At 36.9% G+C, this 72,089-nt stretch overlaps 2 protein-coding genes across 2 annotated transcripts in view; one reads left to right on the forward strand and one right to left on the reverse strand.

The window, feature by feature from the left end:
- LOC131429291 (uncharacterized) overlaps positions 1 to 1,356 on the forward strand; it is a 5,373-nt gene extending 4,017 nt beyond the window's left edge. Inside the window, exon 1 of the mRNA XM_058593349.1 lies at positions 1 to 1,356. This exon is cut by the window's left edge and continues 4,017 nt beyond it. Within this exon, the coding sequence (XP_058449332.1) occupies positions 1 to 1,356 (1,356 nt within the window).
- Positions 1,357 to 21,740: 20,384 nt separating this feature from the next.
- Positions 21,741 to 28,673, reverse strand: LOC131430846 (tetratricopeptide repeat protein 8). The gene is made up of 4 exons (XM_058596075.1): positions 27,793 to 28,673; positions 22,986 to 23,140; positions 22,038 to 22,892; positions 21,741 to 21,970 (listed from the first exon to the last, which is right to left on the reverse strand). Exons 1-4 carry the CDS (start codon positions 27,971 to 27,973, stop codon positions 21,758 to 21,760), a joined length of 1,404 nt encoding a protein of 467 aa, XP_058452058.1. The 5' UTR covers positions 27,974 to 28,673; the 3' UTR covers positions 21,741 to 21,757.
- Between the last annotated feature and the right edge of the window lie 43,416 nt (positions 28,674 to 72,089).

Here is a 72,089-nt window from a genome sequence, read left to right on the forward strand (position 1 = left end):
CGATTGTCACAAGAAGAATGTTTCGCACGGGAACTATCAGATATTTCTCATTCAGCCCATGTTCGAGCAACATCCCGTATCGCCTCGTTAAATCCTCAGTTACGCGAAGGAATACTTTGCGTTGGCGGCCGGTTACGTCATGCTATTATTCCAGCAAGTCGCAGACACCCGTTTATCGTGGACCATCGACATCCGCTTGCCACAATTATTGTCCGATATTATCATCTGAAATTATATCATGCCGGACAGCAGCTTATAATTTCAACAATGCGAGAGCGATTCTGGCCTACAAATGTTCGGAACCTTGTTCGAAGGGTTATTCACCAATGTGTTGCATGCTTCAGACTGAAGCCAAAAATCCATGAGCAGCTGATGGCAGACTTACCACCAGAACGAGTGACACCGTGTGCTCCGTTCCAAAGAGTCGGTGTGGATTATTGCGGACCATTCAACGTCGTGTATCCACACCGTAAACGCCAGTCCGTTAAGTGTTTCGTAGCGGTGTTCGTGTGTTTAGTTACGAAAGCTATTCACTTAGAGTTAGTTGCTGATCTTACAACGCAGGCGTTTTTAGCAACTCTGAAACGGTTCGCAGCTCGACGAGGAAAACCTGATCTTATAATGTGCGACAATGCCAAAAATTTCGTCGGTGCGAGGCGCGAACTAGATGAACTTCGACGTTTGTTCCTGGATCAGCAGTTTCAAAACAGTGTACAAAAACAGACAGCCAACGAGAGCATCGAATTTCGATTTATTCCAGCTCGTACACCGAATTTCGGAGGTTTGTGGGAGTCAGCAGTAAAATCCTTCAAAACCTTACTTAAACGTACAATCGGATCACACAGTTTAGTCTACGATGAGATGCAGACTGTGTTGGTGCAAATTGAAGCTATTCTAAATTCACGACCACTCACCCCTCTCAGTAACGATTCAGACGATTTTGAGGCATTGACTCCAGGTCATTTCCTGATTCAGCGTCCATTAGTGGCAATTCCTGAACCCAATTTATCTGAAATTCCGGAAAATCGATTATCAGCATGGCAAAAGATCCAGCATTACACTCAGGGAATTTGGAAGAAGTGGACGTTCCAATATTTATCAGAGCTACATAACCGAACGAAGTGGATGCAGCATAAAGAGAACGTAGCAGTCGGAACAATGGTAGTTCTGAAAGAAGAAAATTTACCTCCTCTGAAATGGTTGCTGGGACGAATTACTGAAGTACATCACGGACCAGATGGCAATATCCGGGTAGTACACGTTCGTACGAAGGATGGTATTTATACCAGAGGAATCTCAAAGATCTGTGTACTGCCAATTCGTGACAAATCAAATTCTTCATCAGAGGAGATCTAGTATCCCTCCAACGGCGGAGGCTGAGAAGCCTCCGCACACCAGTTAAGTTATGTATATGTTTTTTATTCAAAAAGATAATCGGTCATTTTTTTTCTCAGTCATTACTACTCTTGACCCTTGACGGCTCTCTTGGAACAGATCAACCAGAGATGCCTACTGCCAGTTTGAGGTAATCTGTATTGTCCGGTGATGGTTTCAGTAAATGTTGCATGTATGGTACATATGCAGTTCAGCCAGAACATGTCTGGTCAGTTTCCGTTCAGTTGCAACGTTCCGCGTTTGAGCATGTTTGCAATGTGTTCATCTAATTGCGAATTGACACTACATGAGTCTTTCCCATTGGACATTTTCGAGGTATCCATGACCGCATCGGAGGAGGAGAGCGCTATCCTAATCCATGATACTGCGAAACGATTGTTGAGGAGCATGGCCAGCTTACATCGGCACTCGAATCTCGTAGTTCATAGTAGTCATCGAACATACCTACAACAAAATGTCACGTAAGAACGTCTTTTACTTCAGTTGACATTCATCAGGATGCCAACCGGCGTCATCGGAGGCCATGGGGCCTCCGATTCAGGCAAGTCGTTTGGTTTTTTCTCATAACAGTTTGAAAAAGCACCCTCTCATATGTTCCAGAATCAAGTCATCATCATCACCAGTAAGGACGAAGCAGATAGCATAGTCATCAGGAGAATCCTTTATGCTCAAATCAGCAAATAAAAGTCACGGTCAAGAGTGACAACACAGCACCAGTGACGTCAGCACACCAGCAGCAGTATATCAAATACAAAATGGATCAAGGTCATCATCATCATAGCAGTATTACAATCAGCTGATCGATAAGCATACACATACACAGCGATCATATTATGTATTAGTTGAAGCACAGTAGTCAGAGTTGGTAGCTATAGTTGTAGTTGAAATCAGAGAGATTTCAAGGCGGCCGGCTATGTTTAGGCGGAATTAGGATGCATACCATTTATCTTGAACAACCCTAGTCTGTAGAGATCGATATTAGATCTATCCCGTTTGCACACATCTCAGATTTCTACTTGTTTCACAATCTCTCTTATCAGGTAGTTTCTCCTAATCGAAAAGGCCTTTCAAATCAGTTCGATCAATCGCATGTGTAGTAGACACACATAACTCAGTTCAAATAAATCACCGTCCAGTTCAGACGCCTTTTTCTCGGTTCAATAAAAACTGTGTTAATTAGTTAAAGTGCAGTGTCAGTTATTTCAAATTAAGTGTCCGAAAATCTGCAAAAACACTTGCAAATCATTGAATTTTATTACCAAAATCAGTGTTCGGTTCGAAATGTGTTTCGCGCTTTACGCCCGATTTATGGTCTACATAATTCTGGTTGAATGGCTACGTAAATAAGCAAAATTGCCGCATTTGGAGTGAAGAGCAACCAGAAGCCGTTCAAGAACTGCCCATGCATCCCGAAAAATGCACTGTTTGGTGTGGTTTGTACGCTGGTGGAATCATTGGACCGTATTTTTTCAAAGATGCTGTTGGACGCAACGTTACAGTGAATGGCGATCGCTATCGTTCGATGCTAACAAACTTTTTGTTGCCAAAAATGGAAGAACTGAACTTGGTTGACATGTGGTTTCAACAAGATGGCGCTACATGCCACACAGCTCGCGATTCTATGGCCATTTTGAGGGAAAACTTCGGAGAACAATTCATCTCAAGAAATGGACCGGTAAGTTGGCCACCAAGATCATGCGATTTGACACCTTTAGACTATTTTTTGTGGGGCTACGTCAAGTCTAAAGTCTACAGAAATAAGCCAGTAACTATTCCAGCTTTGGAAGACAACATTTCCGAAGAAATTCGGGCTATTCCGGCCGAAATGGACCACCTAAGACGCAGCCGCGGTCAACATTTAAATGAAATTATCTTCAAAAAGTAAATGTCATGTACCAATCTAACGTTTAAAATAAAGAACCGATGAGATTTTGCAAATTTTATGCGTTTTATTGTTTAAAAAAGTTCTCAAGCTCTTAAAAAATCACCCTGTATATGAGCGGTAAAAAGCAACGTCACTTATATTATCATATCTCCGGAACTAAAAGATAGGCCTTTTGATCTTTGAACTTGATCATTGACCTAATGGTAGGTTTCAAATGAGCCTAAGCTTGTTAAAATCGGTTCATCCATCTCTGAGAAAATTGAGCGGTAATAATAACAGTTGGTTTTCCAGAAATTCCAAATCCTTTCTATAGCGAAAGGCAAAACACTCCTTCGATTCAGGGTGTGCCATTAACTTCTGAAGTCCAGCTTGAAATAGGAAATGAACAGCACGCGATACTTGGTTGGATACTTTTATAAATGATGTCTCATTTGACGCAACATGGGCGACCCCGTGCTATCATCGTTGCCAAACTTCACGAGTCTGCTTGCACCAGCGAAACAACACCACGAAAATTGTGCAAGATGGATACGAGTGGAAAGCCAAAAGCGCACAGTGCAAGGCAACGGCGAGAAAGATTTATTTGTTCAACTTCTGCAGAACAAGCTTTGTACTCTTACTTTGCTGCGTTGCATTGCTGCACATTCCGACAGTGAATAAAATAAAATTTAATAAGGACTCTGCTTGTTTTCGCTCTGCGGCAGGCCCGGTTCCATTCGACGATCGACCGGACAACCGATACACCGAGGACGAAACCAAATAAAAATGTACGAAAAGAACATAAAACATCAAAAGCAATAAGAAAGTGAAAAGGCACAAAACATACAAAATGTCCAAACCAATTTAGCTACTGTTTTCTTACACCACCCAGCTCTGATGAGCGATGGACGGAAAAGAGCAGTAGAATGTGCATTCAAAGTTATGGCTTGCCAACAATCAAATCACAAATATATTACTTTTTGTTCGAAATCGAATTGCTGACAGCACACGCCTACAAGAAACTCAAGACTTTTTTTCTGTCGACAATGTGTGAGTGGGTGTTGCTAGTCTCTGTCATTAGCTGATCTGGAATAAACAGTTCTGGGTTCTGAACCCATGCGGACCACAATAATAAAATGAATGATTTATCATGACTAATAGCTTTTTAGGGATTATCCTTCAAAAACGTAACTAACATTATCTAAGTAAAAAAAAGTTTTGCCTGAAGCATGAATTATTCGCCACTACATTCACATAGATGTGCACGAAGTTAATTACGCTGCTGCCTTCGCAAACGTACCCAGAATTGTTCACGCAAGCATTCCGTTCAAGATTCCCATCGACATCATCTGCATCGGTCTCAACAGCATCAACGCCAGGTTCTGTGTCAAGAAACCTGCCGAGAAAATGTTCCGTGTTTTTGTACGCACCGAACCAACAGCCCTCCAAATAGCAGCTTTTGGCACAAACAAGTTGCCCGAAGCTGCTGGGATAGGTCTTTGACCTCCTCCCCCCGAAAAGAAGCGCACAAACTACCACCATCAAGAGTGGTATCAACAACAGCGACCGCAACTGGTTGAGTCGCGATGGTGTACTTTTTTGGCCAAGAAACGCTCCTCGACAAATGAGCGAAGAACGGAACGGAACGGAACGCAATGACGGAGGCTTCCAAAGAGAAAGGCAACCACCGACCAAAAAGCGATTTGTGGCCTTCATTCCAGCTCGATCGGTTTAGGATTGGTCGCCGCTTCTGGTGTGCTATCCGTGGATATCACAAACGGCTAACAGCGCGCAGCATCCAGGATTATCTACGGGCTTCTGATGCGGCAAAGAAGTTCACTATAGAGCAGTTCAACAAAACAAAACAATTAGAGCGACTCAAGCGTGGCAGTGCTGATGGCCGCTCGGAAAAAGGTCACACTGGATTCCTAGAGGAATTCGGAGAAAACAGGCTGAAAATTGATGATTTCGGTGATACAACTTTCAAATTCGTTTGTTGAAAATTGTATGCTATTTAGTCGATGGGAGGAGTAAGGGTATTAATTTATTTAATCAATTGTGATTACTGAGTTTTAATTCGGTTTTTTTATATGTTGAAGACTGCAAGTTCACATGTGCATCGATATGTTCATAGCTCACTTCAGAAATCAAACCATAATACAAGATCCGATGACTTTTTTACACTATGATTTCTGCCAGCATTGAAAGCTCAACTCGGCACTTCTCGCAACACTCATTGAAAGTTGTTTAAAATGAGAAAAATACCTTTTTTTAATATTTGTTTTGTAGGTACCCTTTGAAAATTTTTTTTTATTCAATAATAACATATTCAAAGGCACACTGCTTAAGCTCTAAGATGCCAAGAGTATTTTCTAATCTTGATTAACGACTAACTTAAAACTAGGGTATTATCACTAGGGTAGTGACGTATCCCGGTCGCAATGGTCGATTCTGGCAGATTCAGCCTGCAGCTGGCGATCGGCAATGGTCGGTGGATTGAATAAAACACGAGTGTCTTCCAGATGACGTTTCTACGTATCAATGGGTCCGCGGGAAACACCCCCAGGCCAATACCCTTTGAAATGATGCAGATAAGTATATCCAGTTTAAGTTTAAGTTTATCCGTTTAGAAATTGCCGTTTAACCAATTTACTGACAACTTTAGGCTTTTAATCAAACGACAGTCATGCAAACTCTTGAATATGATTCTTCAGATTGATTGCAATAAATTTGTTGGAAACTATCTTCCTTTCAGAAAGATTCTTTCTCGAGATATTTTGACATGAGATTCAAATAACTTAGGTTTCCTCTTAGATGCACAGTGTGATTGACTATTTTTCTTGAAGAATTTTAAGCAAGCAAATGACTGCAAATAGTTTTCGGTGTGACGAAATGAAGTAATATTTTTTCTTATATTTTTCCGGTTATATTCTAATTCTTAAAAAAAACATTCAACAATTTTTTTTGTATTTTTTTTCAAGTTGTCTTATCAACTTTGTACAAGTCCTTAGTTTTGCACAATTAATAATTTCCGAGTTACATTACAACGATTTGGAGATAGTGCATAGTGCATCTTTTTCCGTGCAGAGCCAATGGTTTCCCAAGTAGCAATCTGCAACTAGTTCTGATACGACTCAGTCCAAACTTTGTTGCAACAAGAGCACGAATATGTTTTTTTATGTTACACTGGTTAAAACATGGTGACAGCAACGTTTTATCTAGTTAACTAGTTACGAAATAGTTATTTAGGTTTCCAATCATAACATCTTTGTGTCATATTGAATTAAATATAATTTATAAGCTATCGGTTTTTTTTTGCCCACCACACTCCCCCACACCAAAAAGCTTCAATTTGGAGCCCCCTGGTAGTGGACGCAAATAGTCTCAGCGTAAAACAAGAAACAAATAAACACTGGCAATAATAATACTAGAAATACAAATTTAATTTTAATTCAAAGTCCGCTGAGATTCTATTTATTCATGGTTTGATGTGCAATTTATTATTAACATAAAGTGGAGTCCCAGTGGAAAAGATTTCCTTTTAAGGGATCCACAATTTAATTACTACGCTATGTTGGAAAGAAAGTACAAATATATTAGGAAATTAGTTATTAATATGAAATACTGTTAACGATAAACACATTACATTATAAAACAAAAAACTACATTAGCTGAATATCTCGTTCAGTCTGTGCTTAAAATGGTACTTTAGTCTAGCCGCAAATGTGAGACGATTGTTTATTCCTCGTATATCAGGCGGAAGTGCATTATATTTAGTTGGACCAACAAAATGGATCCGTCTTTGACCAAGGCTTGTAACTGCTCGAACACGAAACAAATTGTTACTACGGCGTGTTGTTCTAGAATGGGATATAGTTGGGAACTGTAGGTTATGGTGAACTGTGGAGTTATGCAAATTATCATGGATGAATAGCAACGTTTGGACATAAGTATGTTATTGGTAAAACATTATGGTTTCTGTCAGAGTATAACAATCGACTCGAAAATAGTAAGGGTTTATTGAAAATGATTTTTAGGCATCTGTTTTGTAGAGTTTGGAGTTTCTCCAGATACGAACTAGCGGCTCGCCCCCACACCGATACCAAGAAGTTGAGCTGTGAATGGATGTAAGCAAAATAAAAATTTAACAGAACACGCTGGGGAACAATGGAGTTGACTCTCCATAAAATACCGCAGTACGACGCCACGTGCTTGACAACAAACTTTATGTGGTGAGCCCAGGTTAATGTGGAGTCGAAATATATGCCCAGATACTTGAAATAGTCAAATTTTTCAATAATATTGTATCCGAGCTGGGGATGATTATGCGTTGGTATAATTTTCCTTATGGAACGGAAAATCATATAGTTAGTCTATGTGGCATTTAATGATAATAAGTTCGCATTGAAATATTGATCAAGAGTTCTAAAATCACTTTCCATTGAGTTAATAATAGCATTGATGTCACTGTCAGGATTGAACAGAGCTGTGTCGTCGGAGAATAGTCGTGGAGTTCCTTTAAGATGTAAATTACCTATATCATTAATATATAAAAGAAACAATAGTGGTCCAATATTTCTTCCTTGTGGAACACCAATGTTTATTGGAGCAAGGTTGCTGCTGTCACTTTCGATGGATACTAATTGTTTTCTATTAGTCAAGTAACTACGGATAATTGAATTAGCAATGTCCTTGATCCCATAGCAATTGAGTTTGTCCAAAAGTATACTATGATCTAATGTGTCAAAATCTTTTTTAAGGTCTAACAATAATGCACCAACTATATTTTTACTATCGATCTCGCTTATAATTTCGTCAACTAACTCAATTATAGCGGTTTGTTGAAAACGGACAATGTAGATATATGACGGTAATTATTATAATCACAACGGTCACCCGATTTGAACACAGGGATGCTAAAGACCTTGAGGCAATCAGGGTAGTAACCGGTCTGAATAATTACGTTAAAGCACTGAGAGAGTATTTTAGCGACTGCAAATGAATTATGTTTTAGTACACTGACAGAGACGTTATCAGGGCCGTTACTCTTCTTACTATCCAAACCTTGTATTAACAGTATCACTTCATTTACAGATGATGGACGTAGAAAAATAGAGTCACAAACACGACGAACGTTACTTATTGAACAAAAAGATGAGTTTACAGGAATAGCTTTAGCTAATTCGTTACCGATATTTGAAAAGAATTTGTTGAAAATATCACAAACTTCCTTGTTGTAATTAATGTTGTCGCCCCTATCGATCAAGCGTATGTTATCCTTTTCTTTTGTTAGTCAAAACTAGAGATGGTCGGGTCTCGGGTATTTTACCCAAAACCCGACCCGTACCCGTACCCGACGGGTTTTTGGTCGGGTACGGGTAATTTTTTTTTCGGATCGATTACCCGACCATTCGTACTTCACATAAATATGTTTACACGTTGACGAGAATTTTTTATTGCAAAACAGTTCTTCCGAAAAATAAACAATTTGATTAAAGGGGTTTTGACATTCGCGCCTAGGACCAGACCTAATAACTGGCATCTTTTTCCAGAAAAAAAACATTTCTTTTCTTCATTTAAAAAAATGATCAATCATAGTTACGTGAAAAATTATGTGAATATTTTCCACCCTACTTTTTTATAACATATTTAATAAGACACACTGCTTTAGCTTTAAGATGTTGATGTTGACACCGATTGATGGCACAGCAAGTTGGGCAAGTTGCCAGATAATTTTCGTATCTTTTCACTGGAATACAAGTGAAAATCTCGATTCGTGACAAAGTGGAGTCGCAAAAGTACTGGTGAAAATCTCTTCTCGCGAAATACTCAAATTTTCACCATGTTCACTCGTTGAGGGTTCCACCGGAGGTGGCACAGAAGTTCAATTGCTGTAAAAACCACCAGCTACCGTTAACATCGTGGGTGTGGGTTTGTGAGCCTTACAAAACGGGCATATTTGACACATTAATTTAAATCAAAATCATAATTCATTTTGCTTTGTAGTAAAAAATTGTAACCAAAAAAAAAAATCTCACGAATGTTCAAACTACTTACACTTGAAGGACTCACTGTTCACCATTTTCAAAATTGAATTTTTCACACTAGGAATACACGTACATTATTTGATGTTTGGTCAATTCACTTAAACGAACCGATGATACTCTATTCATTTTAGGGGATGTTCAAATAACATTCATTTTCGTCACGTATAATATTCAATTTGACATTTGGAACCGTTTTACGTGATTTTTCAAGTGATTCGAATGTGAATTTTTATTTGTGTGTCAAGATAATGAGCACGCTTACTTGTGGTTCTAAAGAATTGGATCAAAAGTAAAAACCATGCCTACCCAAAATTTAATTCAACGGGTATTACGACATTTTGGGTAAATATGCTTCTCGAAAAATTGAAATTTTTTTTTACATTTGTAAATGAGTATAAAGTACTAAAGACATTGAAAATCTATTCATGCTTCACAGTGTATTTATATGTTTAAATGTAAACAAGCATTTTAATGTATTTTACTTACCAACTAGAGCCTGATACGGCTCGCTATCTAAAGCACTTTAATTTTTCCATCCTGAATTTTGGTAAACTTTTTACTACTCATTCGGGTCGGGTACGGGTACAGGTAATTTTTAATCGAGTACGGGTCGGGTACGGGTAAAATTTTTTATTTTTTATCGGGTACGGGTAATTTTTTAAATTTTTAATCGGGTACGGGTCGGGTACGGGTAAATTTTTTTGCTGATCACTCGGGTACGGGTCGGGTACGGGTAAAAAATTTCTATACCCGACCATCTCTAGTCCGAACGTAGATTTAAGATTTGTCCAAAATTTCGAATGAGTTACGTTAGTGAGAAGGTTTTCGTAATAATTTTTTTATTCGCCTTTTTCATGGAATCGACCTTTTAAGAGATATGTGATAGCATTTGTTTGAGATGCTCATCGTGGGGGGCTTGAAATCGTTACTTAATCCAAACATATCTTCAATCACAACAATGCTTCTAACTACTACTTGAAAATATGTTTGTTTGACTTCAATAGTAGCAACCCGAAACTAGTTTTGATACCACTTAACCCAACTGTGTTGCAACAAGAGCACGAACAAGTTTTTTATGTTATACTGATTAAAACAAGGTGACAGCAGTGTTTCTTCATAGCGTAAACATTGAACTAACTATCATTTGTAAGTTATCGTTACTTGATTCTAACATATCTTTAATCACAGCTATGCTTTTAGCTACTAGATGAAAAAAGGTTTATTTTCCGTTGCGAAACCATTATAAATACTTTAGCGTATATGTGAATCGCTACTGTGAATTGATTTAGCAATAACATAGATATGATAAGATTATAACATATAATTTTTCATTGATTCAGATAGTTATCGGTAGGTTTTCCCAACATTATTATAACGAAAAGGCAAACAGAAAAACTTTTGTTGGCTTGAATATGGCGAACACAATATGGAGCCTCAAAAAGTGTATGAAACATAAATAAAACCAGGATATTACTTTTTTCAAAACTACTTTTAGGCGAAAATAGTGAAAGGCAGAACAGTCATTTTTGTTCTATGCACTGTCATAAACACGAAGAAAATAATATAGGGATTGAACATCGTTTGTGATAATATTATAGTTCTCATGATATATGAATTTAAAATGATGAGAAATCACTCTACTTGGAATAATTTTGAGCATTCTGAACATAGGGTTATTTTGTTGTTTATTTTTTATATCTTTATAAACAGATTATGATTGAAGGCGCATGAAAAACAGTTAAGTAAAATTGAATTTCGCTCGACAGTTTCAAAATCGTTGTGAAATTTGTACCTTGTATCAAGTTTGTGATTTAAATTACTCTTCTGCCTTTTTATTGATGATAGAAAAGTATTCTCGATTCATTCAACGTTTATAATGTCGATGGTGACTAAGTTTCAACCAGTTTTTCTTGAAAACAAGTTTTTTTTTGTTTCAATTATAGAGGTTTTAACATTAATGTCATTCGCCTCTTCGGGCCAGAAAAACTTTCTGACTACGTGAAAGGCATCGACTTACCCATCACGCTATACCCGTCCCCGCGAAAACAAGTTATTTTTAAGTTATGAAAAGATAAGTTATTTCAGTATGGCATTACAACGTAACGAATACTTATTTTTAACCGACTTAACACCTAGTACAAACTGCGCTTTTTGAGTCATGCAAGTGGTTAGATGTTAGTAACAATCACTCAAATATCTGGTTGCAAACTAATCACAAACAAGCTAGCGTAACAAAAATTGTTACTTGAATTGCCATATTGAAGTTTCATCCACATCGATGCCAGTCGACTCAAGTTTTGACACCTTTTCTGCTGGGGAATTCCAGAAATGTGTAGTAGGTCATCATATTTCGCACGCTTCGGATTAGATGAAACTTTGCACACGTCTTCAACATGGCAAAACATTCATTTTGCAATTTTTTATATTTCATAAACTTTTTTCTAAAATGGTACCCAAGCAGAAGTTCTAGGAAATCGACTGTGATTTCTAAAAAATATATACAGAGAAAAAAGCCATAAGTGTTTTTAAGAATTAAAAAAATTATCGAAAAAAATCTAAACCTTGTTTCAATCCACCTAGTGGTGTAATGATGGCTTTCTCATCTTACTCATAAAATCATAAATCTTGCTGTTGATTTCGCGAAAATTACTGTTCATTGAATAGAAATAGAAAAGTTTGTTCGGACTTAATCTAACAAAAGCTACAAATCCTATTTAGTCTGTAGTTCCTGGAATCAGGAATAAGAACAAATTGGCACGTTCCCCTTGATATTTGGAGATTTGTGCCTTGCCATCAATTTGTTTTTAGCATCATTTTCCCGATATATAAGAGGGAAGGATTGAAAGGAAATGGTAAGGGTTGGACTAGGAGAATGGGAAAAATTGACGACACAAAAACACATAAAAGCAGAAGTAAATTCTGCACCCCTAAGGGATGCTGAACAATCTGCTGGAGATCACATTTAGTGGAAGCAGAAGTAATTTCTGAACATCTACGAGGTCCCGAACAGTCTGCTGTTAATAAAACCCGAGAGGATTTAGAGATCTTACAAAAGCGACACCATTCTGCACTCCCGGAAGAATGCAGAACGATTCGCAGTATGTACGAGCAGAAGTAAATTCGGTACCCCCTAAAGGATGCCAAACAATCTGCTAAACCTTATTTAAGGTGAATACAGAAAGGATTCTTTCACTCCAGGAAGAACGTTGAACCCTTCTGACTATAGCTCCTTACCACATTGGGTGGGAAACGAGAGAATATCCTTCAATTTTAGCTCCGCATACACAGACTCAACCATGTATGGAGAACCAAAAACCCGGATACGTAACTGCATCAATGGGGGACAGTTACATATCAGATGATATGAAGTACCATAATCGCATTCACACAAATCACATGAATAATACTCAGCACGTTGAATAGTAGCTATGTGATAATTGAGTTTGCAATGTCCAGTTAGAGCTCTGACCAGAATACTGCAATGATGCTTGGAGAAATGCAGTAGATACTTCGACATTTTCAGATTTAAATTTGGTAGAAATGCTTTTGTCTGAGCGCAAGTTTGCAAGCTGCGCCAGTAACTTTAGAAATTCCGTATCAAACTGTAAGACTTTGAACCTAGAAGTTTGTAAAAAATCAATTTGGCCATCTTGAAGAAAAGTGTGTGAGATCCTTTTTGCAGTTTTGATTACTATTTCTAATTCTTCCGAAACCGGATTCAGATGACCGGAATAGCAGAAGTTGGTTTGTGTGCCAGCAACAATTATGATGACCTACAAATTGGAGCAGCTTTTAGCCTACAGGGTCCGGCACTCGAAGTGTAACCAATTAAAAAGGCCATAAATTCAGTTTGGAAAATTACTTTTACTTAATTCAAAGTACAAAATGTGTAAAAATAATACAAAATTCAGAATCAATTCACTTTTGCTCGATATGACCACCTTTTGCCTTGACTTGATGCCCTGAGAGAGCGAAGGAGTTGCTTCGTTTGGCCGAATGTGACTTGCAGGTATTTTGGCCCACTCGCGGACAATAACTTTTTTCAGCGCCTCGAGACTGGTGCATCTTTTAGTTCGGACTTTGCTCTCCAAAATAGCCCAAAGAGAATATTCCATTGGATTCGCATCTGGTGCATTCGAGAGCTATTGTGTGGACGTGATGAAGTTCGGAACGTTGTTTTTCAGCCATTCTTGGTTCACTCGAGCTTTGTGAGACGGTGCCGAGTCCTGCTGAAACGTCCATGGTCTGCCACCGAAATGTTTGTCTGCCCACGGCTTCAAAGCAACCTCCAGAATACTTTCCCGATAATATGTCACATTTACCTTGACGCCAGGCTCGATGAAAACGATTGGAGAGCGCCCATCTGCGGTTACAGCGGCCCAAACCATTATCTGTTGCGGGTGCTGCCTCCTGGTGGCCAATCGATGACTCAAATTCTCGTATGAAGGGTCGGTCAAGAAAACCCTATCGTTTTGAGAGTTTACGAATTGCTCAATTGGAAAAATTTTCTCGTCAGAAAATACAATGTTCGGAAATTGACCGCTTTCGGCCAAACGAAGCAACTCCTTCGCTCTCTCAAGTCATCAAGTCAAGGCAAAAGGTGGTCATATCGAGCAAAAGTGAATTGATTCTGAATTTTGTATTATTTTTACACATTTTGTACTTTGAATTAAGTAAAAGTAATTTTCCAAACTGAATTTATGGCCTTTTTAATTGGTTACACTTCGAGTGCCGGACCCTGTAGTTAAACCTAGACTTACTATCTCATGCCCTATTTCGATTAAACCAATTGAACGATATCTAACAAACGAAGCGTTTCTGTTATATGTAAGTCAAGCTAAACAGCATGAATCAATAGCATAAAACATGTATCAGATTTATTATTATTATTAATATTATTATTATTATTATTATTATTATTATTATTATTATTATTATTATTATTATTATTATTATTATTATTATTATTATTATTATTATTATTATTATTATTATTATTATTATTATTATTATTATTGTTATTATTATTATTATTATTATTATTATTATTATTATTATTATTATTATTATTATTATTATTATTATTATTATTATTATTATTATTATTATTATTGACTTCACGACATCACCGGCACGATGTTACTGTACTACAGGTTGTGAAAATTGAATATTTTTTTCAGAAAAAATTCAATTCATTGACCTTCTTTTATACTTTCGATCGCACTTATCATAAAATTGTTGAAATTTTTATCAACCGCAGCACCGTCTTTTACCAATATCACACACTAGTAGCAGACATCTGTAACCGTTTCGTTTTCTTCATAACGTGTACGAAATAGAACAAAGCACGAATCGTTCGTTTTGTGTTTTCTTCTTCCACCTTACTACCATGTACCGTTGTTGTACATATTGTCATTCTATATGGCGATTTGAAAACTTTGACACCCTGTAACTGCGGAATCGGAATTCGGATCCGGATGAAATTTCACAGTAGTTTTTGAGACAATGTTAGCTTCAATTAAAATCACGATTTGTGAGTTCTATTTTTGAAGTTTTTTTTCACCATTTTCAGTGCTTCCGGAACAGGAAAAGGGGGAGACCAGTAGCGCCGAATTAAGTTTTTATGCCCACAAACGAACAAGCTCTGTAAACTAGAAAAATTTATCAGGCAGTTTTATGGGATTTGTACATGGGATTGACCATCGTTCGTGAAAAACTACTCATGAAATTGGTAATTCTCCACTTATCACGCTTAAGTTCTGGAACCGGAAAGAGAAAATTGAGTGCACACTTTTTCTCTTATTATCATATATTACCATGTAACTCCGGAACCGGAAGTCGGATTCAAATGAAATTCAATTCCAGGTTATGGGATCATAAGACCTTTTATTTGAATCTAAGTTTTTAAAAATCGGTTCAGCCATCTCTGAAAAAGGTGAGTGCATATTTTTCCATTTTTTTTTTTGGTGCATATTACCTGAATCTTCGGAACCGGAAGTCGGATCGGGGTGAGATTCAATAGCAGGCTATGGGACAGCAAAAACTGACTCCTATAAGCTGCCGTTTTAGAGATATTTAAACATGAAATTCAAAGAATTTAAATTTAGAAAGATTAAAATCGGTAGTTTTTTTAATTCTTGGAAAGCGTTCGACTTGTTTCAGTGCATTGATCAATCAATTTTCTACAACTTCGTCTTCAACACCATTTTAAAACGAATTGATCAAAATGATAAAGTAGAAAGTCAGATTTAAAACGCTTCGCGTACGAAAATCACTTCATTTTGCTGAGATTCTATACCAGTGCAATCCCGTACAATTCTAATAAGCAGAACTTTTGCATAAGAAGTATTAATAAAATATCAGAATACTTTTTAAGTCATCCAAGCACACTAGTCACGAAGAATAAAAATAGATAAAGTAAGAGTTACACAAATTAAATTTTAGATAATGTAACAGTTACACAAATTAGATCTAAAGCCGTAACATTTTACCACTCGTAAAAAAACATTCGATGCAGCTCCTACTTCAACAAGAGGACGTAAAGATGTAGCCTTGCTGTTATCGAAACACTTACCTTAGGGTTATTTCACGATAGTATAAAAACGAATGCTTGGATGGAAATCTAGAATCTAGTTGATCCGGAACACTACCACGTCTATGCTTCAAGTGTTTGCAAGTATAAAAAAAAATATGCTTGAAGATTGATTCCCGACAAAGTATGATATTGATCCTAACACGACCCTTCGCCAAAAGTAATTCGAGCATTTAACAACCGCTTGCTTCCACGGTACCGGAACACGCATCTCGGTGTTCCTCGCGGCTCTTCCCAATGCAACAATTTTGCCGCTATCTCCGAACCGAAGGTTGATAAATAACTTTTCGAAATCCCTGAAGCAATGCAATGGCAGGCGACAGCTGGGTTCGGTGCGTGTTTCTCAGTTTCGCTGTCGTTCCGAATAAATAAATTCACCCGAGCAGGTTTAATTAATTATAAACTGCTACCGTACTTTTGGCAGCCTGATTGGGCCCGCTGCACTGGTGTTTTGTGATGTTTTTTTTTCGTGTATTCGACGGAAAGGAGCAAGCGGCTGACCTCACCTGCTTTGCATGTGAATTTCTCGAGTACCGGGATCAGGACAGTTGAAATTTAAATTATATGCACGGGTCATGGAACTTCGATGTGACCTCGATTGGTCAGGAGAGAAAATCACTTTTTGGTTCCCCCATGAACGGCGCATCCGGGTGCGGAAGGGGTTCGACTTTTGTTTTACGATACAGTGGCTCTGCGTTTCTGAATCGCTCGGGTGCGAACATCATCTGGAATTTGCACGTTTCACGTTTCGTTTTGAACTCATGAGTACTTAGCGGTTCCATACGTACACTCAATTGTATGACTTTAAATGCTTTTCAATATTCTAGTGCTGGTGCCATTATGCCGTAATACTGATAAGGGAGATTAATCTTTTTTTGTAACCATAGAAAGAAAGAAGTGCACATTCCGTAAAATCGAAGAACAGTAACAACATTCGCAGTCGATTCATTAGTGTACAGGACAATTGCATGGTTGCTGGCACTAAGAATTCTTCGAGGCTTGAACATACTACAATTGGTTTGCGAGGCGACCAACTATATACCGATGAAAGAAAAACGTTTATTTAATCCAGTGCAGTAAAACTTCATTCGATTCAACTGAAATTTAATAAGGCACACACTGGCGATCACTCTACTGCAGAAAACTTCACACTCTAACACACAACCTTCGCTTCAGTTCTTCATTCGTTTCTTTTTCTACCATAGCTCAGTTTAACCATCGTCAGTTGATCTCTTGAAATAACAAAATATTTCTTTCAATTGAAAAAGAGGTTCATATAAACATTTAAATCGTTTCAAGATAATAGATGAAAGGTAAACCAGTTATGATAGCTGAATTATCGATTACAGAAAAAAACATTCCTCTTTCAGTTTGCATTTTCAATACTTTGGAACGCATCTCAATACATCTCGAAAATTGTCAATTTAAACTTGCTGTTGATAATTTAGAACTCAAAAGAGCCCGACCACCATCTAATTATAGTTTTCGTTATCGAGTTGAAGTTCATGCCCATTCATTCGAACTTACTCACTACCAACAGAAGAGACAATGAAACAGGTAAACTACTTGACATTTGGAACTTTGCAAGCAAATTTCAAATGACAAGGTACGATTATTCAAATGACGATGAATTCTGGGAGCTTCGTTTGAGAATGGTAACAAAACAGTGAATGTCCATACATTTCATTTCAATCTAATAATATGCGATTGAAAATGAAATTTCAACTTTTCTAAACACGCTTGCGGTATATGTTTTAGTATTTTAAAGTATTTTACTTCTTCCGACGAAAGGATTATTAACACTGATTAAACTTCTAAAAACAACTCCGCCATTTCGTAGCGGTTTTACAGCTCTTCAAAGCATTGACAACAAATGAAAACGTGGGGTTGAGTATTCCATTAGTAGACAGTGTGTACAAAATTGGAACAGACTTGTTGAAATAAATTTCAAATAGCGATAGACAAAAAAAGCAAAATTAGGCTAACCACATTCCGATGCGGAACTTCATTTGAAGCGCATGCATTCCTCCGTTTTAGAAATCATTCTTGAGTCGAATCGGTCTCTTTTCCCTTGAGAAACTAATGATTCCGGAATTACAGTGTGGTGTTTGAATTTTTCAACCGCTATTCAGAACAACAATGCAAAAAACGTTAATATTTTTCCGATTCTGGCTCAAAACCGTTTCAATTTTTATGTTCTGTTAGTTGATGACCAAAAGATGAGTGTTCAAATCGTCATATGAGCAATTCTAGAAACTAACAACATAAATAGTGGCCAAGTACGAATCAACTTGTTTCGATTTGAATGAAACTTTGCACACATCTTCAGTATGGCAAATCTTTGTTTTTTGTTATCCGACTCTGCGTTGATTTTTCACAAACTATAGATTACACGAAAATGGCATCTAATATGGAAGAACAGGAAACAAAATTGGCACTCTTATGTACTAGAAAAATTGTGCTTGCTTCTTCAAAAATTGAAAAGAATGAAAATGAAACCTTATCTCTTGTTCTTTTCCCATAGATTTATTTTGTGGGGTGTACGAAATCGAATCGCAGCATAAGAAAATATTCGGCAAAATTCAGCCATTTAACCGATCATCTCCAAGCTTCAAATCAAATATTTGATTAACCTTTGTCCATTTTATTCAGTTTTAATACCATATCTAAATGCACGAACCTTCCTCTTAACACTACATTAATGGTCCTGTACAACGTTTGGTACAACGTTTGGCCGTAGTTCCGGTGCGCTCCAGGGATTGAAGTCACGCGGCACAGCCCTGTACCACTCCAAAACAACTTTCGAGTGATGGTACGAGGCTAAATCCAGCCAGTGAAGTCTAGGACCATTTTTTGCAGTAAGTGAAAGTAGATGCTCCATGCAGCACCAAGTTGGTCTAGTTGTTGTTGTACTACAAGAAAGAAAACGATTCGAGGGATTTAGAATAAAATTCTGAAAAGGTCTTGAAACATCCTTCCTGGTTTAGTTCAAATGAGTTGCACAGATTCACCATTAGATGTGTTGTAGTATAATATTATAAGCAAATTCCTCCAAGAATCGATGAAATCTTTAGTTGAATCGATTCACCGTTTGTATGAGGTAATAATTTACATAATAAGTTTCTTTCATTCAGTCATCCAACATAAAAAAGTCACAGAATCGCAGAAGCAAACAATGTACTAATGATAATAATAAAATTGTATAAATAATAAGGCTGTAAAGTCAAAACTTGTGAGTTAACACTCAACTTTAATCTTATAAATGTAATTTTACCTTATAATTGAATAAATGATATTTTAAAAAAATACAGGTATTAGCATCACAGCAAGTCTAATATTCTTAAATTCTGTTAAGACGTAATTCCTTCTTAAGCTTATGGTATTTATTTTCAGCAGAGTTATTTGGCAGAGCTGAAACTCAAAATCGTACCTTCTTCTATCCGGGGAAATCGTTTTGTCAATTAAACTACCCTGTGAAACACACGAATAAATAGCCTAGTTGAACAGAAGAAACCGAGCATGTTCAGCTAAGCTCGGATGCCACATTGTGAAACTAAAAGTCATATCCTTGCGGCATCCTTCCAGCAAGAGAACAGCGTCTTTGTGGTAACTTTTTCGCATATTTTTATTTCGCTGATGCAGTTGTCAGTCTTTTTCCAATCGGTTTTTATAGTTCTAATAATGGTCAAAACCTAATTAAAATATATTTTCTCCGATCAAATGCCATAATTCTACTTTCTTTCAAAAAAAACCGTTCTCGAGACATTCATACATGAAATTCAAAGAGTTCAGGTTTTTGCTGAAATGCGTAGTTCGATCAAGTCATAGGACATTGTCAAACTGTTGATTGCAATTATCAGATAATTTGTATTTTTTGTCTTTTTTATATAGAAAGGTTATGCAATCACTTGAAAAACCGACTAGTAAAAATTGGCCCAGAGGGCCAAGTGTCATATATCATTCGACTCAGTTCATCGAGCTGAGCAATGTCTGTGTGTGTGCATGTGTCAAATAATCTCACTAGGATTTCTCGGAGATGGCTGAACCGATTTTGACAAACTTAGATTCAAATGAAAGGTCTCATGGTCCCATACGGAATTCCTGAATTTCATCCGGATCCGACTTCCGGTTCAGAGGTTATGGTGTGAAGTGTGTTCAATATTGTACACCGTCACTTTAACCGGCGAAACAGCAACCGTAAAAAATGTTGTAAACTGGACTCAAAACCGTTATTCCCAATCTTAGGCTGAAATGAAAAGTCTTATGGTCCTACCAAAAATTACTGCATATTTTCGGATACAACAAACATTTAAATCGTCGTCGATGCATAATTCTTCAAAATTTGAATAAAAACTAGTAGAATTTGTACGTCATGTTAATTGGTGGCCGTATGAACCGACTTCGATTATACCGGTTTTCGGGCTCCGGTGCCGGAAGTGCATATAATAGTGAACCCACTTCGTTTTCTTAAGAATGACCTACGCGTTTCATTCATTGTTTCATTCTGTATGTTGTACTAGTAAATGCACAAGCAACTCCTTGGTTTCTTTCGAAAATCGAAGAGAAAATTTTTGAATAGAATACCACAATATTATACATGAGAAAGGCATCATTACACCACTAGGTGGATTAAAACAGGTTTTTTTTTATAAGTTTCCTAATTTTTGAAAAAAAAAAGAATTCCTTTCTAATGTACAGTGTACATTTTTGCCTTTCTCTATAGAAAAGTATTAGAATTGATGGAAAAACCGATTTTCGAACGGTGATCCATAGTGCTTTTTACTATTCGAATCGACGATTCGATGAAATCGAAAAATCTCGGTGTGTATGTGTGTGCCCTTTTCAAAGATTTTTTCACCGCTCAATCGGTTATCGGCTCTGGTTCAGGTTATCGGACTTGGATGTAATAAGGAAGGCATCGTTACACCACTAGGTGGATTTAAACGGGTGTTTAAATAGCTGTGTCGTTAATTTCATGATGAGATTCAAATGTATAACTTCTCAGCCATTTATTTTGATATTATATATATTTAATGTATCTTTACCAATTTACCAATTTACGGAACTGATTCATTCAAATAGAACTAATTTTGCTATACACTTTTTACGGAATGTACTGTACTATTTATTAGACCAAAATATGTCCTTTTTAGATTTCAGCCACACTAATAAACCAGGCGATTGGAACCCGAAAATATGTCAAACAAAATTATTAATCATCGAACTAAATTTCTCGAATCAACCGAACAAATGAGTATGGATTCTTTTTGCATGATATCCCAAGAATCAGGTTTTCCAAAAATATCCTCATTTTTATTGACAGCCTCTTGGATGTTTTGCAGACGACGAAAAGGAACTCGAAAAATTCCTGCCGTTCACTGCCTACGGCCTAAATGAACAGTGAGGGCACTTTCAGTTGTAGCACGGAAAAGTAGTCGGCAAAGGGACGCTTGGCATCTCCCCTCCCTGGCTGCCCACAATGTTAGCCTCAGAAAGCTCGAGCACAAAAAATTGCTAAAAATAAATCTTTAATTTATGATCATTTCAAAGTAATACCCAGGTGTTACTCGTCCGCAAAAAAATGTCCGATAGCAACAGGAAAGATATTTTTCCAGTTTCATGTACACCCAAGTGTCCATCAACAGAGAAGATCATTCCGATGGCGATGGCGATTCTGGCTTTCAGAGACAGGGACAGCAAACATTCGATCTGGAACGAAGAGCCGTATAATGAGACGAAATTTGAGCCCGATTCGCATCGCTGACTATTATTTTCTGGAATATAAAGTTGGAAACGAAACAAACGGCGACAACAGAATCCTCAAAACTAAGTGACACCGTCGTCGATTTTGCCATGATTTTATTCAAAATTTTCTATATATTCTAAGTTATTCAAAATTTCGTCGCAGTTTGGCAAGGCGGCTTTCGCCGACATCAGATAGGATTTGGCTTTGGTATATTGCTTCTGGCGGGCTACCATCACGGCCATGTTGTTCAGTGCGGGTCCGTGAGACGCATTGGTGGCAATGCAGAGCCGGAGGCAACGACGGGCCAGATGTACATCCCCGGTAGTCTAGATAAGATAATCCAGAAAGATTAGGCCATTCTACCATAATTTAAAATATTTTAACAACACTCACCAGTGCGACAAAACTCAAATTGTACCATACGTCGGCTTTCAGATCCGATCTTGTTGCCATCCGAATGGCGCGTTGAAAGCAGGGAAACACCAGATCCAACTGTCCGCCATACAAACAGCAGATACCGATGTTACAGTACAGTTCGGCACTGTGTGCTCCCATAGACAGAATTCTTCGGTAGTAAAGTAACGCTGTTTCCGGCTGGTTTCCGTAAAAATAGCTAACGGCTATGCAGGCCAGAGCTTCAGTATTCATGGCATCCAACTGGGAAATTTGCCGGTAGCGACGCACCGAGGCTGAAAGGTTTCCAACCAGCTCTAAAACTCGGGCTTGCTGGGTCAGGATAGTGATATCATTGGGCAGCTTTTCGAGAGAACTTTTGCATATTTCTAATGCGGCCGTTGGTTGGTCAATTTTGATGTAGATTCGGGCGAGAAGTAACACCGTATCTGGATGGTACAGTTCAGCCAGGGCCGTTCTAAGATACTGCTCCGCTTCCCGGGGACTTCCAGTGGTAATCAGACAGCGGGCTTTCTGAGTATTCCACCACCAGCCGGCAGCGGATCGCTTATTGTTCAGAACCGCATCGCAAAGTGCCATCGCCTTCCGGATCTCCCCCTCGTGGTAGTACAGATACTGGAACAGTGGCTTCGAAATAGAGTCCTTCTCGGCGTATTTATCCGGATGCAACCGGGAGATGTGAAACAGTGGCCCCGTTGGATCGCCAACGGCAAACATCGAAGCTGATCCCAGTCGTATATTTCTGGCAGATCCTGCGGTTCTTGCGGTTTTCAATGCAGATTTGTTGCCAAGAGTGGATCCAGGTCGTTGCAGCGAAAGCGTTCCCGGGCGAGACTGACAGAAGGAAGAGCCAAAAAAGAGAAACAAAAAAAAAAAACACACATCAGTAGATCATTTTTAAAAGCCTATTAATATGATTTTGATTACAATGCCGGTAATTGGTCTCCCAGTACCAGTTCGGGGCCGAGAACCAGCTGCCGTTGCCTTTCCCGAAACCGTCGTTGCAGAAGTCACGGCCGCTGTCCGGATCGAGGTGCCCGGTCGTGGAGCTGTTGCGATGGTCTGCGTGTCCAAAATATCCTCTGCGCGCACGAAAGAATGTACATAATTTCAGGTATAATTTGCTAAAATGCATTTTCGCATTCCCAACCGATAAATGTATGCATGCAACGAAGCGAGTATAGCTAATGCGATGCAGGCAGAATAATCATAAAAAATGAACGCGAAAAGATGTGCAATAAAACGCAATGAGCGCAGGCTAAAAAAAAATAAAAATAAGTACGATATACGGTCGAATTTGTGGCCAGAGATGAGGAATGCAAATCTTTTTGAGCGATACGGCAAGCGGATCAAGTCATCTAGCAGGATGCATTGGGCCGAATAAATGTAAATCAATAATCAGGGATCAGATTGAATTTTTCTTGGGGATCGTGTTTCGGAATACAAATGCCATATTAGTAATGTCTGCAAGCTGTAAAATATAATCTTTGAACAGATTAATTATTTAGGACCAATATCAGATTCAGGCAGATGTGCGACGAACATTCCCGGTAAAATGTTCCATGGAAAATATACATCAAAAATTGCAATTGAAACCAAGACATCAAAGATGGAAGAACTGTCGTTTGATAAATTGCCGAATTCTCAATGGAGAATATAAATAGTGGAACTGTTTTTACTTGGATTAAAAGCGAAAGAGTCAACCCAAAAAATCTCAAACCAGTGTCTGGAGGCAGAAGGTGAATAAGACTGTTGCCTAGCGGGTAGAATGCCATAGGGGCACGGACTGTTAATTGAACTGCGTGGTGCCGTCTTCTGTTCAATTGAGCTATTTCCTCATGTGTTTCGCATGTTGGGTAGCCAAATTGGAAAAACGATTTCCCCGAATATAAGGAGCTAAGGGTGCGAGACCCGTCTCTGCGCACCTGATTCATCTAGTGGAGTTATAATGTCTCTTGTCATTCAAATAGTGTCATTATAACATTCTTTCTCTAACGTAAACATAAAGTGTGTTTTCTAAGAGATTGCTGATTCGACATTTTTATAAAACACATGCCAAATTATGAAATGGTCATTTTTTTATTTTTTTATTTGGTGGATAATTTCTTGGCATTTAACATTTAAATATGATTGGAATTTCAAAAGTTATTTCGGGCATTTTCGGGTCGCCATTTTTCACAAAGGTCATTCTGGAGGTTCAATTTTAGCTAGGCTAATTGACCGTCCGTGAGTTTCCCTTGATTGATCAGAAACCAGTTGAAATTGCATATTAAACCAAATGCATGCTACTTGGGGAGTCGTAGATCATGCTGAGCATTTTTTGCTACTAGTGACCGAGGAATTATCTGCATCACCACAAGTGTCACAGGAAAGATGGGGCGAGGAAATGATCAGCATTTGTCTTGGTGGATAATGTGATCTACTTATTACTTATAATATAATCATGTGTTTATTGCTCTGGGTAGCCGGCTACCGGCAAAACGTTGCAATGTTATCGCGTTTTGTATTAATATGAGCTTCCTACTAAAAAACGAAATTTCTTCCGAAACTCTTGAAACTCCGGACAGCTGGCTGTCTGGAGGTTCGCTATCGATTCATATATTTATTTCATTGTGTTCTGACAGCCGTTATACTGGCAAGATATCACTTGATCGTCATCAATCGAACAACAACGTCTTACGCGATACGAAGTAATGTCGATATCTACTCTCTAACCAAAATAATAACATGAATAGATCCTCCTCGCAGTCTAAACTATATTTACATCCGTCCTTGTTAAGCACGGTCGCAAAAAATATCTGTTTGGTTATAAACTTCACGGGAGCATCTTAAACATAGCGTTTAACCCAAAGACAAATAAATCAAACGTTCACGGAATAATCGACGGATTTTAGTCTATCCCGATTTTGTCGTGAATACGACTTACTTTACTATGGGGTGCCTTTTCAAAATTTACCTTCTGAGAGAGTGATAAGTTTTTGATCGTGAATATCTCGTGTTGTATCTAACGAATCAAAATAATTTTTGCTACATGCCATCGGAAATATGATCACAATTTTATGATAAAATATTCAGTTGTGTGACATAACCTCGAATAATTCAAAATTAAACTTTCCTGAAAAGTGTGGTATAAACGAGTATCAAAGAGGATAATTCATAAGGCGCGTTTGCCTTGCTCGTATTTTTAAAGCTCATAGCTCAGTGATCAGTGAAAGGATTTATATAATCTAACTACCAATAGAATCGAAATTTTTCAACTTAAACGTGTATAGCAACAGCATTAAAATATTTCAATAGTACATTATTGAAAAACCTGTCTCATTTGACCCATGTCAACACCAGCTAATCAGAACGCGTTCGGAGGAAGAGAACAAAATATCTGCTGCTGTACAACAAATCGTTCGAGAAAAATGTTCCGAACAGTGCTTAATATCGTAGTGAGTTCTACTATTTGGTCCTTCTGAAAGGCAGGAATGAATCCCGTACAGCATCCGAATAGTTTCTTCCAATGAAATGCAAATCCGAAATGAAATATCGAAATTAAAATTCTTATGCTGCTATTTTTATAGCCGTTAGGACCGCCCATTAGTGAAAAAGCTACAAACGAAATCAGGTAAAAACAAACCTCTCAACAAAAATTGGATTAGTTTAGATTTTATCGCCAAATGACTGGCAGCTGTGACGTAATCGCTCCGACAAGAGCGATTACGTCACAGCTGCCAGTCATTTGCATTGGTGAAAAAACAACGACACGAGGACAACGGTGGAGAGCATCACACAAAATCAGCCGTTCTAATGGTTCTAAAAGTTTTCTAAAGAACTGTTAGGATATCGTGCTGGCAAATCGAAGGGAAATATCATCAGTTTTTGCACTTTTCGCTGTGTGAAATTCACAGTAACCTAGATCAAGTGAAGCCTTCTTTGTTTTTGCGAAAAATGTGCAAAAGGGGAATTCTTGCATAATTCATACAATTGATCAACTAATTGATATTCGGAAGTGTTAAGGAACATGTCAGTTGTTTTCGTATTCACGACATCAAGTTATGTCTCTGACATTACCACCCGCCTTTTTACAGCCGGTAGTACAGTAATGTCGTATCAATGGTGTAGTGATCTCACAAAAAAAAAATATTTACACAGAGTTGTGACCAAAACTGATTAAAAATCCAATCACAAAATAATACCCTATTAAGCTAGAATTTCATATTCAAAAATAATAGAAGTGCAGAGTTTCGCATAGTTCGATTGTTTAGGAATAATTGGTTCAATTGAAATAGATCGTGAGAGGTAACCCAAACAACTCGAACTAAAACAAAGACTTTGTCTCTATAATCAATAGTCAAAATGGATATAGTCGGGTACTATCCCTATTGAAAGCGATGAGATTTTATCTAAATCCGACCTCCGGCTGTTGAAAGATAAAAATGTCTAATTCATATCTTCAAGTAATTGACGACATAAAAAAGCACGGTATTTTCAATACAGATGTTAAAACTGTTTGTATATGATGGCCCGTCCAATTAGTGGTCGTTAAAACGTACTGCGACAGTCTCCGGACTCCGGTTCCGTTTTTCAAAATGTCCAATATAAAACTTGCATCGATTTCTCGTGAAATGTTAAGGCGAAAGGCACCCTTCGCACCATTGAGTGGATTAAAATTGTTTTTTTTTATCCTATTGAAGAAATATAAAGAAAATTGTTAAACATAGATTCGCATCGAGATAGATGAATTTTGGAAAGTAAAGAAACATGACATACCACTATCATATCACAAGTTGCATAAGCATATCTACGCTTTTGATGTAATTGATGAATGAGAAAGCACTAAGTATTCTACAAACGATAACACTGAAGTCTAAAACAAGAATTACATATACTACTATATGCGATTGGATGGAATAGTCCTCGTGAATCGTAACTCTTTAGAGACATCTTGAAGACTATGTCAATGTTACACGAAAATTAAGGACCACTCAAACCCCGCATCAGAGCCGGCAAAGTTAGAACATAGATCAATAGGATATCAGTTTACCCTAATTTCTGGTAATTATAAGCTTTCGAAGGTTCGAAGTTCGCACTGGTAACCAATTCCAGGCGTAAGGTGATCAGCTTGAAATCATCTGACCAACAATCAGGTCTATTTCAAGAGTCTCCAGTCAAAACCAAATTTGCAATTAGTCTGGAACTAAATTGATATCCACTCACACCCGCCACACGGGGTACGCGCCCTGTTGGTCATCTTCCAAAGCCTAGGGACTTTATACGAAGCCATTTTATATAAATCTAAATTCTCGATCCAATGACACGTCCAATAATCAGCTCGATAATCATAACCCTCGATCAGTTTTGTGCTACATCGCAATTTCGGAAATCCTGCGAGTATAAGACACGTCTTCTCGTATAATTACTCTCTCAAGCAGAAAAAAATAAAATTAAAAAAAAACAGCACTGGGAAGCCACGTTCGCGTAACAAAAATGAGAAGCACCAAAAAATATGTACAATAATAATCAAGATTAAACAGAGAAGCGAAGCTGGCTACCAGAGCGCATAAATAAATGTACGATACGAAAGTGCAGATAGTGCAGCAGGAGTTGGATTGCAGTGCTGCAGGGTGTAAATCAGGAGTGGGATGTGCCGTTGTTGTTGCCACCGAGCTTACACGCCGAGCGAGCCATTGCCACTTACCATGCACAAACACACACACAGATGCGTTTGTTCGCCAAACCCGCTTACCTGCCACATCGTCGTCTGCCTCGATGTCATCGATGTACACTCGCTGGGTCATAGATCGCATCTTCAGCTCCCAAGGACCTTGATGAAGGGCATTATTCTGCAGCAACTCGTTGCACACCTCGATACACTCATCATATTTTCGACGACGAAATAATGATACAGCTGCAAAAAATTTGTCCATTATATAATTTTCTTCCCGGGACTGTCGTGGTTTTCTTGTCCTTCCGATGTGGTCTTTTGTTGGCCAGTTGAAGAGGGAAAAAAACAAATCGAGAGCTTCGTAAGATTCGCTCGTTTTATGTGTGCCTTTTTGCTGGATCCGGCGTCCGTTTCCCTTAATTTCGCTGCAAATTCTTCGCCAGCAGGGCCCCACGGACCACTTCTCCTTCCGATATTTTCACTGCAATCTTTCGCGCAATCTTTTATTATGGAATGGAATACTTTTGGGGTCCGGTTCGACCACTTTTTGCCTCCAGAGCAGTCAAGTCCAGAAAAGGGACGACGATGACGACGGCGACGACGACGACGACGACTACGGTGAACAAAAATGTAGATGTTTTTAAATTTGCAACTTGTTCGTTCTTTTTTACTTCCCGGTTTTGGTTTCGCTCAACGGATGCGAGATGAATTAATTCGAGAAACACCTCACTTGGGCAGTGTTTTGTCCATATTTTTTTGACAATGAATTGATTTTGGTGGTTTTCGTTTCCTGTAATTTTGCCTCACGCACTGATTTGACCTGACAAACGACGATTTGCGCTAGCTGAACTGTTACAATTCCTTATTTGAAAGAAGAACTCGAAACCTGAAAATTTCTCACAAGGATTGCAAAAATTAGAAATAATTTTCGATAGATGTTAGCGGATTATTCAAGCAGTAGAATCCTTCTCCTAGGCATGTTTGTTTTGAGCTGTTTTATGTTTGCATTTGATTGTTACCATGGCGATTTACAGCTGTCAGATTTACATCGGTGAAAGTTGATCTGTCAATGAAATATTTGCTATTTTCAATTTCCCAAATTATACTGGCTGCTATCATAGTTTCAAGCAAATGTAGTTAAGATATATGGGCATATCTTTTATTCAACCTCGATCGGAAGTATGCCTCGTCGCCATGTTCAACCCGCGTGAGAGGCGGAATATGCACAAACGCTGCCTTTCGCGCGACGAATGGAATGCGGAAAATGAGAGCTGAGTTTTACTCTCACCACTCTGTGTGGTATGTTACCGCTGACTATGGCGAAACTGAAAGCATATTGTAGTTCGATCTGGTGGAGAGTAGTAGAGGCAACATAGTTAGCGTTTTGAAGCGTTAGAGGTTCAGGGCTTCGCTGTTAATAGATGTTAACGCAGAGAAAGAAGTTAGAGGTGTCTAATTCTTCGATGAATAGATATTCTCAAGTTTGAATACACTTTTTTTTAACTTATTATAGTTAAAATGTAATTAATAATTCAAGTTATGTCTCTATATATCTACAAACGTTCCGGTAATTTGTTCTGAATCACACAAAAATCGCCTTTAAATTTATATGGTATTCTTTATATTGAACTACAGTAGAATTTGAATGGAAACTAATCGCAATTTTCGAATATATAACTTTTGTCGGCATTAGGTTTCGAAAACCGTAAAGATCTGGGACACTTTAATTAATCAATGAAACGAGAACTGCATATAATTTCATATTTCCCCTTTTTTTTGTGAGGATTTTGTTAATTGTTGTATCTTTTGAACTACAAGGGGCAAAATATGTTTCACCTACGAATAATGAAAACAAACCTTTCTCTTCGATATTCATTATAATCAATGAACGAAAAATCGCATTCCAACATAATTAGATTTATTTCGTGTAATATATATTATGACATGCGACTACTTTTATTTAGCTTTACTTCGTTTGCTTCATATTTTGCAGTTCATTTTGTTTTTTTTCTTCTATTAATTTTCTTTGTACCGAGTCTGTAGCAAAAGTACTTCTCCCTCTTTTTCTGCCCCAAATTGAAGAACTTTCGATGTTTAGTTTCGTTTGTCTTGTGACGATTTTCCTTGTAGACATTCTACAACTTTTTTGGCATTTTGAATGTCAATGGAACAATGTCAGGAGAGATACCAAACTGAATTGACCCGTTGTCAGCAGCAACAGTGATCAGGATAACATTTTCCATTTTTGCAACTGAACTTTGTTCAGAATTTCCGACGGTATCCTTTATGTTCACGCTTATGTTATAAAAGTCACTTTCAAGAAAGCCTGATGCAGAGAATGTTTACGGATCTGAACGAAAGATTTGTTTGTAGAATCGCACCGTTTTAACAACATGTAACAAACAATAATCATAATTAGAAAGTGGTCCATGTAACTAAACAAAAATTAGTTCATGTATCCCACAGATCAATTGGAAGTGATTTCAAGACGGCAAGAAATTTGTTTTGTCTGTCAACTTTTCTGTAAAAATTGAATAATTTGATATGTATTCACGATAACAATAAATGTCACGGCGTTATGTACCACAAGTGGAACACAATAAACTTTTTGCAGAAAATCGTGAGGTCACGGTTCATGAAGCTTCACGCAGAGTAAAACCGACGACGTAAAACTTTGATAATTAATAACAGTAATAACAAACGTTAGACGCGCGCAAATTTTGGATTCAGATGTTAGATTCTAATAAAATTCATTCTTAGTTTATAAGATATATTTGAGAAATCTATGTGAATTTATCTTCTGACTCTTCAGGCAGCAACTTTAGGAACTTTTGGAATTTCAGTTGAACCACACCATTTAATTCTGAAATCTTCTTTTTGCTTCGAGAATCAAATAGGACTTTTCTATACGACTCGAAACTAAAAAACCGGAATTAGGAGTACATTAAAATTCTATCAAGCCAAGAGGACGAATGTAGGGTGATAAGTAAGTCGATGCCTTTCAAGCATCGCACCTGGGTTCGATTCCTAGCTCCTGGAATTTTGTTTGTTCGAGAATCGAAAGACCTGAAGGCTAAAATCTCTATAATAAAAAAAATAATCAAATGATGTATTAAACTAGGCCTTACGTCGTACCCGGTCTCGGTTGAAATGTTGGTTTTAATTAATAGTGATGCAGTACCCCATCTACACACAAAAAATGTTTATTATGCAGATGACCTAATCCCACTTATAATGCAATTCATAAAGACCCAAATTATTAAATGACCTAAAATTTCATTTGCTATGACGTAATGTTGGATAAAAATGAATATTGCTGGTCTCGACTCTAATTTGAATTCGGAGAGCAAGTGCGACCATTTACCAGTCAAGCAGATGTGTGTTTCTATGGCTCAGTCGATTAATAGACGTACTTTGTGATCCAATGATTCTAGGTTTAAGACGCCATAGTGCCGCTTTCAGTTTTTGGCATTAAAAATGCCTTACTCTTCACTATATGGGGCCGGGTGTCAATTAAAAGTTTCAAAAATAGTCGCGTAACCTTTTTGTGTCATAATTTTGAACGTTAATAACTCGGTCATTTGTTGATGGATTGTTATAATTTAACAACCAATCGATTCGGAAACTTTCAACTTAAACATGTATGACGACGTCGTTTCAGTATTTCAATAGCATACTATTGAAAAAATGGTTAGAATCGACCTATGTTTTCATCTACCAATCCCTGTTGTACAAAATGACGTCAACTTCTTGTTCGGCATAGGAGGCTTTGCGTCATGCATAAAAAACACCGCATCGCTGTGCGTAGTATGAAGAGAAATCTATAAATATATGTTGCACAATATTTCTTTGCCTAGTTGATGTTTGACTGTGAATGAAACAAGTAGCTCGTCCAGTGAGCTGATGACTGGATTGTATATGCGTTCACTTGCTGGATTGTCGCTTTTGCATTATGTGTTGGTGAAATTTCCTGTTGTCTGTGCAACACCGTGTTCGCTTGAGTATCTTATATATCATCTAGCTATTGAAGAACCGAATCAGGTTACCGATTCTTTTGAAATATCCCATGTATTTAGCAAATTTTTGGTCGATTTTGCCATTAAAAATGTCTTACTTCGCTTCCCGAGGCTGGGTGTCAATTTAAAACATGCAAAACTAATCGCGTAACATTTTTCTGTCATAATTTTGAACGCTTATAACTCGGTCATTTGTTGATGGATTTATACAATTCAACAAATAATCGATTCGGAAACATTTAACTTAAACTTATGAGACAATGTCATTTGAATATTTCAATTGCATACCATTGAAAAATTGGTTTGAATTGAGTATTTTATTTTGGTTCTCTGGAAACTATCAGGCCAATTCAGAATTATCGGCGATAGATTTTTCGGATCTAATTTGCAGCGCTTGTTCCTCAATGATTTGTTAATGGATTTTCCTCATTCAAATGATTTTAAAACTTCAATATTGAAAGCTTAAAAATATTTTAATTTGTCAACGGATCGGTTTGCATACTTAAATCTTCATTCCCATACGAACAAAACCCTAGAAACGTTCCATTTTTAATGTTATTGTGCTCGGTCGTGTCTTGAATACAACCCTCTAATTTTTTTTTTTATTTCATTGAACATCATGCCATGGAATTTTAAAAACTCGCAATATTACATGTTCTTGAATGTAAATTTACGAGAACCGCGATGATCCATTAATGTGCATCTTATAAAATGAAAAATCGCATTTTTTTTGCACTGTGTAATCGAAAAAAGAAAAACTTGCTGTAATCGAAAAATGGCTTGAACCACTACAAATCGCTTAATTTATAATAATTTCTAAATAGTATTTAATGAAACACGCTTCAGTTAGAATTCCGAGTACATATTTTCATTGTATGTAAATTCCATTTTTGAGTTGAGAAGTTCATGCTAATACTTATGCATGTGTGAATCTGATGGTAGTTCATGTGTTGTTCATGTCATCTTTCGAAATCAAGGCTCGACAACCATCAATATTTTCTGGCACAGCAGCTCACGAAATACGTCCAGAAGCGCACGACGATCGGAATTGAATTCATTTAATTTTTAATTCTCCTCCATAGAAAGTTATGTTTAGTCAACTGTTGAATTTCATTGACTCAATTTAAGTCAAATACGGTTTACTTAATTATTGCTTATTGACTGAACTCTTACTGATTACGATTTCAATCTGTGTGATTATCATAAATTGAATGCTGAAATTCCACGTATAAATTGGGTTGATGTACTAACCTTCCAGCAGTTGAAAAGTTTTACCGTAAGTTAGATTCTATTTTCCAACATCTCGTTCCTCGGAAAGGACATATACTTCAATAAAAAAAACCGGACGACCTTGGTGGAACAGTAAGCTTCGCAACCTTCGGAACCGCCTAAGGAAGGTTCGAAAACGTGGTTTTTGGACAAAATGGGAAAATGATAAATTACTCGTGCGAGATTTGAAACGTCAGTTCGAATCACTCAATGCATCGTGTTTTCGGATTTATATTTCTCGACTGAAAAATTTCAAATCTGATCCAAAACAGTTTTGGTCTTATCGTCGGAATCGTAGAATTCCTGAAAATGTTTTCAACGGAAATCACTCGTCTACAGCAGCTTTGGGTTCAGCAAACCTTTTCGCGTCATTCTTTCAAAGTGTGTTAAGTAATAACCACCTTTGTGAGAATCGTACCTGAATAGCCTACCGATGTATAATCTGAATCTACCAGAGATTGTGTTCACGGCAAGTGTAGTGTATACCAATCTGCAACGTGTTAATGGATCAAAAGGAGTAGGATCGGATGGGCTGCCACCTTCATTTCTAAAAGAATGCTCTTCTGCTTCAACTTTATCGGCTTCGCTGCTTTTAAATCGTTCTTTAGTTGAGTGTTATTTTCCGTCAAAGTGGAAAGAAGCTTTAATCGTTCCGCTTCATAAAACTAGTAACGTTCAGGACGTCGATAACTACAAAGGCATTTTCATTCTGAGTTTCTTACCAAAAATTTTCGTCAACAACGATTAATATGATGAGCTACGTTTTTACACTGATTGACAGACTCGAAAAACGACAACAAGTTGATGCTTTGTACGTCGATTTTTCGAAAACTTTCAGCTCGCAATAGAATAATTGAGGCGTAGTGGTTTTCCTGACTGGTTGACTAATTGTATTTTTTCGTATCTCACAAGTCGCATGGATTCAGTTCGTGTAGGATCTTTTCTTTCAGATTCTTTCAACGTTATATCAGGTGTTCTCCAAGGAAGCCATCTTTGACCATTACTTTTTGTACTGTTCGTGAATGACCTATGTAGAGAATTATCGCCATCTAAAGTAATGTATGCAAACTGTCTCAAAGTGTATCGCATCATTACTAGCCTTGTGGATTGCTGTGCCTTACAGATGGACGTTGGCAAAGTTATTGACTGATTAGACAGAAACGGCATGAGTATAAACATTAAAAAATACATTGGAATTACTTTTCACGATCGCAATGCCCGATCGTATTTGAATACTCTATCATGACTGTTCCAATTCAGCGCATTTCTGCTGTTAAAGATTTAGCCATCGTCCTCGATCGTAATCTTCGTTTCACCGAACGATTTTCTTTATTTACGACAAAGGCATACGCAGTTTGGGACTTATCAAACTCAACACCAGGGACTTAGATTATATGTATTTCTTAAAGTCAGTTTACGTCTTTTTGGAGTGATATTCTGGGCACCCTACCACAACGTCCACATCGATCGAATCGAACGAGAGCAAAAATGTTTCATTCTGTTTGCGCTACGACGACTTCCATGGCAGAACCGTCTTCAATTATCAAGCTACGAAAATCGCGGCGCTCTGAATAATCTACCTACACTACAATTTTTCTTCAACGACTGTTTTTTTTTCGACTTGCTTTCAAAGAAAATCGATTGACCAACGCTTTCAAGCATCGCACCTGGGTTCGATTCCTAGCTCCTGGAATTTTGTTTGTTCGAGAATCGAAAGACCTGAAGGCTAAAATCTCTATAATAAAAAAAATAATCAAATGATGTATTAAACTAGGCCTTACGTCGTACCCGGTCTCGGTTGAAATGTTGGTTTTAATTAATAGTGATGCAGTACCCCATCTACACACAAAAAATGTTTATTATGCAGATGACCTAATCCCACTTATAATGCAATTCATAAAGACCCAAATTATTAAATGACCTAAAATTTCATTTGCTATGACGTAATGTTGGATAAAAATGAATATTGCTGGTCTCGACTCTAATTTGAATTCGGAGAGCAAGTGCGACCATTTACCAGTCAAGCAGATGTGTGTTTCTATGGCTCAGTCGATTAATAGACGTACTTTGTGATCCAATGATTCTAGGTTTAAGACGCCATAGTGCCGCTTTCAGTTTTTGGCATTAAAAATGCCTTACTCTTCACTATATGGGGCCGGGTGTCAATTAAAAGTTTCAAAAATAGTCGCGTAACCTTTTTGTGTCATAATTTTGAACGTTAATAACTCGGTCATTTGTTGATGGATTGTTATAATTTAACAACCAATCGATTCGGAAACTTTCAACTTAAACATGTATGACGACGTCGTTTCAGTATTTCAATAGCATACTATTGAAAAAATGGTTAGAATCGACCTATGTTTTCATCTACCAATCCCTGTTGTACAAAATGACGTCAACTTCTTGTTCGGCATAGGAGGCTTTGCGTCATGCATAAAAAACACCGCATCGCTGTGCGTAGTATGAAGAGAAATCTATAAATATATGTTGCACAATATTTCTTTGCCTAGTTGATGTTTGACTGTGAATGAAACAAGTAGCTCGTCCAGTGAGCTGATGACTGGATTGTATATGCGTTCACTTGCTGGATTGTCGCTTTTGCATTATGTGTTGGTGAAATTTCCTGTTGTCTGTGCAACACCGTGTTCGCTTGAGTATCTTATATATCATCTAGCTATTGAAGAACCGAATCAGGTTACCGATTCTTTTGAAATATCCCATGTATTTAGCAAATTTTTGGTCGATTTTGCCATTAAAAATGTCTTACTTCGCTTCCCGAGGCTGGGTGTCAATTTAAAACATGCAAAACTAATCGCGTAACATTTTTCTGTCATAATTTTGAACGCTTATAACTCGGTCATTTGTTGATGGATTTATACAATTCAACAAATAATCGATTCGGAAACATTTAACTTAAACTTATGAGACAATGTCATTTGAATATTTCAATTGCATACCATTGAAAAATTGGTTTGAATTGAGTATTTTATTTTGGTTCTCTGGAAACTATCAGGCCAATTCAGAATTATCGGCGATAGATTTTTCGGATCTAATTTGCAGCGCTTGTTCCTCAATGATTTGTTAATGGATTTTCCTCATTCAAATGATTTTAAAACTTCAATATTGAAAGCTTAAAAATATTTTAATTTGTCAACGGATCGGTTTGCATACTTAAATCTTCATTCCCATACGAACAAAACCCTAGAAACGTTCCATTTTTAATGTTATTGTGCTCGGTCGTGTCTTGAATACAACCCTCTAATTTTTTTTTTTATTTCATTGAACATCATGCCATGGAATTTTAAAAACTCGCAATATTACATGTTCTTGAATGTAAATTTACGAGAACCGCGATGATCCATTAATGTGCATCTTATAAAATGAAAAATCGCATTTTTTTTGCACTGTGTAATCGAAAAAAGAAAAACTTGCTGTAATCGAAAAATGGCTTGAACCACTACAAATCGCTTAATTTATAATAATTTCTAAATAGTATTTAATGAAACACGCTTCAGTTAGAATTCCGAGTACATATTTTCATTGTATGTAAATTCCATTTTTGAGTTGAGAAGTTCATGCTAATACTTATGCATGTGTGAATCTGATGGTAGTTCATGTGTTGTTCATGTCATCTTTCGAAATCAAGGCTCGACAACCATCAATATTTTCTGGCACAGCAGCTCACGAAATACGTCCAGAAGCGCACGACGATCGGAATTGAATTCATTTAATTTTTAATTCTCCTCCATAGAAAGTTATGTTTAGTCAACTGTTGAATTTCATTGACTCAATTTAAGTCAAATACGGTTTACTTAATTATTGCTTATTGACTGAACTCTTACTGATTACGATTTCAATCTGTGTGATTATCATAAATTGAATGCTGAAATTCCACGTATAAATTGGGTTGATGTACTAACCTTCCAGCAGTTGAAAAGTTTTACCGTAAGTTAGATTCTATTTTCCAACATCTCGTTCCTCGGAAAGGACATATACTTCAATAAAAAAAACCGGACGACCTTGGTGGAACAGTAAGCTTCGCAACCTTCGGAACCGCCTAAGGAAGGTTCGAAAACGTGGTTTTTGGACAAAATGGGAAAATGATAAATTACTCGTGCGAGATTTGAAACGTCAGTTCGAATCACTCAATGCATCGTGTTTTCGGATTTATATTTCTCGACTGAAAAATTTCAAATCTGATCCAAAACAGTTTTGGTCTTATCGTCGGAATCGTAGAATTCCTGAAAATGTTTTCAACGGAAATCACTCGTCTACAGCAGCTTTGGGTTCAGCAAACCTTTTCGCGTCATTCTTTCAAAGTGTGTTAAGTAATAACCACCTTTGTGAGAATCGTACCTGAATAGCCTACCGATGTATAATCTGAATCTACCAGAGATTGTGTTCACGGCAAGTGTAGTGTATACCAATCTGCAACGTGTTAATGGATCAAAAGGAGTAGGATCGGATGGGCTGCCACCTTCATTTCTAAAAGAATGCTCTTCTGCTTCAACTTTATCGGCTTCGCTGCTTTTAAATCGTTCTTTAGTTGAGTGTTATTTTCCGTCAAAGTGGAAAGAAGCTTTAATCGTTCCGCTTCATAAAACTAGTAACGTTCAGGACGTCGATAACTACAAAGGCATTTTCATTCTGAGTTTCTTACCAAAAATTTTCGTCAACAACGATTAATATGATGAGCTACGTTTTTACACTGATTGACAGACTCGAAAAACGACAACAAGTTGATGCTTTGTACGTCGATTTTTCGAAAACTTTCAGCTCGCAATAGAATAATTGAGGCGTAGTGGTTTTCCTGACTGGTTGACTAATTGTATTTTTTCGTATCTCACAAGTCGCATGGATTCAGTTCGTGTAGGATCTTTTCTTTCAGATTCTTTCAACGTTATATCAGGTGTTCTCCAAGGAAGCCATCTTTGACCATTACTTTTTGTACTGTTCGTGAATGACCTATGTAGAGAATTATCGCCATCTAAAGTAATGTATGCAAACTGTCTCAAAGTGTATCGCATCATTACTAGCCTTGTGGATTGCTGTGCCTTACAGATGGACGTTGGCAAAGTTATTGACTGATTAGACAGAAACGGCATGAGTATAAACATTAAAAAATACATTGGAATTACTTTTCACGATCGCAATGCCCGATCGTATTTGAATACTCTATCATGACTGTTCCAATTCAGCGCATTTCTGCTGTTAAAGATTTAGCCATCGTCCTCGATCGTAATCTTCGTTTCACCGAACGATTTTCTTTATTTACGACAAAGGCATACGCAGTTTGGGACTTATCAAACTCAACACCAGGGACTTAGATTATATGTATTTCTTAAAGTCAGTTTACGTTTTTTTGGAGTGATATTCTGGGCACCCTACCACAACGTCCACATCGATCGAATCGAACGAGAGCAAAAATGTTTCATTCTGTTTGCGCTACGACGACTTCCATGGCAGAACCGTCTTCAATTATCAAGCTACGAAAATCGCGGCGCTCTGAATAATCTACCTACACTACAATTTTTCTTCAACGACTGTTTTTTTTTCGACTTGCTTTCAAAGAAAATCGATTGACCAACGCTTTTGGAGATCATTGTTTGTTGTCATCGCTTCAATAGTTTTTATCATATATTCAATTTTACCATAAACAAAGACACATTTAAAATTAAAGTATTTATAGTATTTAGGTTAATGAGTGTTGTTATATAGTAGTAGTCTGTGCGATAATTTTATTTTAATCGAAGACAAATTTTAAATAAATAAACAATTTGAAGTACTCTCCCATTCATAATTTTATTTTGTACTGAAAATTTTGTTTAGAGCTTTAGCATTTAGTCATGACATCGGTTCACTTTAGATTATTTTATGACATAAAAAACTGCCAACCTTTGCTCAACATCAACACAGCAGGTATGAAATTATTAATTCATTACTTTCGTGGATATTGCCTGAATGTTGTTTCGCTCACTTGCAACCGGTGGTCATTTTCGCCCGAGTTTATACAATCGCCTTGTTCATTTAAAGCACACTGTCAGCCGTAACGCTAACGATTGAAACGCTTCGTGGTCTTCTCCCTGAGCAGTTTGTCGCATTTAATTCGGATAAGCTTCGGTCACAACGAGAGCCGCTTGGCGAGGATAGGTATTGAAGTGAGCAAAAAAAATAAAGATCGTCGCCACAATCCGTAAACGAAGCACTTTAGATTAGATCCAGCGCACTGTCATCATTTTATTCTGCATGTTCGGTTGGGGCTGCTTGATGCAACAGATTTTATTTTATCATTTGAGGGATTTTGTTCTTGTGCATTCGTTTTTCGTTAGAGTTGACTTTGTTATCTTCCCCACTAGTTTGCGATTCGGTTTTGAACTATTTATTCGCTGACCGTAGAAGTCCTTTGTGGGATGATTGTTTCCCAGTTCATAGCAAACGAAGAATAATTTAGGGTAAACGTACCCACATGTTTCTCTGCTTTGTCATTCCCGTCAGTTGAAGTGACTCTGTGAACCTCAAATGGTACTACATGAATCTATTTGTCAAGAGCAAACAGACTTCTAGCCTGACGTGTCAACCTAACTCATGCAATTCTATGTTCGTTCTATTGTATTCAACAACTGAGGAGGTTGACAAGTAGTTGACGAAATACGTATCTGTCAAGAATACGGAGGAAAATAGTAAAATTAGAAAGGATTTTTTGCCTTACAGCATTTTACATTAGTTTGAATTGAACTTGTTAAAAAATAAAGTAGCTGCTGAGACAATTTACACTCCTTTGTGGAACTTCAAATTTTGAAAGTAAAATAGTCATTTGAGGCCTAGAATGTTATTTTTCAGATGTTCATAAGTTATTCAGACTTAAAATTCAAAGAATTCAAGCTTTTGTGGTATTACGTCTAACAAATCTATACATATACGAGATCCTAAACCTATACGATAACCTATCAAATTGGCAATTCAATTTATGAGAAAAGGTTGGTGTGAGCAAATTTACTACTCCTAATATATTAAATCATATTTTATTGTTTAAATGACATAAAAAAAATTCTGAAAAAGACTTAGAAATTGTTAAACCGGTTTGATCTTGATTTCAAAAAAGGGACAAATTAATTTCACGTCAAAGGTTGATGTTAATGACAGGCTTATAACAAAAAATATTGCGAAATAAACTAAAGACGACAATTTTTTTTTCATTGCATTTATTAATTCTCAATTACTTTAAATGAATTGAACGTTTATTTTCAATTGGATTGTTTAGATAGCCCCTATTAATTTCCTACAAAGTCGTTCTGGAAACTTGTTCGGTACAAATAAAAGTACCCCGGCTAGAAAGATTGAAAGAGAAACGGCGCAATTTAATTAGAAGAGTATCCTTGCGAATCCCGCATCTTCAACTAATATAAATTCTGTGTGTAGCGGTTCAAAGCGACAATCATACAATATTTGGCAGGAATAAAATTTGTCTTGGTGCCAAAAGAAGTATTTAATCACATTCTGATCCCAGCAATCGATGTTCCATTTTCAGAAGTTCAAGCAAAACTAGAATCATAAATGAAGTTCCCCACTGTACGGAGACACTGACAGCACTCCTAGTGAGAAGTGGGTGTACATTTTTCCAATACATACCGTGATTGTGTGAAATGTGTAGCTAACTTTATACAAAAATTTTAGGAACAATTACGTACCCATTTCACACCATAGACGTTTTTTGTCGCGGGCAGCTCAATTTCATAACTATTACACTGGGAAATGTTTATGATATTTGATTTATGCTAGAATTTAGATGCTGTTATTTATCTTCACATAAGTGTACTGATTTAGAGCTACCTAAATGATGATCCGCATGCAAGTCGGAAATATAAATTGCTTTCGAAGTGCTAAAAACATACATCGCCGATTTCTGGCAGAAAAACCTAACAAATTATCCAGCAGTTCATTCCCAACAGCCTTGGAGAATCGACGAATGTGGATTTGTGTATAAGAGAATTACACTAACATTGCGAGATTTGTTGGAAATCGATGACCAACTAGCAAGAAACACTAGTAATGGAAATTCTTCTGAACGCGTTACCACCTTTGTATCCTAATTTTTTGAGCTCACAATTTCTCACACACGTTAGTCAACGCTTACTTAAAACCTTGCGTACATAGAGTCGAAAAGTTTTTTGGCCCAAAAAGACGAAAGACCTTAAGGCTAAAGTCTCTATTCGAAACAACTAGAAATTGATCTGAAATCCCAAATTCTATTGTTTGAATGGCTATTTTTTAAAAACGAACTAAAACATACGTCTTATTTTGGTTTCTATAATAATGTTAAAATAACAAATATTTCATGTAAACTTTGAACAAATTTGGCTTTCAATAGAATTCTGTCAGGTAAATTTTCAATTCTTGGATAAGCACTGGCCATTTTTTACTGTGTATATACTTGTAGTGTGCCTTATCGATTTCCTGAAACATTTTTTGGTCACTATTTATATACAATTGAATCAGAATTCGTAAAAAAAATACGTATCACAGATAACACAATAAACTTAAACTTATTATATAATAATGACAAAATTTTTATTATTATTTTATACATCTTTTAATATATATTATATTTATTTTGTCGATATATTATATTATATTTTGTCGATTTTCAGTTCTGAATTTCCTGATTAAAATTTCCAGTTCCCAGTTTCCAGTTTCCAGTTTCCAGTTTCCAGTTTCCAGTTTCCAGTTTCCAGTTTCCAGTTTCCAGTTTCCAGTTTCCAGTTTCCAGTTTCCAGTTTCCAGTTTCCAGTTTCCAGTTTCCAGTTTCCAGTTTCCAGTTTCCAGTTTCCAGTTTCCAGTTCCCAGTTCCCAGTTTCCAGTTTCCAGTTTCCAGTTTCCAGTTTCCAGTTTCCAGTTTCCAGTTTCCAGTTTCCAGTTTCCAGTTTCCAGTTTCCAGTTTCCAGTTTCCAGTTTCCAGTTTCCAGTTTCCAGTTTCCAGTTTCCAGTTTCCAGTTTCCAGTTTCCAGTTTCCAGTTTCCAGTTTCCAGTTTCCAGTTTCCAGTTTCCAGTTTCCAGTTTCCAGTTTCCAGTTTCCAGTTTCCAGTTTCCAGTTTCCAGTTTCCAGTTTCCAGTTTCTGAAACATTTTTTGGTCACTATTTATATACAATTGAATCAGAATTCGTAAAAAAAAATACGTATCACAGATAACACAATAAACTTAAACTTATTGTTTAATAATGACGAAATTTTTTATTATTATTTTATACAACTTTTAATATATATTATATTTATTTTGTCGATATATTATATTATATTTTGTCGATTCTCAGTTCTGAATTTCCTGATTAAAATTTCCAGTTCCCAGTATCCAGTTTCTAGTTTCCAGTTTCCAGTTTCCAGTTTCCAGTTTCCAGTTTCCAGTTTCCAGTTTCCAGTTTCCAGTTTCCAGTTTCCAGTTTCCAGTTGGTCCGAGTTTTTGTAGAATATTTTAATATTACGCGTGTTTTAGTTACATTCCTCCTATAGAAAACTCAAATATTGGTTTCTACTCGACATATAAAATAGGTTGAATTGAAATGTAAGCGCAAAACGTATCAAGAATTGGAAATATACTCTTAACCCAGCTGTGTGTAAACAATGAATTAATTTTCCTTGTACATTTTGTAAGTGCTGGATTCGAAATGAATTTTCAGGTACAATCTTGATTCTCATATCTATAGAGTAAAAAATTAAAACAATTACATGCTCTTAGTACAAAGTAGCTTAACAACAATAAAAATAATAAGCCAAACTTTATAACCAGAACAATTGCTCAGCTACAGTAGAATTCTACTGAACTTTTCCCTTGGAATTCGCTGAATGTTTCCATCAACATCTTCTACCTAAAAGCAAACTATCAAATTTTACTACACTGTCCTTCACGCAATTTCGCCGTTCGAACGCGTTTTCCCTTAGACTACCGCAGTGTCTGAATTCACAAAACGTACGAGAAATTTAATATCTCTGACATATGATGCACTCGTGTATGTCCTGCATGCAACAGTGACAAAGCTATCCCCGTCATAGGACGTTGCTCCAGTGACCAATGGGAACCTCATAGTCGAGTTTGCTCGATTCATCGTCGAGTCACAGCAGAACGAAGCTACGAGAAGTACAAATTTGACATGAGAAGAAAATTAGAACCAATTGCTTTCAGTATCTCAAAGGAATGCATTTAGGAGGTTAATCGAGACAAACTCAAAATCGAATGATCTGCACGGACGCCAAAATGCATACTGCTTATGTTATGCCACGTCAGAAGTGCACGTTTGAATAGTAATTTTGGCATAACGAATGCATGTACACAGAATATTTCACCGTATATTTGAAGGATGCTTCTGCATTGCAATGTATTTCATGTTGTTATTCCACTAGCAATATGGGAATCAATATAAGGCATAATGATACACTGATAAAATTGACTACTAAATCAGCCAAGTCTCTGATATGTCAGAAAGTAAAGTTAAAGGTCGTATACCATTTACCATCCGAATCGGCTCCTTTACTTTTTTCTTTCTGACATATTAGAGACTCGGACTATAAGATCTTTCATTCTAACCTGAGAAAAGCGATCCATTTTGGAATATAGAACCACTATTTCCGGTGCTTCCGGAATCGAAAATCGGGAACCAGGATAGCCGAAATCGATTTGTTTGGTTGTCTACTGATATTAGCTACCGATTGGAGTAGTTTCCAGGCCAGATTAGAAATTGTTGTACGTTTTTCGTTTCGCCGCTTTAAGTGACGGTATCAAATTTTCAACACATTTATGCTATATTTCTGGAATCTAAAGTCAGATCCGGATGAAATCTGGGAGTTTTTTCGGGACTATAAGACCTTTCTTTTTTATTTAAAAGATGTTTTTATTCAGGCCTATTTGCGTACAAGCTTTACGTGGCCGAATTAGCCGATTTTTTAAATAAACAATTTTTCGAAGTGGATCTCGTTGTCACTCTTTTTCTAGGAAGAGAAGAGCTTCCATTTCCCTCCTGCGAGGGTTGAGGGGCACTTTGTTCGTGGCTCGTCTCGTCCTCCATTGCCGCATCGGTGGTTTTGTTGTTGATTTCCGTCTTCTTTTCGTTTTCATTGTTGTTCATATAAGACCTTTCATTTGAGCCTAAGATTGTAAAAGTCGGTCACACCATCTCTGACAAAAGTGAGGAAGCGATTTGAAATAGGAATTTTTTCACTAATCACTGTTATTTTGGAACCGGAAGTCGGATTCGTATAAAAAATCAGGAACTTTGTATGGGGTTACAAGACCTTTCATTAGAATCTAAGTTCATTAAAATCGGTTTAGTCAACTCCAAGAAAAGTGAGTGCAAAAACAAGTTACATACATACATACATACATACATACACACATACACTTCCACATATACAGACATTTTGCGTTTTCGACGAACTGAGTCGAATGGTATATGACACTCGATCCTCCAGGCCTCGGTTCGAAAATCGGTTTTCACAGTGATTGCATAACCTTTCTATATGAGAAATGCAAAACTAATGTATCAAACTAATATATTACTTACAAAGATAGTTACTAATGAGCAACCGACTATACGACTTTTGAAACGAATAAAATACATTTTAGTACACGCAAATTAGTGTTAGTGACTTTTGTTTAGGAAAGTTTTGAATTCAAAAAGGCAGCGGGACCTTTCAGTTAGTTTGCTGCTTTGAAATATTACATAAATATCTTTATTGTGACTGAATATGTGGTTAAATTAGTCAGCTTGTACAGATTTCATTCAATGCTAGAAATAACATAGCTTGTTTGTGTTTTAGATTCGACATCACCCAAATTTCAAACCTATTTGCGGTTTGCTGCAAGAGTCTTCTTTATTGAGCGTTGCATTAATCTAAGAATATTCCAATGATCTACAATGATCAACACGCACCCTAATAATCGCATCGGTTAAAACAGTAAACAACCAATGGCGATCGCCTAGATTCAGATACATTCCAAATTCTGGTCTTTGCCAGGCTGTGGTGATAAATACAACAATGAAGTTGAATACATATATAAGAACGTGAATTATCTCAAAAACCACGCTGAATCGCGTTTCCGAAAGGCACTTGGTTCTTTTGGTCGATAATGTCTAGAGTTGACGTAAGCACGAACTCTATCTTGTTCCGGTTGAGTCTAGACTCTGACGGGAACAAAATCGAATCACAGTTATTATTGAATTTGATATAACTACAGAAGTTCGAAAGCAGGAATTTCTAATAATGGTTGTAATAAATTAGATAGCAAATTTAACACATAAAAAATATATCACAGCCAACTTTTAACATCGTTCCAATCCAAAATTGTTCAATGATTGTTTTATTAAATGAATAATTTATTTAGAGATTTATTTGGTTTCTTCTTTTAGTTCTTTGAAATTCTGACCATTATATTTCGATATAAAGCAACGGAAGAACTCATTTTTTTCAATTAATGAACTTTATCATGAGTCTTGCAAATGAAAATAAAACGTCATAATTGATTTTGTTATTATATTGTTATCATAAGTTTTAACTTTCAACGATTACGGGTCCAGGAGTACATGCTGTAACCTGTTGTACAACGAAATGTCACTGAATGTTTCTAGTACTGGTTTGAAATGAGTACCGATAAACTTATCTAAAGGTTTCCACATCCTTATCCAATACGAAGAAATTAAAACGTGTGATTTGCGAAATCATTCTCCGATAAGTCACCATTCTGATTGGTTTCAGCACGGATGCACAACTAAAAGTGCAATCTATACTACACCAAGGACGTGTCCGATTCGGGTAGCTCGGGAAAACTTGACATCAGCAACAGATGGTGTGACGTTCTTCGTTCCTTTGTAGTTTTGCAACTAAGCTCTTTGATTGAAGTGATTGACATTTCTTTTGGTGCAATAATAATTATATTGGTTGCATCAAACAGATTGGCTGCTTTATATATTAATTTGGGGATTGAAAAAGTGGTTGCTATATGCATACCGGATCCTTTTTCCATTACCTGCTTGATAAGTCCGATACCTCACTTTCATAATCACATACTTAATCAATCTATTTGTATTTTTCGTAAAGAGTTACTGTCTTAACGCTATACAATTACTGCGAAACGTGATTTTTAGCTCGTGGCTCGAAGGGTGTAGTGAGTGTGTGTGCAACAAAAATATACAAGGCCAGGTAGCACCGGTAACTTCTTTATCAAGATATCAGTCAAAACATGGGCTGCATAATTGAGGCATATTCGATTGGGAAAGGAAATTCTATAATAGAAGGGAGTAATATGCTGAACTTTCCGACATATCGAGTCATACAACGTCACACAAGTAGGAGAGATCGGGGCTAGACCGTACACGGGGTTAAACCGGACAGCTTAAATATCTTATAAACCAGTAACTATTTCAATCCATGGATTGGCTTTGTATCCAGTTAGCTGGATGACGCTGAGTCAATTCAACTTCTGTGCATTGTAATGACGGTCTGCTTATGGCTATGTTTCTATATGGATTTCTATATTTCTATTTTTCTTCTTGTCATTTATTATATTTTACATCAAATATTTGGTACTCCAGGACGTCAAGATTCGAAACAATACTTATATCCCCGGCGAGCAGGTTTATGTCTCACACAAGGTTGAAACCCAGAGCCAATTCACTCGAATACGGCTTATTTTGCTCTCATAAAGTTATCTTATGATTTGGCGCCCTTTTGTATTCATTCTTCATTTTTATGTGAGACTTATAGTCCGGTTTAGCCTCGCGGTTTCTAAATATTGGATTTTGGGTTGGTCACTTTACCGTGACTTGGTACTAAAACTAGTGCATGTTTTTCCAAGTCACAAATAGAGAATTGTAGCTGAAGGTTGAAGCTACATATCGTTATAGATGAATTGGATAAAAATCTAGCTATAATGGAATAAAGAAATAATGCCCCTTAGGGTGTCGGGTTTAGCCCCACAGTTTCCAAAAATTTTTCTAAACCATAAACTGTAGCTGAAAGTTAAAGAGGCCAAACCCTAGTTTTAAAGAAAGCTTTTTATAATAATCCAAAAAGTGTCCGTCTTAACCCGGTCTCCCCTACCATATTATGTGTACTTAGTGTGAGTGCGGCTGTAGTCTCGGATCGGCGGTTGAATGCAGAGCATAAAAAAGTAATATTTTGATTTTTGATATATCTTCACAGGTTTGATCAAATTTAAATTTTGTTTAAGCCATTGAAATTTGAGAAACAATTATCCGGTCGTTCAGATTTTTAAATGAAACTTTATCACGGATGGAATTCGATTCAAGATAAAAATTCAAGACAGACATTCAAGTTGAAATAAAAAAAAAACAAGCTAAATAAATCTTGAACTTAAATTGAAAATTCACATATCATTTCCATAGTTAAAAAACCTGTTTTATTCCACCTAGTGGTGTAATGATGCCTTTCTCATATCAATCATGCTATCATATATAATACTGTGGTATTTTTCAAAATAATTTTCTTCGATTCTTAAAAGAATAACCGAAATCGGTTTGTTTGACCGTCTACTGATAAAAACTATCAATTGGAAAAGATTTGAGGTCGATTTAGAAATGTTTTAAGGTTTTACCCCATTGTCAGTGATAGTATAAAATTTTTAACACACTTTACCCTATATATCCGGATCCAGAAGTCGGATCCGGATGAAATTCAGGAATTAAGTATGGAACCACAGGACCTTTCATTTGAACCTAAGTTTGTAAAAATCGGTCGCGCCATCTATGAGAAAAGTTAGAACACATATTTTATTTATTTTGCACATTTTACCCCATAACTGCCGAACCGGAACTCGGATCCAAATAATATTCAGGATTTTTTTATGGGACCTCAAGACCTTTCATTTGAATCTAAGTTTGTGAAAATCGGTCTGGCCATCTCTGAGAAAAATTAGTGTACTTATTTCCACAATTTTTTACACATTTTACCCCATAATTCCGGAACAGGAAGTGGGATCCAAATAATATTCAGGAATTTTATATGTGACCACAAGACCTTTCATTTAAACCTAAGTTTGTGAAAATCGGTTCAGCCATCTTCGAGAAAAGTTAGTGCACTTATTTCCACAGTATTTTTACACATTTTACCCCATAACTCCGGAACCGGAAGTCGGATCCAAATAATATTCAGGAATTTTGTATGGGACCTTTTACCTTTTATTCGAACCTAAGTTTGTGAAAATCAGTGACGCCACCTATGGGAAAAGTTAGAACAGATATTTTTTTTGCACATTTTACCCCATAACTCCCGAACCGGAAGTCGGATCCAAATAATATTCAGGATTTTTTTATGGGACTTTTAGACCTTTCATTTGAATCTAAGTTTGTGAAAAACGGTTCAGCCATCTCCGAGAAAAGTTAGTGCACTTGTTTTCACAATTTTTTGCACATTTTACCCCATAATTCCGGAACCGGAAGTCGTTTTCAAGATATTTAGATGTAAAATTCTAATAACTAAAATTTTTGATCAATTATATCACTTTTCACTACCACACTTGAAAGATTATTTAAAATCTACTCGACCGATTGTAATAAACATTTTGCTCAAAATTGCTTGGATGTATTTCTAGATAACACCGTAGTCTTATAGGTATATTAAAGAAATAGTAGGGGAGAGTGTTCGGGTACCGGCACCCTTTTCTTTTAAGTTCATAACTTCTGACTTAGTGCACGTTATGCGGACATCTATACATCAATGGAAAGCTAAAGTCCCTGGATAACAATTGATTAAAAAACTAAGTTGATTCATTTGATTGAAAAAAATTGTTATCAATTTAGTAAAGCGATAAATTTTGGTAATTTTAAAAAAGGTGTTCGGGTACCGACACCCCAAGAAATTACGCTAAAATGGAGAAATATAAGTAAAGACTGCAGTTATTCAAAGAAAAAAATAACAGAATTTATTCTTTTTGGAAGCATTTCTGACAAAAATATTCATTGTCTGATGGTGACTTCGCAGTGGCTCTCTTGGTCGAATGTTTGGATGGTGGCGTCTATGGTGTTAATTTGGCCGGTCTTCCACGTTTTTTCTTAGACGGAGCATCTGCTGTATGAGCAGCTAGATATTTGTCTCGACAGCATCCTGCATATCACTGACAATTTTTCACGATTAGTCCAAAAAACTGAGGTGCCGGTAATCGAACACCTTGGGGTGCCTAAAACCGGAATCGGTAGACATTTTGAAAATGAAAAAAAGATCGTTGGTTGCGAAAATTTTGATAGCATCCGCTATTAAATCACGAAATATATCGATTCCACCTCATAAATATTCATTCCACTCACAAGTGACTGTTTGCTTCGCAATTCGGCACAAAAAGAACGTGCTGCTATTACACACACATGAAATTTGTCGGAATGACGCTTTCTGCTTTCTGTCAAAAGTTACGGTGGGTGCCGGCAACCGATCTCCTTCCCCTATTTTTTTTGGAAAATATGATAAGTCTATTCACGGCCACTCTTCTATTCATTACATTTTCAACTTTTGGCCTTTCTCTTTTGGATAGGTTATGGAATTGCTTGAAAAATCGACTAGAAAAAATAGTCATATACCATTTGACTCAGTTCGTTGAGTTATTTTTCTCAGAGCTGGCAGCACCGATTTTTACTAACTTAGACTCGAATGAACTTTATTATTTATTTAATCAACAGACGAATTTAAGTCCTAATGATTGTTTCTAAGAATATTTAAAAAATTTTCTCTTATTCGGCTGCGGGAGAAATGAAAATCGAATCCCGTCGAAATACCGTTGAAGGTTCGTTGCAATCCAATGACGGCACCGTTGATTCCGTAGTTAGTACGACGTAGAGGCAGTCTGAGGAGGTTGTTGTTGCGGAGAGCTCTGGAACGAACATTGATGTTGATTTGACTAAGAAGTCCTGGGCAATCGATATTGTTCGTCAAGACATCGGCAATAAGCATTGCACGGAACAGGTCACGACGCACTTGCAAAGTATCGAGCCCGATAAGCATCCCACGGCTTTCGTAGCTCGGCAGCTGATGAGGGTTGGTCCAGGGCAATTTGCGAAGAGCGAAACGAACGAAACGTCGTTGGATTGCCTCAATTCTGAGAACACCGTTAACATAGTGAGGGTTCCATATCACCGAGCAGTATTCGAGTGTTGAGCGAACAAGTGAGCAGTAGAGTGACTTCAAACAGTATATATCTGTGAAGCGCTTAGCAATTCTCATAACAAATCCCAAAAGATAGTCGTGGGCTATCCAGTGAGTAATTTACATCGTTGAAATAAAGGAGGAAAATCAGTGGACCGAGATAGCTTCCTTGAGGTATTCCGGAAAAACCAAAGAACTCCTGCGATAGACTGTCATTGATTTTAACCGCCAGCCGTCGATTGCAGAGATACGATTGCATCCATCGAAGAATACTGGAACCGAAACCCAGCCTATCCAGTTTGGCGATCGTGATAGCGTGATTGATTTTATCAAAAGCTGCAGAGAGATCCGTGTAAATAGCATCCGTTTGGAAGCCATTAGACATAGCATCCATTATGTACGTCGTAAAAGATAAAAGATTAGTAGCAGTGGACGGTTCGGCATGAATCCGTGTTGAGTTTCCGCGATGTATTGTTTACAGTGGTCGAAAATTGGTTTAAGAACTACTAATTCGAACAATTTAGATATGGCACTTAGGGCAGTAATTCCACGATAATTGTCAATGTTCTTTTTGTCTCCTTTTTTGTGAACTGGGAACATGTATGAAGATTTCCACATAACGGGAAAGACTCCGGTCGTTAGTGATAGTTGAAACAGTTGGCATAAGGGAATTACTATTGCATTTGAACATCTCTTTAAGACAACTGCCGGGATACCGTCGGGTCCAGCAGAATGTGAAGGTTTAAGTTTTACGATTGCCGTTAGTACAGCGTCAATGTCGATATTGATTAAATTCAAAAACTGGTTCGATATGGGAACATTAAGAGCCGCCTGAAAGATTTGGTACGGGCTTAAGGTCTCTCTAGAAAAAACGCTGGAAAATTTTTTCCTAAACATATCGCTTATCACTTGCGGGCAGGAACCAGTTTGTTGTTCGTAAAACATGGTCGAGGGTAGGACGTATGTCCCATGGGTTGCAATTGAAATTCATCCAAACTCGACTTCCGGTTCCGAAGTTACAGGGTGAAATGTGATGAAAATTGCTAACCGCCATTTGGAGCGATGAAGCAAAATAAGAAAAAATTCGGCCCAATTTGGCTTGAAACTACTTTAATTTATAGGCTATATTAGTTGCTTGTCATACGAACTGATTTCGCCTATATCGGTCCCCAGTAATCGGTTCCAGAAGTGCCGGAAATAGTGGTCAAAAACTCTTCTAACGAACTCACTTAATTTTCTCAAAGATGCCAACACCGATTTTTACAAACTTAGGCTCAAATGAAAGGTATTATGGTCTCATAAGTGGCTATAGAGTTTCATCCGGATTCAACTTCCAGTTGAGCATTCAAAAATGTGAAATGTGTTGAAAATGGTAAACCATCATTAAGAGCGACGATGCAAAAAAGAGAAAAAAAATTAATTTGTTGGTTATGTTGGATTGCCACTTAATGTTGTTTTAGATATCCGCAAAAAAAAAAACAAATATTATTTTTTTTTAATTTTACTGCCAATTGAAATAATAGTTGGAATCCTTTTGCATGTTTATCACTTATTATGGAATAATGCTCGTATATCGGTCCTACGATGTATGTCAAGAAAGATGTATATTGATGCCGTAGCTCTCAGTCGGAACGATCGTTTCTCGAGAGAAACAAAGATGTCTATCAAACTACAAGAAAAAGTCGCCCAGACTAAAAATGAATTACCGAGATATCCCAATTTACCCCTCCATTAATCAATTGACTGTCCAAAATCGTGAGAGTATTACAATTGGCTCAAAAGCTTTGCGATAAGAAATCGGGTGAAAATTGAATTCTGTCCAACGTTGGGTTCCACTGGGTAAACCTCGAAAAAGAAAACTTGTTGTCTTAACAATAAAATATAAAATTTATTCCCGGGCGATCATGATTATTATTTCATGTATCCTTTTCTCCTCTACTATCGTGGGTACGTGCTTCCCGCTGCTTCCTGAGTCAACAAACATATTATTTGCGCTTTGCCGAAATGTTCTGCTTCGTTCATGCTAGAGATGGGCACAAAAGTTCGTCCCGAAGGACCGCTCAGCATTTGATAGTTCTTCTGAACCGTTCTCTCGTGCGCTTAGACTTTCGAATCCTACTTCGAAAACATAAAGCAACTAATTGTATTTTGTTGTTACATATCCAATGATAATAGTTACAGTTGCTATTTGTCCCGGTGTGTGTATTATTAATTACTTTCAATCATTTTCGCTCTATGTTACTTCTAGGGATAGAAAAGAAAATCGTTCTTTAATGAAGAACTGTTGTTCATTCATTCTTCCTCAGTTCGAGAACGAATTGCCCATCTCTAGTTCATGCTACCGGTCACTTTTGGTATTATGTTAGCAGAAACAAAAGTTTTGTGGAACGTCGAAAGTGGATTTCGGAAAAACTCACGTGCAAACGAATATCACCGTGGCTGCTGCTATTTGCCTAAAGGATTCGCTTCTTTCATAATGATTGTTCTGGCCCTGAGTCGTTTTCGTGTAGAGGTATGATACCAGAAGAATTTTTGGCTAATACCCGATGCAATTTATGAGCGTAATTAATTTAAGCGCTTGCTAATTTAAAACGTGTTTGAGCAGGAAGTAGCGCGGAAATTGACTTTTGGACAAACGGAAAGAATTTCAATACGTTTTAGTTAAGTCCTGCTTTCATGAATGGAAATTCGGTAAATAATCATCACATTCCACGCAAAAATTATTGTTGCTTTTAATTCACATACTTTCTAACTAATTCGTTGTGTGCAAGAGCCACTAGATGAGTAAGCTACTACCATTGCAATGCATTGTACTGACTCTGAGAATCCATCCTAGTTAGACCATGAACATGTGACAGGTAGTTTATGATCCGTCCACTGAATCATTTATCCTTTGCAATAAATTAGTTGTGTCAAATGATATTCTACGCACTTCATTTTTACGTGTAAGCAAAATGAACCCAAAGCAAAATCCCACCCTTTATTTCGCCCATCACATTAGGGACATTCGTCGACTATAACGACTTGCTCTAAGCCCGGAGGTTTTTCATCATCTGAACTCCTAACACCTTCCATCGGAGAGTATCATCACATAGGATCAACCATTTTGGAGTATATTTCTACTGGCGGATGTCAAAGTGAAACGAAATTAATGGATTTATCATGGCGTTTTCTTCATGCTAGGCTACTGCAAGTAGGACTACGTCTATCTTTTGCGAGAGTATTTATATCTTCCTCATTTAGGGGGAGGAAATTACTCTTTCCAGAAGCCGATACATTTTGCTGTCCTTTCTGCTTTGCGGTTAGGATTTTTGGTACGGGTTTTCAAGCTATGAAGTGATACAGACCGCCTCTGGGCCAGATCGGTATTTCAGGAGAAGTTTCGATGGCTTGATATACTTTTTTTTAATGATCGTATTCATATGCAAGTGCTTTAATTCTTATCAAAATGCCATGTGCATATTAGTATTATAATAATGAATCCTTTCTAGAAATTTTTATTTCCGCCGAGAAAATAGATGAAATAAAGAGTGCCGAAAGATGATTAGTACGACCGTACAAATATTTTGCATTAATTATGGTTTCGGCTTTAGCGGTCTGTTAAATAAGAACGGCTGTTATATACTGCCCGACGTTTCGACCACTGGTTATGGTCTTTTTCAAGGGAAATATCTTATCGTTCCTCGTCTAAAAATCGTATGCCCACGAACGGTTGTTTACATAATAACAAAGCTTCTTTCGTCACTTTTGTTGCACTAATAACGTTTTTTTTAACATTAGCAACAAAAGTGACGAAAGAAGCTTTGTTATTATGTAAACAACCGTTCGTGGGCATACGATTTTTAGACGAGGAACGATAAGATATTTCCCTTGAAAAAGACCATAACCAGTGGTCGAAACGTCGGGCAGTATATAACAGCCGTTCTTATTTAACAGACCGCTAAAGCCGAAACCATAATTAATGCATAAAGAGTGCCTTTTTCAGCTGCATTCATTGCGTCCCTACTTTAATCATAAGTGCGAATTCCAACCAGAGTTCGGCTTTAAGAAGCTAGATATTACGTAGTGGTAGACTTTCCAGGTTTCATAAACGAGGAATGGTTGCACAATTTTTAAGTATTCTTTAGAATTTCAAATGGAGACTGTTTCTTGATTGTTTGATATACGATGTATACTTTGTGGACTATTTCTTGACAAATTGAATAATTTATTACGCTTTCTGTTGGGTGTAATGCAGTACCCACTGAAAAAAAAAAATGAATAGCCTTATGACAAGCGATAAGGCCACTAAATTGAATTAACAATTTAAGCGTTTTTTCATTCCTCGGTCATGATACTCGTTGAAACTATTTGGTTTTGTGAATAGCCTAACTGTGCTAGACAAAAGCCGACGCTTGCTCTCTTGAATGTATTTGCTGACCAAACAATCATACTTTCAACAATACAACTCAAATATAGTCGCCTGCCAGTTGTTGGATAAACAAATGATATCAAATATGTTGCATAATTTAGTATGGTAATCCGAGATTATACTTCGTATGGTTCTGTGCTGGTTACAAGTATTTTCCCCTGTGCTTGTTACAAGTAGTGTGGCTTATGCAGGGTCTAAAAAGCCGAAAGGACAAGCAATCAATTTCCCTTTCAACTGATTAATAGCGTCTATGGACGCTATTAATTAGTTGAAAGGGTAATTGGCAGGGAAATTATATTAAACTTATGTTATCGTTTTATAATGCTTTTAAGTTTTGTTCTAATGATTCATTGACGCTAGTTGAAAAATAGTCGAAAGAACTGTATACCATACGCCGATACGCCACAAGTTTCCCGTACATGTTGAAATCAATAATTGGAATTCATTCAAAATCATTGCTCGCATCTTTGTAGCTTATGGTAATGTTAATTGATCTCGGTGGCATTATGTAAATTGTGGATACCTAAGATTTTATCTAAGGTTTTCAATCTTTTCTTCTATTTCGGAATATGTTACGGTTTTTTACCCGCGTTGATTGTCAGCTATTAACAGACCAACATATTCACGGACTTCGGAGACCGTATTACCCGCAATTTCGTTATTATTTTATCGTACGGACGTTTTCAATTTACGCCGGATGAAACCTATCAGTAGTAATATTTTTACCACATGCCCATTAGAAATGATTCTGGGGGCGAGACTGGGTCTACCACTTTTTTCCGGAATGTCAGTTGATATTACGTAATCATATCAGATGTTCAACTTTGCTTCCGCCGTTTTTTTTAAAATAAAAGTTTTATTGCTAAAAAGTGCTTACAGATGTATTATTCAATGTATTGTCCGTCGCTAGTGACAACTTTCTCTCATCTTTCTGGTAATTTTCGGATCCCGGCTCGAAAAAAGGAGTCCTTTTTTGACGCTATCCATGAAGCAATCCATTTTTCCAATTCTTCGAAGGATTGAAAATGTTGATCTGCCAGGCCGTGTGCCATCGAACGGAATAGGTGGAAGTCAGAAGGGGCGACATCTGGGAAATACGGTGGGTGGGGCAAGACTTCCCTTTTCAGCGTTTCCAGGTACTTTTTGACCACTTTTGCGACGTGAGGCCGAGCATTGTCGTGTTGGAGGATGACTTTGTCAAGTCGCTCTTGGTATTGTGGCCGCTTTTGTCGTGAATACGACTTACTTTACTATGGCGTACCTTTTAAAAATTTACCCTCTGAGAGAGTGATAAGTTTTTGTTCGTGAATATCTCTTGTTGTATCTAACGAATCAACAAAATTTTTGATACATGCCATCGAAAATATGATCACAATTTTATGATAAAATTTTCAGATGTGTGACATAATCTCAAATAATTCAAAATTAAACTTTTCTGAAATGTTTGGTATAAACGAGTATCAAAGAGGATAATTCATAAGGCGCGTTTGTCTTTCTTTTATTTTTAAAGCTTATAGCTCAGTGATCCGTGAAAGGATTTATATAATCTAACTACCAATAGAATCTAAGTTTTTCAACTTAAACGTGCATAGCAAAAGTATTGAAGTATTTCAATAGTGCACTATTGAAAAACCTGTCTCATTTGTCAGCCATTCTAATGGCTCTAAAAGTTTTCTAAAGAACTATTAGGATTTGTTGTTCGCAAATCGGAGGTAAATATCCTCAGTTTAGTGCAAATCTAGAACAGTTTGGTTAGATTTGTGCACTTTTCGCTGAGTGAAATTCACAGTAATCGAAATCAAGTGAAGCCTTTTTATTTTTGTCAAATATTTGAAAAAGAAGAATGCTTGCATAATTCAAACAATTGATCAACTAATTGATATTCGGAAGTATTAAGGAACATGTCAGTTGTTTTCGTATTCACGACATCCAGTTATGCCTCTGACATTACCCACCCGCCTTTTCTTTTAGCGAGACGTTTTGAAATGGCTTGCTGACTCACTCCCAACAATTCGGCAAGCTCTTCTTGGGTTTGGCACGAATCTTCATCAAGCAATGTTTCTAGTTGTTCATCTTTGAAGGTTTTTTCTCTTCCACCACCATGTTTGTCTTCGACATCGAAATCACCATTTTTAAAACGTTGAAACCAATCCCGACACGTTCCTTCACTCAGAGCAGCTTCACCGTAAGTTTCTGAGAGCATTCGATGCGCTTCAGTTGCATTTTTTTCGAATTGTAACAAAAAGTAAAACTTCCCGCAAATGGCGAGAACAGGGCACATAAACAGACATTTTCGAGCGTGAATAATACGAAAACAAGAACAACTGTCACTGAAACGGCGCTGACAATTTGTTAGGCACTGTACACACTCACTTTAAAGGCATTATCATCTATGTATTCTGACCAGCCTCAGCCGGTACAGCCACCTATCGGAAAACGGTGGAAGCAAAGTTGTACACCTGATAGAAAGGGCATACAATGTTGCTTAAATGTCAAAAGTGCTACGAACGCCAATGATCATCGTTCGCTTCCCTTCGCTTGTGTTCAATAATCGCTGTGATATTCGGAGTTGTCCATACATTCGGGTACGAACGAAGCTGACGCTGCTTCGTTGCTCGCATGAAGATCTATTCCTTGCAGTTGTTATTCTCATTCGCGATGATCGTTCGTGCTGTCTTTGAAACAAGCATATTAAGACGTTTTTCTCGTATTAGTAGCGTCGTCTTATGTGTGTGTGTGTGTGCGATGAACCATATCCCAGCACTCCTCCATTGCTGCTACTTCACGAGATATGATGAATTTATTAGATGAATGGAAACCAACGCGAAGAATGGAAACCAACGATCATCGCAGTGACGCTATTCGAACCGATTCGAAGAGTAAAGTAAATGAACGAATGACAAACGAATGTATAAAACGAACATGCACGATGTATACCAGCAGCGAAGAATGTATTAGTAGATTCGGGTTTTCTACGATCATTGCTTATTCATTTTCACCCTTCTATCTTTTGTGCAGCGAATAATTCAACGTTGTTCGAGACGGGCGTAAGTGATATAAAAATATACGCATCGAAGATGGACGAATGAATTAGTTACACGAAGAATAGGTGCAACATTGAGGGCATAGCCGACAAATCACACTATTTTTGCCTTTCTCATATAGAAAGGCTATACAATCACTGTGAAAACCGACTTTTGAACCGAGGCCCCGAGGGCCGATTGCCATATACCATTCGACTCAGCTCAATGAACTGAGCAAATGTCTGTGTATGTATGTGTGTGTATGCAGGTATGTATGTGTGTATGCAGGTATGTATGTGTGTATGTGACAAATAATGTCACTTGATTTTCTCCGAGATGGCTGAACCGATTTTCACAAACTCAGATTCAAATGAAAGATCGCTAAATGAATTTTATCCCGATCCGACTTCCGGTTCGTAAATTACAAGGCAATATGTGCAAATCTATGAGAAAATGCGCGTTCGATTATCTCGGAAATTTTTCAACCGATTTTTACAAACTAAGAAACAAATGAAAGATCCGACTTCCGGTTCAGGTATTTCAGGTGGATTTTTTCACAAGTGATGGTGAAACGAGGTGAACATTTTGATAAAATTTACTAGTAAATTCATCTAGTTGCCAGATCTTGTTAGTTAGTGAAAATATAAAACTACTTTGGAACTACTAATCCTTGGTTTCCGCTTCCGAAGTTCCGATAATAGTAAAAAAATCTCCAAAAACGAAACTCACTTCGATTTCTCAGCAACGGTTAAGCCGATTTTCACGAATCATGATTCAAATTAAAGCTCTCATTGTCTTCAAATATACTGTGCAATTTCATCCAGATCCGACTTTCGTTTTCGAAAATCATTTAAATCATCATTCAGAATGACGATGCAAAACTAGTACACGATGGTACGTGCGGCTTTGCTCCGTTCGCAGCGTGCTTTGTTTAATTTCATATAGCGTGCAGGGTTGCCACATTAAAATTTATATTTTTCAGGAGAAAAATGTAAATTTTTCTATTTTTTTATTCGATTTCTACCTACTTGTTAGTGTTATTAAAAGATCATGTTAACGATGCTACACTTATTGCCTTTCTCATGCAGAGAGTTTATGCAATCACTCGAAAAATTGACTAGTGAAAATTGGCCCAGAGGGTTAAGTGTTCTATATCATTCGACACAGTTGATCAAGCTGAGCAATGAATGTATCTGTACGGCGTGTATGTGTCAAATAATGTCACTGATAAAATAAAAAAATTTCATCGTCCCATAGGTTGCTATTGAATTTCACACCGTCATTTAGAGCGACGATGCAAAAAAGGGTAAACTTCTTCTAGATTTGATGTAAAACTGATTCAATTTGTTACTTACTCAACGAACCGACTTTGGCTATACTGGTTCCAAGTTCCCGGTTCCAGAAGTAGTGGTCAAAAAGTTTAAAACGAGACTCACTAAATTTTCTCAGAGATTATTTGATCGATTTCCACAAACAGCCTCAAATAAAATTTCCTATAGTCTCATTGGTTGCTGTTTAATTTCATCCGAATCCGACTCCCGGCATCATTACACAATTAGGTGGATCAAAAAGGTTTTACACTCCATTTTCATTCCGATTGCTCAACGGATTTCGACGAGTTTAAACTTGTTTGACCATTAATCAGGTTTGGGAGGTGAAATGAATCAGTTCGTTTCCAAGATAAACAATTCCAATTTCGGAATTCCATATAATTTTATAATAACGTAACCTACAATACTGGAGCTTTTCTATATGTACAAGGTACTAAGAGACGGTTGAATTAGTTTGGACAAACATGATCTCATCTAAAGTAGCAGTGTGGTCACAGATCACCTTTTAAAATCAAGAAATTTATTAATTTTTAAACAGCATCTTAAGCAGTAAAACTAGTTGGAAAGACAAGAAAATGAAAATGTAGTATCAAAGGAACCACTTCATAAATTCGGCGGGGTTATTAATACATTTCATTTTGTTCTAAGGTAAATAATTCTTACAGCGCCGTCAGAGATATGAAAAGCAGTAGTTCGAAGTTCGAGTTTTCCACTTGTGTACCTGATCATTGTTATGAATGAACTGTGAAGAGTTTACAGAGAGAAAAAAAAAACAAGTTTTGGTGATATTACAAGCATTTAAATCGAAGATGACGTCGAAAGAAGAGCAAGTGCGAAAAGCGATTGTGTACGGTCGCTATAAAAATGCGGATATGTCAGTAAGAAAACTAGCAAAAAAGCATGATTTTCCTGCAGACACTGTCCATAACATTCCCAAATCTCTCACACGTTTGACAGTAGTCAGGAATAGAGATGGTCGGGTCTCGGGTATTTTACCCGAAACCCGACGGGTTTTTGGTCGGGTAAAAATTTTTATTTTCGATCGGGTACGGGTCGGTAAATTTTTTTGCTGATCACTCAGGTACGGGTCGGGTTCGGGTATAAGAATTTCTATACCCAACCATCTCTAGTCAGAAAGGCTGGAAGTTTAACAAAAACGGAAACCTCAGAAAATCTCAGAAACCACCAGAACGGCGCAAAGTTGAAACAAATATTGCAGAAGAGACCAGATCTATCGCCACACGAAAATTTTTCAACTTCTTTGTATAGACGCCAAACAAAAACTAATCGTAGGATATGCGTCAAAATTTGACAGAATGTGTATAAAAGTGTTGCCAACGTTGAGGATATAAAAGTTTACCGATTGGACAAGCGCAGGAATTTTAAAATGAAAACTCCGGTTCTTTTTTGATCATAAGGTACTGTGACTAGGAAAATAAAAATGTCTCCAACTTTCGTGCATACTCCTAAGCACTGGCAAAGTATGAAGTCGTTCAAGGAGAACTCGGACCCACAAGTTTATTTAGCGAAGTTTTCCTGCGTTAGACATTGAGCAGCTTCTCGTAATGTCTTTTTATATGGCGTAGAAAAGCATTTTAGGACGAAGAAAAATGCTTAGTTTTCCAAAATATTTGGTTTGGCAGGCAATATGCAAGTGTGGTAGAGCAACCCAAAACTTCATCTCTACCGGAACAATAAACAAGGAAATATACCGTGGAGAATACCTAAAGACGTGATTGTTACCATTCCTACGCAACCATAACGCTCCTTCGCAATTCTGACCTAATTTGGCAACTTTTCACTACGTCAAAGATGTTTTGGATTGGTATTAAGCGAATGGAGTGCATGGTGTGTATGTGTTTAACCTATCCCAAGCCCCAATATCTGGTAGCAGTTTACAGAGAAAAGATGTCAACATTCGATCGACCAGCCCCATGAAATGTTTGCATCAAATGGTTCAATTGGCAAGCAATCATGGCGTATTTAGTTAATGTTCTTCAGTTTTGTATGAAAAATTATCATTTTCTAATCTTACCAATACTCGAGTTTGCATTTAATGTTTAATTTCTTACCTTATCGAAACTTTCCAAATCAGCTGAACCAACCAACTATGCCCATGGAACATAGTATGATATTGCACATTTTTTCTATAGACGCTCCAGCATAAAATACTTATAATAAGAATAGAATTATTATTTATATACAAAACGTCAAATGATGTAAGGATGATATGAAAATGTTAATTTACGAATTGCAAGGAATGTTGCAAACGGTTTTCATGAAAACAAGTTGACAATTTAAACTCACATTAAGGGTTTAAATACATTTCAGCAATAGGACGTCAAGGAAAAATACTTGACCTATTTGAAGGATTTTCAATAATTTTCGCGTTCAAATGAATTATTACAAACAAATAAATTCGCACCCTCTCACTCTGCTATTAACGCAGAAGACGATAACACCCAGTCGACGCCGCTCTGTTGACCAAATGCCATCATAGACACACGGGGAGGCATGAGATAGGAAATTGTGAGCACTTAGTTATCATAAAGCGAATGGAATCCATGGTGTAGCGAATCCAGCCAAATCCAGCGAATCCATTTGAGCCAGTTTGTTCTGATTGAACTGCAAACCCGGGATATGAGATGAGAAATACTAATCAATAAATAATGCAATGAACGTTACAAAGGGTTTGAGAAAACAAATCAACAAGTTGGCGAAGAGTCTGGGCAAATGACACTTTTAAATACACTTCAACAATAGGACGTCAAGCCGAAATACTCAGTCTTTTGGAAGAGTTTTCTATTAACTTTTCAATTTCAAATGTTTTGTTACACACAAAACCAATCAGCACCCTCTCATTCTGCTACTAACGGAGAATAGTATCCACGGAACGATAACAATAAAACGATTAGTTGTCCATCAAAAAGTTGTTTAAAACCAAGATATCGCAGAATAAAACAAAATATGCTTGCTTCAAACTAGAATATGGTTGTTCCAAGAAAATGTTGGTTGTTTCAAAAAATATTCGTTAAATCAACCATTATCGCTACTGTCACCATATAAAAAAAATATATTTAAAATTCCTCGAAATTATTTTTCTTTGCGTGTGTAAAGAAAATGACATCAAAGACACACGGGGAGGCATGAGATAGAAACTGGTAAACATATAGGTATCTCAACTTCTGACGACCAGCATTTAAATTTCAAACGTATGACTTAAATGCAATGTTAAGGTTACGATACGGCTAATTTGTCATGCTGATTTCATTCTAGTTACGTACGTTGGTAAACACTTAAACAGTGTGGGGAAAGATTGAGCACATTTGAAATAAATAATAATTCGGCAATGTTGTGCTTGCAGTATCGGACTAATATACATACCATCACTCTTCAATGCAGATATCCTGCATTCAGACACAGTCAGTATCGGACTTATTGATGTAGATTGCGCAATGCTGAACAGCCTCTAGCTTTGGCATCAAAGGGCTATTTTGTAAACTCAATTATTTTTCAATAATGGTATGGAAAATGGATTATCTGCTATGCTTATGTCTATGCTCCTACAGTTCATCGTCAGAAGATAAAACGTAGATAATGTGCACACTGTTTAAAGTCCCTACTCGCAAATAGCATGAGAGGATAATAATTTTTTTTCTTTTTTTTTTGCAAACCGAAGAATCATCCTTCTTCTTCTTAGATGCGGAAAAATCCTGGTAAGTCTACTTCAAGCATTTAAATACAGCTCCCAATTCAATTTCGTAAATCCACTCTGATTGTCAGTATTCTGTAAAATCATTAATCAAACAGAAAACCATTACCGAAAATAAACACCTTTTTTGAAGCCTCTAAGCCTTCTGGGGTTTGCTGCATGTCAAAAGAGAAATGATTTTTACGCGCTTTGCCACAAAGTTGTCCTTCACGATGGAGTATTGCCATCGAGTGTGATTGCTTTTGTGTTTTCTTAGCAGATAGGTAGGTGCTCCTGTTTTTATGTGTTTCAGTGAAACACCGTGCTAAGTTTCCATAACTTGTTGGACCTACAAAGGATGTGTTTAGTTGACTTTGATGTTGTAACATACACCTGGGAGATAATATTAATTGCAATGAATTTCGATTGGTAGGGTCAATTATTAAACTCAGTAACCTATTGGTACCATTACCCTCTGCCAGTTCAACTCTATGAAAGTATATTTGTTTGTGAATTTTCCGATTCAGATTTGATTCTTACTCAGTGCAAGGCTCTATGAAAATCATAATATACTTGTTTGATACTCTTTGGCAGCAATACAAGAAAACTGGACACTATTAGTTATCATTTGAAGAGAAGGTAATTATTTGATTATATTTTGGATTATGCTACCAACACTATATTAAAATGTAGTAGTTAGAAACAAAGACAAAAAAAAACTTTTTTGTACACTCTACGAGTGAAAACAATCCCACCAAAATAACCTGGCAGGAAATTGTTAACCGAAATTTGCTTCCTACGCTGTCCCTCTTCCTACTAGCGGAAACGGTGTTCTCTATCTCTTAAACTTGACAGTTATGAAACTCAAGCAGCAGTCGTTGTACGCTTCGTTTAGCTGACAAAATGGATGGAACCAACCAGGAAAAATGCAGCTTTGTGAATATAAATAGAATGCAACTTTTCCAGACACAGCAAGCCTTTTGGTGAGGCTCTTTCATGGTTGGAATATTCTTTTCAAATAATTTGGAACAACTGAGAACATTTTTCAGTGCGGTTTTGAAAGCGTTTAGTACAATTTGTGTTCGGGTTACGTAGATCCTTTTTCGGAGTCCAGGTATGGCTTTGTAGTAGACATCTGCTTTCGTCATTTTATTTATTATCCAAGCTTCCGAGAGTTTATCGTTACGATCGACATAACCTCATCAATTGCATATACTGGTAAGACCAGCTGGGTAGCGCATAACTTGGAGCATTTGTGGAAAAATTAATTAATTTCTCAGTATGTGGTTTCAGCGGACAAAAGTTCCCTCTCTAACACAGAATCGGTTTTCTCATGTACGGGGAACTCCTATGAAATAAATAGAATTTAAAGTTGAACCATCGCATTGTTTTGTCAAATACCACTGTATTCTAAGAATGGAGTTGCAATCGAAACCAATACTTTCACTTCCATCCCAAAAATCTTCAATACAGGCAAAGTAGAAAATATTTCAATTTATCATTTTAGCGATGCAAATCAAAATTATCTATTAGTTTGAATAGATAAAATGAATAGTGTGCCTTGGATAAATAGGAATTCATAGGATTATTATTCTTTTTACATACACAGTACGAAGAAATCGAACAAATTTTTTCGTCTTGACAGGTACAATTTGTTTTAATTTTTCACAAAAAAATATATAAAAAAAATCATTTAAAGTATGCAAAATGTATCATTTTATCCATTTTATATCATATTTTTGCTGAATTTAACCATGATATTTAAGCTTATATGTTAACACAAGTAGCACTCTGTCATCACACAATAAAACACGGCATGCTTGGACCAACGTAATAATAATGCAGGTGACCTAGTTCTACATTACGATACAATTCAAAAAATTATAAAAGGGAACGGGTTTAGTGTGATGCCTTTGCCTTTCACGCAGTCCGCCTGGGTTCGATTCCCAACCCCGCACATAGGGTCAGAAAGTTTTTCGAAAGACCTAAACCTCTATAACCTCTATAATTAAAACAAAAAAAAAATCGAAATTTGATTTTATTCGATAATCGAAGTTATATAGCTCGAAGCTATTCAAGTTCTGTTCCGCTCAACGAAATTGCGCTTCACGGGAGGGACAAAAGTTTCCATAATAGTTTTCTAATGATCATTGCAATTCTCTTGTCTGCTATCGTGGGGCGAAAAGTTGATGATGCAATAAAGTGAAGTATCATTTTTCGGAGTTTAATTTTAGATTAGTACCATTAACCTACATATCAACCCGTATATGATTATGTAGCAGTGACTGTTCGTAAACGATGAAAAGTTTTATCCCCCTGGTTACCACACCGAAGATGATTGGTCTCCCGCTGTGAGACACAGTTCGGCTGTCTCACTGAATAAATTTATTGGGTCTATTTTTTTGACAGGTTGTCCCTAAAGGAAAATTAATTTCAGGGTTTGTGGTAAGAGGATGAAATGGTGCATTATGTGGTTAAAAAGATGAATGTAGGTCAATAGATTTCAGCGATTCAGAATTATATTCGACTGTGGTTATCGTGAAAGAATCATGTTGTAGGGCAATCGTAATTTTGGCCTTCGTTTTTAACTTTACCGACTAGCTTCAAACATTATCCAGCTACAAAATATGTTAGAATAGTTTCCTCGTTTGAGCGCTTTTGTTAAGAATAACTTTTTAAATCTGTTCAAAAGGCTATAGCAGGATAAGCATGTGAAATCTGCGCCCTAAGCGAATTCATATTGTTATACCACATTCGAAAGGTCATAGACTGGAAACAATTTTCTCAATTTTTTTTAACTGCCATATTGACGGAGCTAGGGTGGTTCTATTGATATGTATTTTATTTGTTTTTTTAGGAAACCGCTCCTCCGAAAAATTTGAAAAAATAAGATATATTTAAGGCATTATGGGGAAGGTTTACAATTTTTTTCAAAATTTTTGAAGATGTAATACTAAAAAATCTTGAAACATATTTTTCCCTTTTCCAATTTTTGCACCACCCTGGTTTTTTTTAGTGATAAATAAAGAATTTTTGGACATGTTAAAGTGGTATGTTTTCATATTTTTGAAAAATGTGGACGACCACAATATTTGATTTTTTTAAAAAAAATAAATAACAGTCGACCATGCGTCACCATCAAATTATGAGAGAAGGAAACGCATGGTACTTTGTTCTAGCAGTTACTAGTAGTAGTCAACCGTGCGTTCTCATCAAGTTCTGTTAGAAGGAAACGCGTGGTGTTTTGTTCTAGTAGTTATACAACTCAAGCACAGGGCCTAGAAATCAAAGTAACGAAAAGGAGGAAATAAGTTTCAACCTTTGCATAATACATACACGATCATACTCATCATCTTTATTTATCACTAAAAAATCCAGGGTGGTGCAAAAATTGGAAAGGGAAAAATATGTTTCAAGATTTTCTAGTATTTTTAATGAAAGAAATACATCTTCAAATATTTTGGAAAAAATTGCAAACCTTCCTCATAATGCCTTAAATATACCTGATTTTTTTTCAAATTTTTCGGAGGAGCGGTTTCTTAAAAAAACAAATAAAATAAATATCAATAGAACCACCCTAGCTCCATCAATATGGCAGTTAAAGAGTTGAAACTTTGAGAAATCTGTTTCCAGTCTATGACCTTTCGAATGTGGTATTAGAATATGAATTCCCTTTGGGGGCAGATTACTCATGCTTATCCTGCTATAGCCTTTTCTCGTATTCTGATTGAGACATTAGTAGAACAATTGGTTTTCAGTCTTAATACGAGGAATTTTTTCAGGGTTTCAAAAAATTTTAGTTATTCAGCAGAGCGAACAACTTTAATCTCACCTAAAGTCTTCAAATACAGCAAGGATTTGAAGATAGGGCGATTTAAAGTGTCAAGATGTCACAAGTGTTGCATATAATTTAATAGGAAACGTAAATTCCTAGAAGCGAACCCGAAGCTTAGCCTTGAAAAGTAGGTTGAATAAACCAATATTGCAGAAACAAAACTAATATGTATTTATTTATTTTTTGAGTGTTTCAAAAATATCACAGTTAAAATGAATTTTTTGGGATCATTTTTGTCAGTAGCTTTTTGTTTAATTTATGTTGAGTTGAAAAAGTGAGATGAGTTTGCTATTTTAAGCATTTTATGCAATTTTTTTAACAAGCGATGGAAACCTTTTTTAATCCACCTAGTGGTATGATGATGCCTTTCTCGTATTACTTATATTTTCAAAAAAGTCACTGGAAGATTCTGTCAAGATTTTTTTTTCAAACTATAATCAAATCAAAAACTTCCTTTGGTATTAACTACCATCAGCATTGAAATTTGTAAACAGTTATGTCGAGTTAATATGGATTAAAATATGGTAACCTTGCACGCTATACAAAATCGAACAGAGCACGCTGTGTGTTAGGCGGTGGCTTATTCGTCTTCCGTATAAGCACATACCGACGCGTACCGATTTTACATCATTTTGCATGACAGTTAAAAAGTTTTGATACTCATTGCCCTATAATTTCGGAAATTAGATCTGAATGAAATTACATAGTATCTTTTGAAACACTGAGAGCTTTAATTTGAATCATGATTTGTGAAAATCGGTTGAACAGTCGCTGAGAAATCAAAGTGAGTTCCGTTTTTGGAGCTTTTCTTCACTATTACACTATTATTCGGAATCTAAGTTTGAATTTGAATCTAAATTTGTGAAAATCGGTCACGTCATGTCTGAGAAAAGTGAATGACATTATTTGTCACATGCTCACATACAACATGTTTTTCGATCACTAACCAGATCTTCATGCCGATTCTAACCCCGTCGTTTTCTCTGTCTTTCACCATCTTTTTGGTCACTAATTAGATCTACCTGCCTATTCTAACACCGTCGTTAGCCCACTCTCGTTTACCACCCCACCCCCTGACCAACCCTTATATAACATTTACCTACCCACTTTTTTCTTCCCTCTCAACTTTTAAGCCAGAGCGCTATTACTGCACTGTAATGCTTGTTGTCATCAACTAGTTATAGATAGGGTTATAGATTCAGTTTTAATTTTCAGTATTAAGCCCAAATGTATCTGTTGGATCATTTTTATCTGTTGATACAAATGATGAGGAGGTTTTATGCCTACTGGAGAGAGAGAGATTGCCAAATTTCATTTCCATCGAGCTTTTCCCTGCTCCAGAAGAAATAAATAAATAATGAAATAAATAAATAAATAAAAACAAACATACATACACACAAACACACATACAAACAAATACACACACATACAGACATACACACACATATCAGGTGTACAACTTTGCTTCCGCCGTTTTTTTCCAAAATAAATGCTTTATTGCGAAAAAGTGCTTACAGATGTATTATTCAAAGTATTGTTCGTCGCTAGCGACAACTTTCTCTCATCTTTCTGGCAATTTTTGGATCCCGGCTCGAAAAAAGGAGTCATCTTTTGACACTATCCATGAAACAATCCATTTTTCCAACTCTTCGAAGGATTGAAAATGTTGATCTGCCAGGCCGTGTGCCATGGAACGAATTAGGTGTAAGTCAGAAGGGGCGACATCTGGGGAATACGGCGGGTGGGGCAAGACTTCCCATTTCAGCGTTTTCAGGTACTTTTTGACCACTTTTGCGACGTGAGGCCGAGCATTGTCTTGTTGGAGGATGACTTTGTCATGTCGCCACAATATCCGCTTTTCTTTTAGCGCGCGACTAAGGTGCATCAGTTGCGTTCGATAGCGATCTGTGATGGTTTCACCCGGTTTTAAGAGCTCGTAGTAAATCACACCGAGCTGATCCCACCAAATACTAATCATAACCTTGGCGCCGTGAATATTCGGTTGTGCCTTCGACGAAGTAGCATGCCCGGCCTTTCCCATGATTTTCTGCGTTTAGGATTAGCATATCGATCCCACTTTTCATCATCGGTTACGATTCGATGTAAAAACCCCTTACGATTTTGTCTTTGAAGCAGTTGCTCACATACAAATAGACGGCACTCGATGTCCCTCGGTTTCAACTCGTACGGCACCCAGTTTCCTTCTTTCTGAATCATGCCCAGGGCCTTGAGACGTTTTGAAATGGCTTGCTGACTCACTTCCAACGATTCGGCAAGCTCTTCTTCGGTTCGGCACGAATCTTCATCAAGCAATGCTTCTAGTTGTTCATCTTTGAAGGTTTTTTTCTCTTCCACCACCATGTTTGTCTTCGACATCGAAATCACCATTTTTAAAACGTTAAAACCACTCCCGAAACGTTCTTTTACTTAGAGCAGCATCACCGTAAGTTTCTGAGAGACTTCGATGCACTTCAGATGCATTTTTTTCTAATTCTAACAGAAAAGTAAAACTTCCCGCAATTATGAACATAAACAGACATTTTCGAGCGTGAATAATACGAAAACAAGAACAACTGTCACTGAAACGGCGATGACAATTCGTCAGGCACTCACTTTAAAGGCATTATCATCTATGTATTTTGACCAGCCTTAGCCGGTACAGCCACCTATCGAAAAACGGCGGAAGCAAAGTTGTACACCTGATACATACACAGATATTTGCTCAGTTCGTCGAACTGAGTCGAATGGTATATGACATTCGGCCCGCCGGGCCTCGGTTAAAAATTCGGGTTTCACAGTGATTGTACGAGAGCCTTTCTATATGAGAAAGAGAAAAAGCAAATTGATATAAAAAAATATTAAATATTGTTGGTGTTATGGCTCCTCCCCCAAAGCATGTTTTTTTCGTAGAGGCTTGTGGAGAGCACTCTTCAAGACGAACCGCTAAACAGAAATAAAAAAATATAAGCTGAAGCAAAATGTATTATGATATACTAGAACGAATGAACCTAAACGTGAAAGCTATATTGTAGGTATACTTTAACAAAACTAGTAGCACAGTATACATTCCTTTTCAACGTGAAAGTGATGCACTAACAAATGTTTCTATTTACAACAGCATGCACAGTATCTAAAATATGTGCGTGTACATGACCTTTCTTCACATATAACTGAGCATTACACTTGAAAAGACATGACGAAGGACGAAGTGATTATTTCAGTCGAATAGTATCGTTCCTTATATTCGAAATAGCGTTGTCATTCAAGGCTATTCTTTCTTATGTAATTTCTGGCAGGATATCAGGTGTATATGTTAATTATTCGTAGTGAGAATCAGCTATGGCAAATTCTGAAGTGAAACTACGAAGAATCTAAGGTCATATACAACGAACTTGTACCTCGCAATCTTCGCTGCATGAAGTAGTAGTAGCTCTTCCCCCCCCCCCCCCCCCACCTCCAAAACGGATGACTACTGGAGCTAATATGTAATAAGGAGTTTATAATAATAATGATTCAGTCAGCCACGATAAACCTGTACGCAAATTAGCTTAAATAGATTTTTTCCATGAAAAGATAAGAAACATGACTACAAAATAAAAAAACAAAAACAAACTTACGATAATAGAAGATACACATGAATCGGTCTGGATCACATAACTAAATGATTCTCCATTTTGTGCGATTCCTAGCTCATCTACACAGTTTAAATCATGAAAATCAAAGCCACATATGGTTTCTCAATTGGCAATCGTTCAGCGGTTATTCGATGGTAGTATTCAGGATTATGAATGTTATGATCTAGCAAATTGTGAAACTCTCATCAGATATAGGGAACTAATTGAATGGCCAACCAAGCATATATTTTCGCCCAATTTCCATTAAGAGGAAAACACGTATCCAGCTCTGATGAAGCGTTCCCCAATTTACTTTAATTCCATTACAGACCAATAGAGCTGATAATCATTTATACCAGCAAAACGCTATTAGAGCATGTGATGTGATGTGATGTGATGTGAAGTGAAGCCACCATCAGTTCAAGGACTTGCCAGTGGATGCGGGTAGACTTACAGTAGCCCCGATATGACTCATCCATTCACCTTCTTACTATAGCTGTTACCGAAAAGCGAACAAAAAGGGTTGGGCGGATACGTAAGTAGAGTCACTTACTCGTATTCCGCGGGAATAAAAGATGCTCTTCCAACCATAATATCCAGTGCATGGATGAAGCATATCGCTATACATGCTTGAACCCGCCTGATGGTTTGTTTGAGAAGGGCGCGTCAGACTCATTTCAAACCTTCAGAAGGAAACAAGTTTCCTTCAAGTGACTTGGGCTGGCTATCCACAATCCCTCGTCCAGTCATCAATTCGTCCGATGCCCTGATGCTCCCTCCCCTTAATGCCCCCGTGTTTTATATTGATAAATACAATGAAACATAGTGTAATGAAATTAATATAACATAAAATGATATAATAGATTACAAAATAATATAATACAATGTCATACAATATAATATAATATATTATAAAACATGATATAAAATAACAGTCAATGTAGAGAGTCAGTTATGCTCTTCTATCTTCGCAATACTGCAGGAAGTAGAATATTTCTCTTCTAATAACAATAATAATATCCACATCTATAAAAATAATATATGTTATTATTATTGATGACAAATTAATAGTAATAACAATCAATATAATAATGAAAATAACAACAAAAAACAATATAATATAGTACAGAATAAATAAAATGATATGTTGCGATATGCTATGATATTATATTACTTGAATTTATATGTCATTTCTCATCCTCTCATTCTGCCATCAACGCATTCCATCGACCTTTTGTCACCACAAACACACGGGTAGGCATGAAACAGGAACCAGTGAGGACCAAGCTCACCTTGTGACGACCTTGATATTTAGTTGAAGTTACTTTAAAAATGATAACTTATAAGGAAAACAAATTTATATTTTGCGCAGAGGTACGTAGTACTACTCATAATAAACCCTACAATATAATATAATATAATACAACATAATGCGATACAATATAACATAACATAATAGAAATATAATATAACATAATATAATAAAATATAACATAATATAATACAATATAATATGATATAATGCAATGCAGTACAATACCATACAACATAGTACTTAATAACATAAAATAGTGTAAGACGATAATATATGAAACAATACGCTATGATACAATACAACAGGCAATGTCGCAGTGTAAGTTACGCTCTTCTTCTTCTAATAATAATAATAATAATAATAAAAACAACAATGATACATGATGCAATAAACAACACAACCATATGCTGCAATATACCATGACAAACACTGCACTTTAGGATGGGCTTCAACCTACAAGCCATTTCGCACCCTCTCATTCTGCTACTAACGCAGAAGGCGATAGCACCCAGTCGACGCCGTTCTATTGACCAAATGTCATCATAGACGCTCGGGGAGGCATGAGATAGGGACTTGTGAGGACTTAGTTATCTCACCATTTGACGACCAGCAAAACGCTATTAGAGCATGTCACCACAAATTATTCACCTGTGGAAACGAGTGCAGTTTTCCTTGCAACTGAATTATTTAGGCCGCAGGAAGATTCACGGTGTAAACTGTTTTGACCACAAAGATA

This window comes from Malaya genurostris, chromosome 2, assembly GCF_030247185.1.
Source record: "Malaya genurostris strain Urasoe2022 chromosome 2, Malgen_1.1, whole genome shotgun sequence".
Lineage (NCBI taxonomy): Eukaryota > Metazoa > Arthropoda > Insecta > Diptera > Culicidae > Malaya > Malaya genurostris.

Coding starts and splice junctions, on each gene's coding strand:
- LOC131430846 (XM_058596075.1), bottom strand. CDS start 27,973: ATGGACAAATTTTTTGCAGCTGTATCATTATTTCGTCGTCGAAAATAT. Junction 22,893..22,985: donor GGAGACCAATTACCGGCATT/GTAATCAAAATC, acceptor TCCTTCTGTCAG/TCTCGCCCGGGAACGCTTTC. Junction 21,971..22,037: donor ATTTGAGTTTTGTCGCACTG/GTGAGTGTTGTT, acceptor TATCTTATCTAG/ACTACCGGGGATGTACATCT.